Source organism: Lacerta agilis, chromosome 2, assembly GCF_009819535.1.
Source record: "Lacerta agilis isolate rLacAgi1 chromosome 2, rLacAgi1.pri, whole genome shotgun sequence".
NCBI classification, from domain to species: Eukaryota; Metazoa; Chordata; class Lepidosauria; order Squamata; family Lacertidae; genus Lacerta; species Lacerta agilis.
In genome coordinates this window covers 119,193,813-119,264,910 of record NC_046313.1, presented here as the reverse complement: position 1 = coordinate 119,264,910, position 71,098 = coordinate 119,193,813, and the positions used below count along the sequence as shown (strand labels likewise).

General features: G+C 46.6%; 2 protein-coding genes, 1 long non-coding RNA gene and 1 pseudogene across 3 annotated transcripts; all 4 read right to left on the bottom strand.

The window, feature by feature from the left end:
- Positions 1–6,666: 6,666 nt before the first annotated feature.
- LOC117042598 (zinc finger protein 688-like) lies at positions 6,667–8,648 on the bottom strand. The gene is made up of 4 exons (XM_033142134.1): positions 8,601–8,648; positions 8,006–8,087; positions 7,369–7,451; positions 6,667–6,853 (listed from the first exon to the last, which is right to left on the bottom strand). Exons 1-4 carry the CDS (start codon positions 8,646–8,648, stop codon positions 6,713–6,715), a joined length of 354 nt encoding a protein of 117 aa, XP_032998025.1. The 3' UTR covers positions 6,667–6,712.
- An 8,385-nt stretch (positions 8,649–17,033) lies between these two features.
- Positions 17,034–48,423, bottom strand: LOC117042249 (annotated as a pseudogene).
- Positions 48,424–48,509: 86 nt separating this feature from the next.
- Positions 48,510–50,933, bottom strand: LOC117042251. The gene is made up of 3 exons (XR_004426066.1): positions 50,853–50,933; positions 49,142–49,244; positions 48,510–48,768 (listed from the first exon to the last, which is right to left on the bottom strand). It is a non-coding gene; the product is annotated as an uncharacterized LOC117042251 (long non-coding RNA).
- A 9,837-nt stretch (positions 50,934–60,770) lies between these two features.
- LOC117042250 (zinc finger protein 420-like) lies at positions 60,771–65,796 on the bottom strand. Its single transcript, XM_033141774.1, has 4 exons — positions 65,726–65,796; positions 65,072–65,151; positions 64,025–64,151; positions 60,771–63,536 (listed from the first exon to the last, which is right to left on the bottom strand). Exons 1-4 carry the CDS (start codon positions 65,793–65,795, stop codon positions 61,453–61,455), a joined length of 2,361 nt encoding a protein of 786 aa, XP_032997665.1. The 5' UTR covers position 65,796; the 3' UTR covers positions 60,771–61,452.
- Positions 65,797–71,098: the final 5,302 nt, after the last annotated feature.

Below are 71,098 nucleotides of genomic sequence, written 5' to 3'. Positions count from 1 at the left end.
TAAGAGGAAGGCACGCTTGGCAAATCCACACCGGGATCAACTCCCGCCCAGGAACCAATGTCCCCACTGTGGAAAGACGTGTGGGTCCAGAATTGGCCTCCACAGTCATGGACTCATTGTTAAAACCGTGTTTATGGAAGACAATCTTACTTGGCTACGAGTGATTGTCAAAGAAGAAGATAATACATTGGATCAGTCATTTATTCCCAGAAACAACATTGTGTGAACTTTCCAGAAGTTGGGTTATTTATAACGGGTGCAAGGTCACTCCAAAGAATGTTCTACACATGCACTGCTTCTTGGCTGCACCAAAAGATGTTTATTCTGACCTTTGCTATTATAGTGTGAAGGTGTATAGAGAGGGTGTGGCAGCTTTTAGGGCTAGGCCTGCAGCATTATTTTTAAGCTGAACATCTATTGGGGATTTGATAGGTCATAGAATCATAGAGTTGGATTGTGCCCTCCCTGTGGGTCATCTAGTCCAGCTCCCTGCAATGCAGGAATCTCAGCTAAAGTACCCATGAGATGGCCATCCAACCTCTGCTTTGAAAATCTTCAAGGAAGGATAGTCCACAACCTCCAGAGTGAGATAATTCCTCTGTTAAACTGTTATTGCTATCAGAAACTTCTTCCTGATGTTTAGTCCTTTCTTGTCACTTAAAGCCATGGGTTTGAGTCCTGTTCCCTGCCTTGCAGACTTTCCCCATCTGGTCTGGTAGGGTGGAATAACTTCAGTTGCAAAAGCTAAGACAGAAAGTCCCTATTGCAAGTATTCTGAGGGGGAGGGGTTGAAGAGTTTCCAATAAATAAACCACAGAGCCTAGGGCTTGCCGATCAGAAGGTTGGCAGTTGCTCGGTCCCTGCTCCTGCCAACCTAGCAGTTCGAAAGCACGTCAAAGTGCAAGTAGATAAACAGGTACTGCTCCAGTGGGAAGGTAAATGGCATTTCCGTGCACTGCTCTGGTTCGCCAGAAGCGGCTTTGTCATGCTGGCCACATGATGAACCAGAAGCTGTACACCGACTCCCTCGGCCAGTAAAGCGAGATGAGCGCCGCAACCCCAGAGTCGGACACAACTGGACCTAATGGTCGGGGGTCCCTTTACCTGACAATAACAAAACATCTCAGTGATTAGTATAAATGTTAGAATTAGCATTTAAAAACAGTTTAAAACATTTAAATCAAGCGACAACATTATAACAGCAGAACCATGGATGCAATAGTGGAAATCCAGCAGGCACTTAATCAAACAAAACTTGGTAAGGCTCTGGGCCTAGATGGGCTCTGTGTGAGCTATTATAATAAATTTCAGGATGAGTTACAGTACTAATAATATCAACAGAGTGCTGGATTCAGGCCAAATCCCTAAATCATGGAACGGGGCATATATCACTTTAATTCCAAAAGAGGACAAAGATAAACTAAAAGCAGAAAATTATCGACCAATTTCACTTTTGAACTGTGACTATAAACTGTCTACAGCTATATTAGCTAATAGGCTTTGAAAAGTGTTGAATGAGTTGATACATAGAGATCAAGTGGGATTTCTCCCAGATAAACAACTGAAAAATAATGTGAGGAATGTTGTAAGTATCATAGAATATTTAGTTACAGGTAGGTAGCCTTGTTGGTCTGCCATAGTCAAAACAAAACAAAACAAAAAAATTCATTCCAGTAGCACCTTAGAGACCAACTAAGTATGTTTTTCGTATGAGCTTTCGTGTGCATGCACACTTCTTCAGAATATTTGAAGATACATAATGAAAAACAGGCCACCTTGATTTTTCTGGACCCTGTTATAAGAATTTTAAGGTTTTATATATATATATATATATATATATACATATACATATATACATATATATATATACATATATATATATATATATATATATATATATATATATATATATATATATATATATGTCCATAACTGTACCAAGCAAGCACATACATAAATGTATAGACCACATGTCTGAGACCCACAGAAAAAGTCCTGAAACCATTTTGTCCCTTCCAAATTGACCTCAAATATTTATCTGCAAGGTCAAAGGAAATGGGGAGCCTCCCCATTGTCTCTTTGCTCACAAATCCTGTCTCAAGGGCACATTTAAGATAGGAATAGGGTGAACATGTGGCTGGATTCAGGAAGTAAATAGCTATCATAACAAAATAGTGGCCAGGATGCCCAGGCAATCCAATCAGGTAACCTGGCAAACAGGATAACAAAACATTCTGTTGTAGTCCGCCATCTCTCAGCCCCACTCACCTCACAGAGAGTTTGTTACAGGTAGGTAGCCGTGTTGGTCTGCCATAGTCGAAACAAAATACAAAATTCTTTCCAGTAGCACCTTAGAGACCAACTGAGTTTGTTCTTGGTATGAGCTTTCGTGTGCATGCAGGGGATTCGATCCACTGACATTCTGATCGGCAAGCCTGAGGTAGGCATGCCTGATTCTGACTCCTTTCAGCTCCAGGTGAAATCTTTTTTTTTTTTTTAAGAAGGCCATTTACCGGTAGATACTCTTTTTAAATACTTTGTTCTGCTTTTGGTCATACTTTTAGGAGACATCTGAAGGCAGCCCTGTTTAGGGGAGTTTTTAATGTTTAATGCTGGATTTTGTTAGCCTAACAAATGCAGGTAGTGCTGTGGTCTAAACCACTGAGCCTCTTGGGCTTGGTGATCAGAAGGTTCAAATCCCCACGAGGAGGTGAGCTCTCATTGCTCGGTCCCTGCTCCTGCCAACCTAGCAGTTTGAAAGCATGTCAAAGTGCAAGTAGATAAATAGGTACCGCTCCGGCGGGAAGGTAAACGGTGTTTCCATGCGCTGCTCTGGTTCGCCAGAAGTGGCTTAGTCATGCTGGCCACATTACCTGGAAAACTGTCTGTGTACTAACGCCAGCTCCCTTCGCCAGTAAAGTGAGATGAGCGCCGCAACCCCAGAGTCGTCTGCGACTGGACTTAACTGTCAGGGGTCCTTTACCTTTTTTAAATAGTGTGAAAATTGAAATTTTCAAAAATTTATCTCGCACCGAGTTTTGGACCAAAAAATCTTAAAACATTAATTTGAGGTTATCTCATAGGTATCTCATGGTACAAGGTGATTTGGCGTGGAATGACCCCAAACAGACTAGCCAAAAGTGATACCATATTGGCCCAAATATAAACCGCACCTGAATATAAACCACACCTTTAAAATTCAAGGGGGGGAAATAAAAAATGGCAATACCCAAATATAAGTCGCTCCCTTAAAATTCTGCATGCACTCACACCCATAAATGGCAAATATAGAAGAAAAGCCTATGGGTATCATTCCCTGCGCTCCCAGGCTGCTTCGGGAGGGGGGGAGCCACGCCACCTTGCCGGTGGCCTCCCCCCTTTCATTTTGACGGCTCAGGGGAGGCTTGGAAGGAGCAGCCGGGTGCCTGTTGTTGTCTCGTGCTCCCAGGCTGATTTCTGGAGGAGGAGCCATGCCCCTTTGCCAGCAGCCTTCGCCCCTTCCCTTTTCTCCCAGCAGTTCGCAGGAGGTTTGGGAGCCATGGTTAGGACAGGCGCCATTGTCACGTATCCCCAAAGGCTCTCCTAGGCAGCTGTTTCTGTTGGAGATTCATTCCCCGTGTCTGCAGTCATGGGATTGTTGTCTATCACATAACGGTGTACGTTTTCATTCCACAGTGTGGCACGTGACAGAGACAGGATGTTTGTGTTACTGTGTTTCCTGAAGTGGGACTATTGTCCTTTGTTATTTCTCTTTGCTGTCTGATACTAGAGAGGGAGGGAGCCATGTTGCAGTGCTCCAGGTGTGTTTATATGTAAATAAAGTAGATTAGCCACAATGCTGAGTTGCTGAGGTCTGTTTACGCATGCTGCGAAGACTCTGCGGATCCCTAAGTGTGCTGATGCTTCTTGGTATCAGTCACTGTGATGTTCGGGCAGAATAAAGCTTTTGAAGCTCCCGAACGACTGACAAGGAGGGAGAGAACATGCCAGAGTAGGACGCTCCTGGTAACAATTTCAACAGCGATATCTTAAGGTCACAAATTTAAGCCACTCTTTAACTTTTCTGGATCAGAATTTGGAATAAAAGTGCAGCCTATATTCAAGCCAATGTGGTAAATATTGGAAATGTAAGGAAACAGTTGATACATTTGATCACTAATGGTGTACATTAACAAAATAATTCTGAAAGATGGTGTAAAATGAACTTAAGAAAATATTTTTTAAAACATTTCTCAGTAAGATTTTATTCTGGGAATAACGACAGAAATAAAAACAAAAAACCCACCAAATTAACCTCTGGGTGTACGTGAAAAAAACTGTTCAAATCCTAAAAATGGAGAACAGATAAAGTTCCATCAAAGGAAGAATTGCATCTCAAAATACTAGAATAAATCGAACTAGCCAATATGATAAACACATTAAAAATAAAGATGATAAAAGACTAAAAGAAGTCCTTGCAGATCTGGATACGTAGTATAAATAATACTGGGCACAATGTTTGCACTCAATGGCTTGACCTCTCTGCAAAGTTGACCTCTCTGCTAGGTTGAAGAAGCACAAATTAAACTCTCCTAAAAGAAAATAACAACACAGGAATTGCTATGGTTCCTCCCCTGTATGAATTCTTTGATGGGAAATGAGATGTGCACTTTGACTGAAGCTCTTCCCACATTCCAACACTGATAGGCTTCTCCCCTGTATGAATTCTTTGATGGGTAATGAGTATGGGCCTTCTGACTGAAGCTCTTTCCACATTCGGAAGCACTGATAGGGTTTCTCCCCAGTATGAATTCTTTGATGGGTTGTGAGATTTCTCTTCTTACTGAAGCTCTTTCCACATTCCAAGCACTGATAGGGTTTCTCCCCCGTATGAATTATTTGATGGGAAGTGAGACTATCCTTCTTACTGAGCTCTTTCCACATTCCAAGCACTGATAGGGTTTCTCCCCTGTATGAATATTTGATGGGAATTGAGACTATCCTTCCGACGAAGCTCTTTTCACATTCCAGGCACTGATAGGGTTTCTCCCCTGTATGAATTCTTTGGTGGGAAGTGAGATGTACACTTTGACGGAAGCTCTTTCCACATTCAAAGCACTGATGTGTTTCTCCCCTGTATGAATTCTTGATGGAAAGTGAGAATTGTGGCTCTGACTGAAGCTCTTTTCCACATTCCAAGCACTGATAGGGTTTCTCCCCTATGAATTAGTGATGGGAAGTGAGACTATCCTTCCGACTGAAGTTCTTTCCACATTCCAAGCACTGATAGGGTTTCTCCCCCATATGAATTATTGATGGAAAGTGAGATTGTGGCTCTGACTGAAGCTATTTCCACATTCCAGCTCTGATAGGGTTTATTTGTAATGGGGATTTCTTTGATGAAGTGGACTGGGAGCTCTGACTAAAGTTATCTTCACAATCTGAGTATTTATATGGCTTCTCTAATGTGTTGATTCTTTCTTGGTCCCCTTGTTATTAATTTCCATTCACCATCCCCTGCAATGAAAAAAAATTATTTTTAAAATATATAATTTTATTGAAGATTTAATTCATAAAGAAATTATATGATAAGAGAAAGGAATAAAAAGAGAAAATAATTTTTAAAGAGGGGGAAATTGTGGGAAAATGCAGTGTAATAAACTAAGTAGGTTACTATATTCTATAGGCTATACTGTAATAGGTTATTATATAGGTATTACCAGTAAGTGGTATTGTTACACTAATACAGTATATATAGACTAATAAGAGCCTCAGGAAGAACAACCATTCACAACTGTTCATTATTCAACATTGCTAATGAACAATTTAAATTATGGTGCTGGAGGAGACTCTTGAGAGTCCCATGGACTGCAAAAAGATCAAACTTATCCATCCTTAAAGAAATCAGCCCTGAGTCCTCACTGGAAGGACAGACCCTGAAGTTGAGGCTCCAGTACTTTGGCCACCTCATGAGAAGAGAAGACTCCCCGGAAAAGACCCTGATGTTGGGAAAGATGGAGGGCACAAGGAGAAGGGGACGACAGAGGATGAGATGGCTGGACAGTGTTCTCAAGGCGACTAGCATGAGTTTGGCCAAACTGCGGGAGGCAGTGAAGGATAGGCGTGCCTGGCGTGCTCTGGTCCATGGGGTCACGAAGAGTCGGACACGACTGAACGACAACAATGAACCATTATGAAAGAGGAAGAACTGAAGGTAATTAGCTGAAGGTAAAGAGGTAAAGGTAGCTGAAGGTAAAGAGGAAGAACTGAAGGTAACGATAGCTCATACCAGGAACAAACTCAGTTGGTCTCTAAGGTGCTACTAGAAAGAATTTTCGATTTTGTTTTGAAGGTAATTAGATGAGAGTTCTTACTATGGAGTTCACTGCCTTTGTTGGCTTGTATTAGCTGAAATATTTATGGGAACCTGAGATGCAGTTAATTTTGTTTGGCCCAGTCACAGAATCTGCTCTGTATCTATTGTCAGTTATCTCTTTAGTCAACAAAAACCAACATAAGCAAAAACACAAATCTGACAGAAGCTACTTCAACCTCCCTACCCACTCTGACGGATATTCACAGACAACACCGCCAATCGCCCTCCATTCCAAGTGATTTCGGGGGGGGCCTTAGATTTCCAGGTTGGGTAGGTAGCGCTACTGAGTTCCATCCAAACCTTGGAGATTCATCACAAGGAGAGATATATGGAATTTCAAAACAGAAAGGATTATCCTCAGAGAGCCTTACCCAGAGAATCCAGGAGTCCACGATTCTCCTCCATGACCTCCTTATGCAGAGCTCTCTGGTCAGGATCCAGCAATGCCCACTCCTCGTCCGTGAAATGAACAGTGACATCCTCAAAGCACACCAGATCCTAAACGAATAAGGGAAATGTCCTCCTCTTAGACAGCATAAAGGTGATCTACCACACATTGCTCTGTTATTTTCTGTCTGTTAATTGTGTTGTTTAAATGGGATTGTTTTGCTCCACGTCATATAAATGCTTATTTTAACATCTCGCTGGAATTACTTTATTTTAATGATGGGTCCTAATCTTTGTGTAAATGGGTGGAACTCCACATTTTGTTCTTCCAAGAATTCTGGCTCCCTCACCCCTCAACCTCTCTCCCAATGTTGTGTAGTGGTTAAGAGCAGTGGACTCGTAATCTGGTGAACCGGGTTCGCGTCTCCGCTCCTCCACATGCAGCTGCTTGGTGACCTTGGGCTAGTCACACTTCTTTGAAGTCTCTCAGCCCCACTCACCTCACAGAGGGGGAAGGGAAAGGAGAATGTTAGCCTCTTTGAGACTCCTTTGGGTAGTGATAAAGCGGGATATCAAATCCAAACTCCTCTTCTTCTTCTCCTCCCTACAGGTTTCCTGCCCCCTACCTGATCTGCTTCCATAGCCGCTGCTTCCCCTTCGCCACCATGAAAAGACGGATGAGGAGGTCTTGCTGGCATCAACCTTTCACCTGCCAGAGACAAATGGAAGTGGGAAGCTATGAATACCTGCTTCTCTCCAGGGTTCAGGAGTGCATCTCTAACTACAGATGGACCTTTGAAGAAGTCTATCCTATTGAGTGCCTTTTGACATTTCTATATTTTTCATATTTTAGTTGTGTAAAAATACATTTCTCCTCCTTTGGGCTCTAGGCCCCAACAGCTTCCACTAGTGGAGGAAAGGAGGGGCAAGGGGAGTGTACCGCCGCTGGCACCATCATCCCAGTGGGCTGCCATTGCGGCCGCTTCCGGACTTGTGCTGTGCACTCCCCCGCCCGCCAGGGGCCATGCCCCCAGAATGCGCACCATACCCCCGGGAAGCACCCCACACCCCTGCGGGTGGCATTCAGCGCCCTACGGGCAGTGTGCCATGCCCCCAGGATGTGCACCAGCCACGTCCCCACTTGCTCTCCACTCCCCTGCCTGTGCATGCAGCTCCGCCCGCCACTGACAGCGGAAAAGAACTAACAGATTAGTTTATAAATCCCCACAATGTGACCAAGGAGAGAAATAACACCCTCCTTACCTAGTGGTCTCTCCCTGGTGTCCATCGGAGTCCTCTCTGCCTCAGAGGAATCAGGACCCATTTCTGTCATCATATCCTTTCCCTGAAAGAGCAACAAAGATTCATAAGAGAGAATGGAGAGAAGGATTAGAAAAGGATTTTGCAGAGGCAAACACTTTAGGGGTATCAGATCTCATTCCTTGGATGCTATCTATAAAGGGATGGGGCATGAGTACCGCATTTTGGGATACTCTTCCTCTGGTTTGGAGCCCCTTGGGAGTTTCCAGAGGAAAGTCTCTCTCACCTGCTGGTCTGCCTGCTTTCTCTCCTCTGCCTGACTCAGGAGGAAACCTTCTGCCAGGGCCACTGCCTGGGAACTGGTCTCTGCTCTGCATTCCCTCACCCAACTCTCCATCTCTGGTGGAAGGACAGCCAGGAACTGCTCCAAGATCACCAGGTCCAGCATCTCAGCTTTCGTGTGCCTTTCTGGCTTCAGCCACTGGCAGACCAGGCGGTAGAGTTGGCTGCAAACCTCTCGGGGTCCTTCGGCCTCCTGGCAGCAGAACTGCCTGAGCTGCTGGCTGTTGCACATCTGAGCGGAGGGTATCCTTCTCACCCAGGATCTTCCACACAGAGTTTTCCCATAATCCCCCGCTGCTCCCATCTTCAATGGCTGGCCTCTTCCTGCTTAGGGCCAGCCAAGTCTTGCTCATCCATCTCTGCTTTCAGGAAGCTCCCAAGAGATCAGAAAGAGTCCCTTTTTTCTTCTGCAAAGTTCTTCCTGTCCGAATTAGAGGTGCTGGCAAACCCTACAAAGCAAAGGCATTGTTCTGTTATAAAATGGCACTCTGTCAGGATCAGAAAAATACCCCCAGACAAACGTGGGTGACTTTTGCTAGCCATCAAGACTCTGAACTTATTGTGATTGTAAGTGTTTTAAGCTGTTTTTAAACTTGATTTGTGGGTTGCCAAACTGCGGGAGGCAGTGGAGGATAGGGGTGTCTGGCGTGCTCTGGTCCATGGGGTCACGAAGAGACTGAACAACAACAACAAACTTGATTACAGCACCATGAGAGAAAAATAAAGACTCGGGGGGACGGGAAACACCATTTTTCTCAATCTGGCTGATCTAAATTGAAATATAAGTATAGCAATAGTAATATACTACTACTACTACTACTACTACTACTACTACTACAATTATGCTGCCCAGCTGACTAGGTTGCCTCAGCGGCTTCCAATAAGATGAACATCAAACACAGTAAGGCAACAAAGATTTAAAACTTTTCTTCATCAATAGAGCAATTGTTCTCCTCGCTTTGAATCCCATCCCCCGAATTCATCATAGACCAACACTTTATACTGTTTCATTGTAGCACCAGTGGAAAAATGACTTACTCACACTTAATGTAAGCACAACCGCAAGGGATCCTGACCAGGCGTTTGACTATGGGGATGTGGATTGCTAATCTGTTAATTATTCTCTATGCTGTTTCGCCTTTTTCTGTTCCAGCCAATTCACCAACCCAGAACTCAATACAGTGGACACTAATAATGAAACATATGTCACAGACACATTTATTATGCTATTTTGTGACATACAAATGATGGGAGAGGATTTACAATCAGAGAACCACTGAATGGGAAGGGACCCTGAGGCCATCTAGTCCAGCCCCTTGTGATGCAGGAATCTTCACCCAAATTTAGGCACAAACCAAGTAACACCCTCCCTAGGGGGAAAGGCTGTGCCAGAAGCAAGGGCGGCCTGGTGGGGGCTCCTCCCTCGGAGGGGGGGTTTCAATGGCATGCCCCCTTTCCCCCCCCCAAAGGGGCAAAGGAAGAACAGAGAGGAAGGGGGAGGATGCTCCTTGACTTGGGGGTCTCCCCCCCTTGCAGAAGCTGACCCCTTGGGCATCCTCCCCCTGTAGCCCTGGGACCCCCCCCCCCTTCTCCCCCAGGCGCCCAAGGGGAAAGAGAGAGAGACTCACTGGATCCCAGGAGGGGCCACCGAGGCAGCCTTGGCAGAGGACAAAGGAGGAGGGGCTTCCACTCTGGAGGACCTGGCACGCCCCTCCGCACTTCCTGGCCTCTCTAGGATTCCAGCTCGGCTCCTGTTAACCCTTGGCGTGCCGAGCGCACAGAGGCCGTGGAGGTTCTGAGGAGCTGCGCATGCTCCATGCGGGCGATCCAGGGCCTTCTCTCGAGGACGCCTCAGCGGGGAAATGGGGAGGCGGAGGGAGGGCGGGGCAAGGACCAGTGACGAAACAGCCCTGGCCCCGCCCCTCCGCCGGGAAGGCGGCGGCGGCTGCTCTGAGGGAAACGGCTTTTCCCGCCTTTTCCCAACTTCCCGCCTTTCGAAACCTGAGCCTCGCCTCAGTTTTAGGCGCCAAGGAGGCCCATTCCTGGCAGACGAGGCTGCAGTATCCCTGGGCTCCCTCGCTTATCGGGGTTTTTTTTTCATTCGCCCTCATTTCTGTTCACATATCTTGCTTTTGGAGCCTCTCTCTGCCTCTTTACAAAGGCATTCTGCCATATAAACAATCCTCTTCCCACTGCCAGCCTCCCATACAGCACTTAAATTAATCCATTTATTCAAATTCGAAATAGTCCTCTTCCCTCTCTCTCCTCCTCTGCTGCCACTGAGGAGAATGGAAGAGGCTTATCCACCTTAGGCGCTGCATGTGTGTGTGTCTGTCTGTGTGTGAGAGAGAAAAGGGGTGGAATAAGGGCCCAAGGATCCTGTAGTGGTGCCAGCAGAAGCCATCCACTGTGGATTTGAAGCCCTGCAGATAGTCCTTGTCCCACTTTTGGGCTCCTCCACTGGTGACATGGCCACAAACTTCCCTCGGTCAATGGCGAAATGGAAGAGCTCCTGCCAGTAAAATAAGTACCGGTACAGGTAGTGAACCCGCTGCATGCTGTTGAGAGAAGTGGCACTCCTGCTTCATCTTGTACAGGCTGTATGCTTGTGAAACATGGGCCACTTGCAAACGCCATCTCCCAACTCCTCAAAAGATTCCATCAATGGTCTCTCAGAGAAATCTTGCACATCACTTGGGAAGACAGGCGAACTAATATCAGTGTACCGGATGCAGTAAAGATCACCAGTGTTGAAGCAATGATTTTTCAACATCAACTTCGTTGGACTGGTCATGTTGTGCGGATGCCTGATGATCATCTTCCAAAGCAACTGTTGTTGTTGTTCAGTTGTTCAGTTGTGTCCGACTCTTCGTGACCCCATGGACCAGAGCACGCCAGGCACGCCTCTCCTTCACTGCCTCCCGCAGTTTGGCCAAACTCATGTTAGTAGCTTCGAGAAAACTGTCCAACCATCTCATCCTCTGTCGTCCCCTTCTCCTTGTGCCCTCCATCTTCCCCAACATCAGGGTCTTTTCCAGGGAGTCTTCTCTTCTCATGAGGTGGCCAAAGTACCGGAGCCTCAACTTCAGGATCTGTCCTTCTAGTGAGCACTCAGGGCCGATTTCCTTGAGAATGGATAGGTTTGATCTTCTTGCAGTCCATGGGACTCTCAAGAGTCTCCTCCAGCACCATAATTCAAAAGCATCAAAGCAACTACTCTATTCCGAACTTAGAAATGGAAAGCATAATGCTGGTGGTCAACAAAATTGGTTTAAACACTGTCTCAAGGCAAATCTAACAAAATGTAGTATAAACATCGACAACTGGAAAACACTGGCCTGCCAGCACTCCAGTTGGAGAACAGCCTTTACCAAAGGTGTCATGGGCCCTGAAGACACTTGAACTCAGGACGCAAGGGAGAAACGTGCTAAGAGGAAGGCACGCTTGGCAAATCCACACCGGGATCAACTCCCGTCGGGGAACCAATGTCCCCACTGTGGAAAGACGTGTGGGTCCAGAATTGGCCTCCACAGTCATGGACTCATTGTTAAAACCGTGTTTATGGAAGACAATCTTACTTGGTTACAGGTGTTGGTCTGCCATAGTCAAAACAAAATCAAAAATTCTTTCCAGTAGCACCTTAGAGACCAACTAAGTTTGTTCTTGGTATGAGCTTTCGTGTGCATGCACACATCTTCAGATACACTGAAACAGAAGTCACCAGATCCTTAAATATAGTGAGGGAGTGGGGAGGGGTATTACTCAGAAGGGTGGTGGGAATGGGTGATCAGCTGATAGGTGTGGAAGGGAAAGGCAAGGGGTGAGATGGCTAAAGATAGCTTTGTCATGTATAATGAGATAAGAATCCAATGTCTTTGTTCAGACCAGGTTTCTCCATGGTTTAAAGTTTGGTGATTAGTTGCAATTCAGCCACTTCTCTTTCCAGTCTATTTCTGAAATTTCTTTGTATTAAGACAGCTACTTTGAGATCTTTTATAGAATGTCCTGGGAGATTGTAGTGTTCTCCTACTGGTTTCTCTGTCTTGTGATTCCTGATGTCAGATTTATGTCCATTATCCTTTGGCGTAGGGTTTGGTCTGTTTGTCCAATATAGAGAGCTGAAGGGCACTGTTAGCATTTGATTGCATACACAATGTTGGAAGATGAGCAAATAAATAGTCCTGAGATGGTATGTTTGATGTTGTTGGGGCCAGTAATGGTGTTGTCCAGGTTTATGTGGCCTCAAAGTTGGCATCTGGTTTATTGCAGGCTCTGGTACCAGTGTCCATGTTGAGTCCTGTTGTTGTATGATAGTGGGTGAGGAGCTGTTTGAGATTGGGTGGCTGTCTGTAGGCAATGACTTGGCTACGAGTGATTGTCAAAGAAGAAGAAGATACCGTATATACGCGAGTATAAGCCGACGCAAATATAAGCCGAGGCACCTAATTTGACCACAAAAAACTGGGAAAACTTATTGACTTGAGCATAAGCCGAGGGTTGGAAATGCAGCAACTACTGGTAAATTTCAAAAATAAAAATAAATAAAATTACATTAATTGAGACATCAGTAGATTAAATGTTTTTGAATATTTATTCAAAGAAAAACAGGGGCAAGGAGTTCCATAGGCTTGACTCTGCACCACAGGAATAAGCGCTTTCTTTTATTTGCCCCCTCCCCTCTTCCAACAGTTAGGCTTTCCTTTTTATTTCTTTGGTGTATTTTATGTCCAATATTTCCATCCCCCTACAACCTCTATCAATAAATGGGACTGATTCCTGTGTCTGGGGGGGTTTATTTTCAGGCCCTTTTCTTCCCTCCCCAAAGACCCCCTCCCTTCCCAAACAGCCAAGCTGTGAATGGATCCAAAGGAAGATAAGAGTTGCAGAGCTCCTGTGACCTTGCCTCCTCCTGGGCTTTGCAGAGAGGAGGGGGGCAAGAGGCTCTGTTCCTTGACTTGGGGGTCCTCCCTGCACCCTCCCCTTCATCCCAGGGACCCCCTCTTCTCCCCAATGGCCCCTTTGCAAGATGAGCAGAGACTCACTGGATTCAGGAGGCGCCAGGGATGCAGCACATGCAGAAGAGAGAGACAAAGGCCCCCTCCTCCTTTTGTAGGTGGGCTTGGTATTTCCTGACCTCTCTAGGAATCCCACTCAATCCTTTTTAACCCTTGGCAAGCCAGTGCCCCCAGCTTCTCTGATCCTGTCCTGTGCCTTTTGCAGGAAAGAGCTTCTCTCCACTTCTCTCCCCCCCCCCCAACTGACAGAGGGGGAAGCATTGTGCAGTGCTTCTCCGATCCTCCATTCTGTGCCTTTCTGCTGGTGAATGGAGGCAGAGGCGTCTTTACCCTTCCAGCTTGTGTCTGGAGGCGCTAGGACCTCGCAGACAGCTGCAAACGCACGGGATGGGATCGAGCAGGGATCGGAGAAGACGGAGAAGAGCGTCTCAGATCTCCATCCTGCGCATTTCCTGGTGGGGTGGGGGGGGAGGGAAGCGGAGAGAAACTCTTTCTCTCCGCTTTTCCTACCCAACCACCTCGCAGACACGTCTCAGATCTCCATCCTGCGCATTTCCTGGTGGGTGGGGTGGGGAAGCGGAGAGAAACTCTTTCCTCTCCGCTTTTCCTTCCCAACCACCTCGCAGACAGCTGCAAACGCACAGGACGGGATCGGAGAAGATGCCCCCGTCCTGCACATTTCCCGGTGGGGTGGGGGGAGGGATAGGAAAGCGGAGAGAAGCTCTTTCTCTCTGCTTTTCCTTCCCCACCGCCCGCCTCACTTGCGCATAAGCCGAGGGCGACTTTTTCAGCCCAAAAAATGGGCTGAAAAAGTCGGCTTATGCGCAAGTATATACGGTAATACATTGGATCAGTCATTTATTCCCAGAAACAACATTGTGTGAAGTTTCCAGAAGTTGGGTTATTTACAACAGAAGAAGAAGAAGAAGAAGAAGAAGAAGAAGAAGAAGAAGAAGAAGAAGAAGAAGACGAGTTTGGATTTGATATCCCGCTTTTCACTACCCGAAGGAGTCTCAAAGCGGCTAACATTCTCCTTGCCCATCCTCCCCCACAACAAACACTCTGTGAGGTGAGTGGGGCTGAGAGACCTTCAAAGAAGTGTGACTAGCCCAAGGTAACCCAGCAGCTGCATGTGGAAGGAGCGGAGACGCGAACCCGGTTCCCCAGATTACGAGTCTGCCGCTCTTAACCACTACACCACACTGGCTCAAGGTCACTCCAAAGATGTTCATAACTGTACCAAGCAAGCACATACATAAATGTATAGACCACATGTCTGAGACCCACAGAAAAAGTCCTGAAAACCATTTTGTCCCTTCCAAATTGACCTCAATATTTATCCTGCAAGGTTCAAAGGAAATGGGGAGCCTCCCCATTGTTCTTTGCTCACAAATCCTGTCTCAAGGGCACATTTAAGATAGGAATAGGGTGAACTGTGGCTGGATTCAGGAAGTAAATAGTTATCATAACAAAATAGTGGCCAGGATGCCAGGCAATTCCAATCAGGTAACCTGGCAACAGGATAACAAATCATTCTGTTGTCGTCCGCCATCTCTCAGCCCCACTCACCTCACAGAGAGTTTGTTACAGTTGGGTAGCCGTGTTGGTCTGCCATAGTCGAAACAAAATAGAAAATTATTTCCAGTAGCACCTTAGAGACCAACTGAGTTTGTTCTTTGGTATGAGCTTTCGTGTGCATGCAGGGGGATTTCCGATCCACTGACATTCTGATCGGCAAGCCTGAGGTAGCATGCCTGATTCTGACTCCTTTCAGCTCCAGGTGAAATCTTTTTTTTTTTTTTAAGAAGGCAATTTAGATACGGTTTTAAATACTTTGTTCTGCTTTTGGTCATACTTTTAGGAAACATCTGAAGGCAGCCCTGTTTAGGGGAGTTTTTAATGTTCAATGCTGGATTTGTTAGCCTAAATAGCATGAGGGGATGCAGGTAGTGCTGTGGTCTAAACCACTGAGCCTCTTGGGCTTGGTGATCAGAAGGTTCAAATCCCCACGAGGGGTTGACGCTCTCATTGCTCGGTCCCTGCTCCTGCACACCTAGCAGTTTGAAAGCATGTCAAAGTGCAAGTATATAAATAGGTACCGCCTCCGGCGGGAAGGTAAACAGCGTTTCCATGCGCTGCTCTGGTTCGCCAGAAGTGGCTTAGTCATGCTGGCCACATTACCTGGAAAACTGTCTGGTGTACTAACGCCAGCTCCCTTCGCCAGTAAAGTGAGATGAGCGCCGCAACCCCAGAGTCGTCTGCGACTGGACTAAACTGTCAGGGGTCCTTTACCTTTTTTAAATAGTGTGAAAATTGAAAATTTCAAAAATTTATCTGGCACCGAGTTTTGGACCAAAAATCTTAAAACATTAATTTGAGGTTATCTCATAGGTATCTAATGGTACAAGGTGATTTGGCCTGGAATGACCCCAAACAGACTAGCCAAAGTGATACCATATTGGCCCAAATATAAACCGCACCTGAATATAAACCACACCTTTAAAATTCAAGGGGGGGAAAATAAAAAATGGCAATACCCAAATATAAGTCGCTCCCTTAAATTCTGCATGCACTCACACCCATAAATGGCAAATATAGAAGAAAAGCCTATGGGTATCATTCCCTGCGCTCCCAGGCTGCTTCGGGGGGGGAGCCACGCCACCTTGCCGGTGGCCTACCCCCCTTTCATTTTGACGGCTCAGGGGAGGCTTGGAAGGAGCAGGCGGGTGCCTGCCGTTGTCTTGTGCTCCCAGGCTGATTTCTGGAGGGGGAGCCATGCCCCTTTGCCTGCAGCCTTCGCCCCTTCCCTTTTCCCCCAGCAGTTCGCAGGAGGTTTGGGAGCCACGGTTAGGACAGGCGCCATTGTCACGTATCCCCAAAGGCTCTCCTAGGCAGCTGTTTCTGTTGGAGATTCATTCCCGTGTCTGCAGTCATGGGATTGATGTCTATCACATAACGGTGTACGTTTTCATTCCACAGTGTGGGGTGTGACGGAGACAGGATGTTTGTGTTACTGTGTTTCCTGAAGTGGGACTATTGTTCTTTGTTATTTCTCTTTGCTGTCTGATACTAGAGAGGGAGGGAGCCATGTTGCAGTGCTCCAGGTGTGTTATATGTAAATAAAGTAGATTAGCCACAATGCTGAGTTGCTGAGGTCTGTTTACGCATGCTGCGAAGACTCTGCGGATCCCTAAGTGTGCTGATGCTTCTTGGTATCAGTCACTGTGATGTTCGGGCAGAATAAAGCTTTTGAAGCTCCCGAACGACAGACCAGGAGGGAGAGAACATGCCAGCTGGGCATGTGTCTCCCCCAGGGTCCTACACGAGAGTAGGATGCTCCTGGTAACAATTTCAACAGCGATATCTTAAGGTCACAAATTTAAGCCACTCTTTAACTTTTCTAGATCAGAATTTGGAATAAAAGTGCAGCCTATATTCAAGCCAATGTGGTAAATATTGGAAATGTAAGGAAACAGTTGATACATTTGATCATTAATGGTGTACATTAACAAAATAATTCTGAAAGATGGTGTAAAATGAACTTAAGAAAATATTTTTTAAACATTTCTCAGTAAGATTTTATTCTGGGAATAACGACAGAAATAAAAACAAAAAACCCACCAAATTAACCTCTGGGTGTACGTGAAAAAAACTGTTCAAATCCTAAAAATGGGAGAACAGATAAAGTTCCATCGAAAGAAGAATTGCATCTGAAAATACTAGAATAAATCAAACTAGCCAGTATGATAAACAGATTAAAAAATAAAGATGATAAAAGACTGAAAGAAGTCCTTGCAGATCTGGATACGTAGTATAAATAATACTGGGCACAATGTTTGCACTCAATGGCTTGACCTCTCTGCAAAGTTGACCTCTCTGCTAGGTTGAAGAAGCACAAATTAAACTCTCCTAAAAGAAAATTACAACACAGGAATTGCTATGGTTCCTCCCTGTATGAATTCTTTGATGGGAAATGAGATGTGCACTTTGACTGAAGCTCTTCCCACATTCCAAGCACTGATGTGGTTTCTCCCCTGTATGAGTTCTTTGATGGGAAGTGAGTCTGTGGCTCTGACTGAAGCTCTTTCCACATTCGAAGCATTGATAGGGTTTCTCCCCAGTATGAATTCTTTGATGGGTTGTGAGATTACTCTTCACACTGAAGCTCTTTCCACATTCCAAGCACGGATAGGGTTTCTCCCCAGTATGAATTATTTGATGGGAAGTGAGGACTGTTTTTGTGACGGAATCTCTTTCCACATTCTAAACACTGATAGGGTTTCTCCCCTGTATGAATTCTTTGATGGGAAGTGAGTCTGTGGCTCTGACTGAAGCTCTTTCCACATTCCAAGCACTGATAGGGCTTCTCACCTGTGTGAATTCTTTGATGGGAAGTGAGACTTTTCTTCCAGGTGAAGCTCCTTCCACATTCTAAGCATTGATGAGGTTTCTCGCCGCTGTGAGTTTTTTGATGGGCTGTTAGATTGACTCTCTTACTGAAGCTCTTTCCACATTCCATGCACTGATAGGGGTTCTCCCCTGTATGAATTCTTTGATGGGAAGTGAGTCTGTGGCGCTGACTGAAGCTCTTTCCACATTCCAAGCACTGATATGGTTTCTCCCAGTATGAATTCTTTGATGGGTTGTGAGATATGAGCTTTCTCTGAAAGTCTTTCCACATTCCAAGCATTGATGTGGTTTCTCCCCTGTGTGAGTTCTTTGATGGGAAGTGAGTCTGTGGCTCTGACTGAAGCTCTTTCCACATTCGAAGCACTGATAGGGTTTCTCCCCAGTATGAATTCTTTGATGGGTTGTGAGATTACTCTTCACACTGAAGCTCTTTCCACATTCCAAGCACGGATAGGGTTTCTCCCCAGTATGAATTATTTGATGGGAAATGAGACTGTTTTGTGACGGAATCTCTTTCCACATTCTAAACCACTGATAGGGTTTCTCCCCCTGTATGAATTCTTTGATGGGAAGTGAGTCTGTGCTCTGACTGAAGCTCTTTCCACATTCCAAACACTGATAGGGCTTCTCACCTGTGTGAATTCTTTGATGGGCAGTGAGATTACTCTTCACACTGAAGCTCTTTCCACATTCCAAGCATTGATAGGGTTTTTTCACCTGTATGAATTCTTTGATGGGAAATGAGAGTATCCTCCCGACTCGAGCTTTTTTCCACATTCCAAGCATTGATAGGGTTTACTCCCAATGGGATTTCTTTGATTAGAAGTAGACTGGGAGCTCTGACTAAAGTTCTCTTCACACTCCGAGTATTTATATGGTTTCTCCACTGTGTGGATTCCGTTTTGGTCCCCCTTGTTACTAATTTCTGATTCATCACCACCTACAATGGGAAAAACAATTATTTTTAAATATTGATATTTTATTGAAAGATTTTTCATTCATAAATAAATAATATGATAAGAGAAGGAATAGAAACCAAAAAAATTTAGAATTACTTTTAAAATGGGAAATGTGGAAAAAATACATTTAATAGATTAAATAAAATCTATCTCATTCTATATACACTAACACAACCACACACACACACATATAGAGAGAGAAACTAATTAGAGCCTCAGGAAGAAACAACCCTTCACAACTGTTCATTTTTCAACATTGCTAACAAACGGTTGTGAAAGAGTAAGACTGAAGGGAATTAGATGGGAGTTCTTACTATGGAGTTCACTGCCTTTGTTGGCTGGTATTAGCTGACATATTTACGGGAACCTGAGATTCAATTACTTTAGTTTGGCCCAATCACAAATCCGCTCTGTCTTCATTGCCCTACCCACTCTGATGGATATTCACAGACAACACAGCCAATCACCCTCCATTCCAAGTGATTTCTGGGGGTGTTAATTTCCAGGTGGTATGGTGGCACAACTGAGTTCCATCCAAACCTTGGAGAATCATCACAAGGAGAGATGTATGGAATTTTAAAACAGGAATTACGACCCGACAGATAACCTTACCCAGAGAATCCAGGAGTCCATGATTCTCCTCTATGACCTCCTTATGCAGAGCTCTCTGGTCAGGATCCAGCAACTCCCACTCCTTGTCCGTGAAATGAACAGTGACATCCTCAAAGCATACCAGATCCTAAACAAATAAGGGAAATATCCTGTTAGAGAGCATAAAGATCAGGCATTGGCAAACTCAGCCCTCAGATGTTTTTGGCCTACGACTCCCATGATCCCTAGCTAACAGGAGCAGTGGTCAGGGATGATAGGAATGTAGTCCCAACACATCTGGAGAGCCAAGATGCCTATGCCCGATAAAGATGATCCACCACACGTTCCTCTGTGGTTTTCTGCCTGTTAATTGTTGAGTTGATTTCATGGAATTGTTTTTCTGAACATATAATATTTTTAAAAGACACCTGAAGGCAGCCCTGTTTAGAGAGTTTTAAATATTTAATGCTGTATTGTTTTAACACTTGATTGGGAGCAGCCCATAGTGGCTGGGGAAACTCAGCCAGATGGGCAGGGTATGTATGAACAAACAAACAAACAAACAAACAAACAACAGAATGCTTATTTAATATTCCCTGGAATTACTTTATTATTTTAATGTTGGGTCTTAATCTTTGCATAAATGGGTGGAACTCCACATGGTGTTATTCAAGCATTCTGCCTGCACAAACATTCCCACCTTGCTAAACGGAAGATTCCCCTCGCATCTTCTCTGGGTGCGGAGACCCGCCTGATGCCCTAAAGCTGGCATGTCCAAAGTCCATTTTTGGGGGCTGTGGCAGTTAATTTCCTGGGGTCGGCCCTTCACTTGATCAAATTTGGCCCTCTTTCAAAAAAGTTTGGACACCCCAAAGATAACTTCAAGGGGCACAAGGGGGGGGGGGCAAGGAGAGATGGCATGACTGTTGTCCAACTGACAGGGTTGGTTAGATAAACCCTGTCCCTTTTTTATGGTTTGTCAACTGCTTAGAAACCTATTTTAGCCTTCAATTGTAAATATAGAAACAAACTGCAACAGCTGATAAATAATACTAGCGACACTGAGAAGGCGATAAGGATGAGGTGGGTGTTCCATATTCTAAGCACATAAACCATTTCCTCCCATAATTCAAGGCACCTTAGACAGGAACCAGGAGGTGGAGGAGCCAGCCCCACCCCTCAGCCTCTCTCCCTACAAGTCTCCTGCCCGCTACCTGATCTGCTACCATAGCTGCTGCTTCCCCTTTGCCACCATGAAAAGACGGATGAGGAGGTCTTGTGGGCATCATCCTGTCACCTGCCAGAGACAAAGGGAAGTGGGAAGCCATGAATGCCTGCTTCTCTCCGAGGTTCAGGAATGCATCTCTAATTACAGGTGGATGTTGAAGAAGTCTACTTGGCCCCAACTGCCTCCCGACAAAAGAGGAAAGAACCAACAGATTACCAGTAGTTTCAGAATCCCCCCCGATGTGACCATGGAGATAAATAACACCCTCCTTACCTAGTGGTCTCTCCCTAGTGTCCATCGGAGTCCGCTCTGCCTCAGAGGAATCAGGACCCATTTCTGTCAACAGATCCCTTCCCTGAAAGAGCAACAAAGATTCAAAAGAGAGAATGGAGAGAAGCATTAGGAAAGGCAGAGGCAAACATTTCAGGGGTATAAGATCTCATTCCTTAGATCCTATTCATAAAGAGATGGGACATTACTACCACAATTTGGGATATTCTCTCTCTGGTTTGGAAGCCCCTTTGGAGTATCCAGAGGAAAGTCTCTCTCACCTGCTTCCTCTCCTCTGTCTGACTCAGGAGGAATCCTTCAGCCCGGGCCACTGCCTGGGAACTGGTCTCCGCTCCACATTCCCTCACCCAGCTCTCTATCTCCGGTGGAAGGAAAGCCAGGAACTGCTCCAAGATCACCAGGTCCAGCATTTGAGCTTTCGTTTTCCTTTCTGGCTTCAGCCACTGACAGACAAGGCGGTAGAGTTGGCTGCAAACCTCTCGGGGTCCTTCGGCCTCCTGGCAGCAGAACTGCCTGAGCTGCTGGCTGTGCACATCTGAGCAGAGGGTATCCTTCTCACCCAGGATCTTCCACACAGAGTTTTCCCATAATCCCCCACTGCTCCCATCTTCAATGGCCTGGCCTCTTCCTGCTTTAGGGCCAGCCAAGTCTTGCTCATCCATCTTTGCTCTCAGGAAGCTCCCAAGAGATCAGAAGGAGTCCCTTTTTTCTTCTGCAAAGTTCTTGCTGACTGAATTAGAGGTGCTGGCAAACCCTACAAAGGAAATGCATTGTTCTCTCCCCCCTCATCGCCCCCTCCCACCCCCTGCAGCTCTACCTCTTTGTATTCTATTCTGATTTCCTTTCCCTGATATAAAGGGCTGGGGGCTTCTCCAAGGACGCGCCCCCTCTGTGGGAGGGGCTCCTTTATCCAGCAGCGCCTGAATCAGCCCCTCCCCCTCGACTGATCCACCGAAAGAAGGGGGAGGGGGGAGCACTCCCCTGCATTCCTTTGTAACGGAAAATCCCAGCTGTGGAACTGCCCAGCCACCTGGCCCTTAGGGATAAGCCACTGGTTTTCTGCGGAGTTAAATAAAAGAAGTCCAGCCAACTGGGGCAAGGACAAGACAGGGTTTATGCGCAATAGGTTACAGTTGTTACGGAAATTACCGGGTCGAGAAGGCTCAGCTCCCGGTCCTACGGAGGAAGCCCGTGGTTCGCTGCGGAGGCAATGGAGACCAGCCGGAGATTGGAGCAAAAGCAAAGGAGTTTATTGCGCAACAAGGTTCAGGAGGATCCGAACCCCGAACAAAGGGGTGTCACGGACTTTTAAAACTTCCCGCCATTGCCCAGAATACATAGCGAAATACATCACAAACACGTCAGAAATGGGAGGAGGGAGAGGAGGTTCTAGTGGAATTTACATATAGGAAAAACAAGTTTTGCATAACAGGAAGGATGGCAGGAACCGGTGAATGGATCTAGGTGGGGTGTAATACACATTGAAGGTTTCCTCTGCGTCGGGACAATAGAACGCTCCTAGGAGGATGTCTGCTGCTATGGTAACTGATGGATGGGTGCTTGAATGGATTACCGGGAGGGGTGTATCTCCTCCTGCGGACGTGACTCGCTGCTTAGGGGATTATGAAAGCACTGAGTGGAGAGTCCAAAAATTATGCAGTATCGAAATAATATACTTTCTGATGATTGGAGGATGGCGGGGACCGAGGGGTCAGAAAGGTTATTTTATAAGGAGCAGATAGACACTCGAATCAGCAGATCGGACTTTGCGTTGCTGAGATATTGAATTTTATGCTTTTTTACTGTCTGAGCTGTCAGACAGGCCACCCACAGTCTAAATAAGTCCACTTGCAACATTGTTGCACTTCATAATTAATAGTTTCCCAAACTAGATACATTTTGGTTTCGGTTCCATTGTTCTCGCAGCAGGGAGCCTGTCAATACCCACTTAGCGTTCAGTCAAGCGTGAAGGTGATGATTGAATCATAGTAGCTGAGCTGACGTTCCATTTTGCAGGCTGAGCTGAATGCATGCTCCTGATTGGTGGGTTTTCCCGTTCATTGAGAAAATGGAGCGTGTACGGAGCGCTGTTTGACAGGAGCGCCTTTCCGGAGGCTTTTCGGGGCGCAGATCGGGACATTTAGGGGAACCCTTTATCGCGAGGGTTTTATGTGGTGCTTGTGCGACTTGTGTGGTGAAGGGGTACCCGCTCATCGTCGGGGGGGGGCAAAGAGAAGAGAGGAGGCTTCCAAGTCCCGCACTTGGCAGCGCGGGGGTCCCGCGAGGAGGCTGCGCGGTGGGGGAAGGTGGTGGCTGGAATTTTCCCTAACAGTCCCGCACTTGGAGATAAGATTTGTATTCTGGTTCGCAGAACCACAAATCCTTTTCTCCACACCTACACCTCCGTAACTTGGTACTCACCTTCCCCACGCGCCTCGGCTGGTCGTATTCAGGGAGAGCGGGGCCGGTCATGGTTGGATGCCAACATCGGGGCAGGCACGGTGGGCTGTCAAAAGCCAGCTGATCGGAGAGTATGATGAGCTGTCACACGGCTGTCAAAGTGGCAGGTAGTCACACCGGCAAGCTGTCAAAGGCGGCAAACGGGGGGGGGACAGGGTGCGCTGTCAAATAGCTGTCAAACAGCTGTCAAAGTGGTGAGTCCGAAATGCGGAGAACTGTCAAACAAATGTCAAACGGCAAGCAGTCAGAATAAGGCGAGCTGTCAAGGCGGTAAGTCCGAAAGTGTGGGGAACTGTCAAACAGCTGTCAAACGGCAAGCAGTCAGAATAAGGCAAGCTGTCAAAAGCGGTGAGTCCGAAAATGTGGAGAACTGTCAAACAGCTGTCAAACGGCAAGCAGTCAGAATAAGGCAAACTGTCAAAGCGGTGAGTCCGAAAATGTGGAGAACTGTCAAAAGCTGTCAAACGGCAAGCAGTCAGAATAGGGCAAGCTGTCAAAGCGGTAAGTCCGAAAATGTGGAGAACTGTCAAAAGCTGTCAAAAGCTGTCAATAGCGGCAAGTCCGAAAATGGTCGGTGGGAGCGATGTACGGGGACTCGGGAATGGTGAAGCAGGAACTGGGGTGCGATGGACAGGAACTGGGGTGCGATGCTGGGGTGCGATGCTGGGGTGCGACGAACAGGAACTGGGGTGCGATGCTGGGGTGCGGTGATCAGGAACTGGGGTACGATGCTGGGGTGCGATGCTGGGGTACGAGGAACAGGAACTGGGGTGCGATGCTGGGGTGCGGTGCTGGGGTACGAGGAACAGGAACTGGGGTGCGATGCTGGGGTGCGGTGCTGGGGTACGAGGAACAGGAACTGGGGTGCGATGCTGGGGTGCGGTGCTGGGGTACGAGGAACAGGAACTGGGGTGCGATGCTGGGGTGCGGTGCTGGGGTACGGTGGGCTGTACCCCGGGTATACGAGGGGTGGGAACTGAGCGCAGTCCAAAGGGGAAGGGCTTCAAGGTCCTGTTGGGGCTCTCCTTATGTTCTCAAGTCGGAAGGAGGGGCTTGAACGAATTGCGGGTCAGTTTGAGCTGGCAGAGGGGCACGGAAAGGATTTGGAGGGTGTGACTCTGCGGTTGGTTGGGCCACCGAGACCTGGGTGCCTTGGGGTGGCCAATTCCCTTGGGGATGAGGTGGCACCATTTGCTGGTTCTCATAACCCTGGGCCCAAGGGGGGTGCGAAGGAAAGGTGGAGTATGGTGAGTTTCCTCCGGGGAATGGGTAGGAGTTGGTTCCAACCCATGGGCTCCCCGGGTATAAATATGGGCAGTTTCGTCTTAGGTGCCCTGGTTGAAAACACAGGTGACAAAGGCCAGTGGATGGGCCCCAGGGTCGTGGCATGGATGGGCTTGCATTCAATCCTTCCCCTCTTCCTCGCCCCCTGCCTCCTCCCCTGGCCGGGAACCCTGGAGCTGGGAAGTAAGGGGTTTCCATACTGAGGGCAAGCACTGCCTCCTCCCCTGCCCTGGTGTCCATCCTTTTCTTTTCGTCCCGGTTGTTAAAGACGGACTTGGCGATGGACAGTATTTCGCTAAAAGTTTTCCCATCGTAGCCAACTAGGAGATTTAAGGCTTTCCTTATATCTGGCGTTGCTTGGTCTTTAAAAAAGCCTTTTACTATTATATCATGGTGCGGATTCTCGGGGTCTATTCCGCCCCAGGTTTTAATAGCCGCCACCAACCTAGAATAATAGTCCGACGGGTGTTCATTGGGACCCTGGATCACAGTCTGAACTTTAGTCCAGTTATGGAGCGCTGCCCTGAAGCTTTAATGCCGTCTAAGATGGCCTTTTTAAACAGGTTCAGACACCAGACGCCATTAGGGGTATTGAAGTCCCAAGCAGGGTTGGGTTCAATACGGAGATCCCTAGGTGTCAGGGCCTCCACCCCTTGAGGTCTTCCTTCTTGGTAGTTTTCCTGGTTTAGGGCTTCTTCAGCCTTACTGAGAATGTCAGCCTTCTCAGCCTCATTGAATAGGGCATTTAAGAGTACGTGGACATCCGTCCAAGAAGGGTGATGGGAAGAGAAGATTGTAGCGATTTGCCGGTGGCACTTGTCAGGGTCATCCCTCAAAGAGGGCATCACGTTTGCCCAGTTTACTAAGTCTGCAGTCCGGAAGGGCTGGTGGGTGTAAATCATCCGTGGGGCCCCATCCGGAGTTGCAGGAGGGATGGGGAAGGCACGTAGGGGCATCTGGTAGGAGGCCGCCTGGTGATTGATTCCCCCACTCCCTTTAGCTTTTCCCTTTACTGGCTGCCGGGAAGCAGATGGCGAGAAAGCACCCTGGATGCGGATGGCAAGGTCCTTAGCAGTCTGCACCATAGAGCGGGTGGTCATGCCCTCCACGTTCTCAAGAAGATTGGAGTGGGGCGACAGAGTATAGGCAGCGTGGTCACTGACTGGCGTTAAGACCGGGTCAGGTTCCATTTGGTCGTTGGATACTGTGGCTATCTCTTCCTGGTCCATGGGTTGAACTATTAGCTGCCCGCCTTGAGCTCCTGCCTGATTGTTCGGGTCTGCATCATTTTCGGGTCCCGGGAGATTATTTTGCCCAGGGACATCATTCTGTGCAGGGGGAGCTGTGGGGGCTTGTCTGGGTCTATTATAGTATAGCGCCATGGCCTGATCCATAGAATCATCGTCTGATGGATCCTCATAAGGGGGTGGTGCAGGACCTCCCTTGGGTTTCCTAGAGGCTTTCTTAGGAGGTTTTATCATAGGCATCTGGAGAGCTGGGGCATCCTTCAGAGTAGTAAGGATTTGATATACGACCTCGAAAGCTTTTAGGTAGTCCAACTGGCGGGGTCTTTCTTCTAGTAGGTGCTTCTTTAGAGCATTCAAACGATCCTGGTTGAAGGATCCCTCCGGTGGCCAGCGGAGTTCAGATGTCAGTTTATCAGTAAAAGATGGCCAGGTGTTTTCGCAGAGTTCTTGCAACTTCTGCCTGGATAATATTTCTGAGCCCGGAATCTCTTTCCAGTGATCTAGTACAAACTCGAGGGGGGAGTCGGGTTCCGGCTGGGTAAAAGAAGGCTTGCGAGAAGCCTTCTTCCCAGCGGAAGTACGACTGGGCTTCGAAGCCTTGGCACCCATTGTTCCTTGGGTTTTAAGAGGAACCTGGGTTTTGGAAAGGAGGAATGGGAAAGGTATCTTAGTAAGTCGGGTTTTCTTGCTAAGGGAGTGGGACAGGGGGGTTTCTTAACATAAGCAAAATACAGTACACGACGTTCCAATAATCTAGCCTGGTCCCTTGCGTTCACTAGTTCGGCTAGCGGGGCGGCTGACCAGGGGGATCTACTCTAAACTACCTCTTCCTTTCCTTTTTCTGGAGCTCCCTTTTCCTCTTCCTTTCTCTTCCGTTTCTTCTCATCTATTCCTATTTCTCAACCCCCATTTTCCACCCATTTCAGGGTACCCCCACCTGGCAACCTCCTGCCTATCGTTAACAGCTAAGGAAGGGAGCCCTACTGGACGCCTGCCACAGCAGTGCCAGATCGGGCAGCCCTTTTGATAGGGTTAAACGGTCCGGAAAAAACCTCCCTTGCGTTCGGAAGCGGGCTCACGCACGACCAGCGTGTTTTACATGGCCCGACCGGGGCGGCTGAGGTTTGGGATAGTGCAGAGAAGTCCTTTGCCCCTTGGCAGCTGGCAAAGTAGAAAAAGAGCCCAGTCCCTTGCGTTCGTTAGGCCAGCTAACGGGGCGGCTGACCAGGTATTGGAGAAAAAGAGATAGAGCTCAGGACTCCCCTTTCGAGTTGAGCAGCAGTCCACGGGACAGACTGAGAGACAGGCAAGAAATGATAGGCAAGAGAGCAGTAGATTGCGGTTGCCAGGCTTACCTCCCCCCTCCCCCCAATCACCAGTGCACTGGATTTATACTTACGCGTCTTCCACCCGCGATCCGCTGGATCGTTGGAGACGAAGCCGGCTGAACTTTGCCTTTGCTCCCCGGTTGGCTCCCCTTGAGACCTGCAATTACCGCCCGGAGGATGGCCAGGGATCCGTCGAGTCTCCACGGGAGAAAAGGGTCCCGTTGCCGGCTGAAGGCTCGGTGGGGGTCCCCAGCCACCACGGGAGAACGCAGGTCCCGGGTTTCGGCACCAAGACTGTTACGGAAATTACCGGGTCGAGAAGGCTCAGCTCCCGGTCCTACGGAGGAAGCCCGTGGTTCGCTGCGGAGGCAATGGAGACCAGCCGGAGATTGGAGCAAAAGCAAAGGAGTTTATTGCGCAACAAGGTTCAGGAGGATCCGAACCCCGAACAAAGGGTGTCACGGACTTTTAAAACTTCCCGCCATTGCCCAGAATACATAGCGAAATACATCACAAACACGTCAGAAATGGGAGGAGGGAGAGGAGGTTCTAGTGGAATTTACATATAGGAAAAACAAGTTTTGCATAACAGGAAGGATGGCAGGAACCGGTGAATGGATCTAGGTGGGGTGTAATACACATTGAAGGTTTCCTCTGCGTCGGGACAATAGAACGCTCCTAGGAGGATGTCTGCTGCTATGGTAACTGATGGATGGGTGCTTGAATGGATTACCGGGAGGGGTGTATCTCCTCCTGCGGACGTGACTCGCTGCTTAGGGGATTATGAAAGCCACTGAGTGGAGAGTCCAAAAATTATGCAGTATCGAAATAATATACTTCTGATGATCGGAGGATGGCGGGGACCGAGGGGTCAGAAAGGTTATTTTATAAGGAGCAGATAGACACTCGAATCAAGCAGATCGGACTTTGCGTTGCTGAGATATTGAATTTTATGCTTTTTTACTGTCTGAGCTGTCAGACAGGCCACCCACAGTCTAAATAAGTCCACTTGCAACATTGTTGCACTTCATAATTAATAGTTTCCCAAACTAGATACATTTTGGTTTCGGTTCCATTGTTCTCGCAGCAGGGAGCCTGTCAATACCCACTTAGCGTTCAGTCAAGCGTGAAGGTGATGATTGAATCATAGTAGCTGAGCTGAACGTTCCATTTTGCAGGCTGAGCTGAATGCATGCTCCTGATTGGTGGGTTTCCCGTTCATTGAGAAAATGGAGCGTGTACGGAGCGCTGTTTGACAGGAGCGCCTTTCCGGAGGCTTTTCGGGGCGCAGATCGGGACATTTAGGGGGAACCCTTTATCGCGAGGGTTTTATGTGGTGCTTGTGCGACTTGTGTGGTGAAGGGGTACCCGCTCATCGTCGGGGGGGGGGGGCAAAGAGAAGAGAGGAGGCTTCCAAGTCCCGCACTTGGCAGCGCGGGGGTCCCGCGAGGAGGCTGCGCGGTGGGGGAAGGTGGTGGCTGGAATTTTCCCTAACACAGTCAAAACTGCACACCCAGAATAGTGTTACAAGAACTTTTAAAAACTCCTATCATATCCCAGAATACAGTTTGGAAACATCATCACTACATCACGAAAGGGAAGGGTTATACATGATTAACATATAGGAAAAACAAGATTAGCATATGGGGAAACAGAGCAGTATCAGGGAGATAGCCCTGGGCCAGTGTGAATTGGTGTTAAGTATTGACAAGGATACCTTGAGCACTTATCTGGGAGAGAACAATGGGATTCCAGCTGAGGGATATTAGCCCAGTGGCTTCCGGAAGCACCCAGAGATTACCTGCTGAGTGGTTTCTCGCCTACTGGATCATGGCAGAGAGATGGGTTCCCTTAAGGGCATCACTCCATACCCCAATGAGTTTGCTCGGGAGGAGACTTTGCTTGGGTGACCCCCCCATAATTTCCGTAACACCTTTCATCCCCCCACCTCGCCCCAAAGCCTGCCCTACCTTCCCAGCTGCCCTGTTTGCAGATTCAGAGGGAGGAAAAGCGCATCCTTCTCCCCCTCCTCACAACCCCAAATCTCCCCCCCTTTTTGCACCTTTTTGCATCCTCCTCTGCAGACCTGCTCCTTTTCTGGGAATGTGGATGGAGGCCCCTCCCCCTCCAACCTTGGCTCCCTCCCCCCCTCCCCCCTCCAAACCTCCCTGCCTCTCTTGGAAGCGGAGCCTCCCCCCCCCCAGAACACACAAATTCTCCTCCTTCTTGAGAAGGTCCCAGGTTCCATCTCCAGAGACATCAGGGAACGAGACGCCCCCAAATTCCAAAAATGTCTTCCGGGACACGAAGGTGGCACAGGTTACCCCCCTTTATCTCTTTTAATATACCCTTGCCGGGGAAGGGGGGGAATCTGGTCCTTTTTACACCCATCTCCCAACGTGGGGGAGGCAGGGCCGTGGCGTAGGGGTGTCCCCGTTACAACAGCCCTGCAAAGTAGACCGGAGTTGTTACACAGAACCATAGCATCACAGGATCTTAGAAATGGAAGGGCCTGACGAGTCATCTAGACCAGGCATAGGCAACCTTCGGCTCTCCAGATGTTTTGGCCTACAACTCCCATGATCCCTAGCTAACAAGACCAGTGGTCAGGGATGGTGGGAATTGTAGTCCAAAACATCTGGAGAGCCGAAGGTTGCCTATGCCTGATCTAGACCAACCCCCTGCAGTGCAGGAATCTCAGCTGAAGCTTCCAGGACAGATGGCCACCCAACCTCTGCTGGAAACCTCTAAGGAAGTGTCGTCATTACGGGTGCCTTTTAAAAATAGGAGCTGGTGTTTGAACTTGGGCTTTGCTAATGTTAGATCCTGAAGTTGAGGCTCCAGTACTTTGGCCACCTCATGAGAAGAGAAGACTCCCTAGAAAAGACCCTGATGTTGGGAAAGATGGAGGGCACAAGGAGAAGGGGACGACAGAGGACGAGATGGTGGGGCAGCGTTCTCGAAGCTACTAACATGAGTTTGACCAAACTGTGGCTGGCAGTGGAAGACAGTAGTGCCTGGCGCGCTCTGGTCCATGGGGTCATGAAGAATCGGACACATCTAAACGATTAAACAACAACAGTTTATGAACAACTTAAAAACAGAACGCTCCAACCTTGGAAGTAGGCATTCCAGTTTGTGAACTTTGTCTTAGAAGTTGAACATGTTCCGCTTCCTGTTGCGTGTTCCGTTTGTAAATTGACCCCCTGCTGCTAATCAGAGGCTTCCTGTTGAGTTTGTCGGCTTTTGAGTCCCAAGCACCCACACAACACAGAGGTGGTATTTGGAGCATTTGTTTTTGCAATTTGTTTTTGCATTTTTGTTTGTGTGGCTTTTTTGTTGTTGTTTTTTTGTCTGTGACATGTTCTTCGTGTTATGGGCCTGTCTTGTGACTGTGGCTTGTGATTGTTAGGAACCCAGTTCAGCTACTGATTGATTATGTGACTGCAGAAATGGATAATAGCCCCACATCCAAACAATAAGTATCATCAGGGTAAGTAAGATTTTTTTTTTTTAATTTTTATCATCTACAATACTGTCTTATTTATTTTGTAGTATAGTACATTGTACTGTAGTACAGTAGGGATGTGGGTGGCGCTGTGGGTTAAACCACAGAGCCTTGGGCTTTCTGATCAGAAGGTTGGTGGTTCGAATCCCTACGACAGTGAGCTCCCATTGCTCAGTCCCTGCTCCTGCCCACTTAGCAGTTCGAAAGCACATCAAAATGCAAGTAGATAAATAGGTACCTCTCCGGCGAGAAGGTAAACAGTGTTTCCATGCGCTGCTCTGGTTTGCCAGAAGCAGCTTTGTCATGCTGGCCACATGACCCAGAAGCTGTACGCCGGCTCCCTCAGCCAGTAACTTGAGATGAGCGCCGCAACCCCAGAGTCGGATACGACTGGACCTAATGGTCAGGGGTCCCTTTACCTTTACTTTACATTGATTATCGCTTTCATTTTATGGGTTAGTAAAATTCATGTTAAATTGCTGCTTTAGGGGTTGTTTTTAAAAGTCTGGAATGCATTCCAGGGGTCGGCAAGGTTTACCAGGCATGGACCGGTCACTCCTGCGGAGATCGCTCCGTGGGCCGGGCCAGTGCAGCACGTTGTTGGAAATTGCGTCTGTGAATGTCAACAGTACTGGAAATCGCGTCTGCGCATGACCAGACGCTGAAAATCGCACCTGCACAAAAGAGATTTCCGGCATCTGGGCATGCGCAGAAGCAATTTCTGGAGCGACGGAAGAGAGTCCCCCCGCTGGTTTAGCGCATTACACAAGGACTCGCCAAGCAGTCACCTCGGTTCAGGAGCGGCTCACAGGCCAGTTAAGTAACCCTCATGGGCCGCTTCTGGCCTATGGGCCTTAGGTTGCCAACCTTTGGATTAATCCATTTTGCATTATTTTGTATGGGAAAGCACGCTTTCGTTTTAGAACGCTTTGGTTTTGGAACAGACTTCTGGAACGGATTAAGGTTGGGATCGAAGGTACTAGTCTACAAAGCAATAACAACAACCACAACAATAATAAACAGTTTACATTTATACCCTAATTAAAGTAGCCATCAACACCAACTAAAAATATTTAACCAAATCAAAACAGAGGAACCAAAATTGGAACCATGTAAAACATTTTAGCCAGTTGCCCCAATCAAAGAGCTGTTCCAGCAATGTCCTTCTGGCCTCCCAGGAGCCCTTTAGTTGTTTGGGGTGAGTATGGGCTTTGTCCTCTAGGTCAGGTGGAAATGGGCCTTGCAGCAGGAAGCAGTCTTCCTTCCAGCACTCAGGGCAGCAGCAATGTTCTCCCGGGTCTAGTTTCATACGAAGGGGGAAGAAACGCAGTATAAAATATAAGATTCTTTTAGATACGCATGACAGAAGCACAATAACACTGCTGCAATACAAAGTAAAATCTCCTAAAATAAAATTACTATACAGCAATTGCTATTGTTTGTCTCCACTGTGAGTTCTTTGATGGGAAGTGAGAGATGTGTTGTGACGGAAGCTCTTTCCACATTCCAAGCACTGATAGGGTTTCGACCCTGTATGAATTCTTTGGTGGGATGTGAGAGATGTGTTGTGACTGAAGCTCTTTCCACATTCCAAGCACTGATAGGGTTTTTCACCTGTATGAACTCTTTGATGGGAAGTGAGACTACTCTTCTGCTTGAAGCTCTTTCTGCATTCCAAGCAGTGATAGGGTTTCTCCCCTGTATGGATTCTTTGATGGGATATGAGAGAGGCATTGTGGCTGAAGCTTCTTCCACATTCCAAGCACCGATAGGGTTTCTCCCCTGTATGAATTCTTTGATGGGAAGTGAGAGATACTTTGTGACTAAAGCTCTTTCCGCATTCCAAGCACTGATAGGGTTTCTGACCTTTATGAATTCGTTGATGAGAAGTGAGACTACTCTTCTGACCGAAGCTCCTTCCGCATTCCAAGCACTGATAGGGTTTCTCCCCTGTATGAGTTCGTTGATGGGAAGTGAGATGGCTACTGTGTCTGAAGCTCTTTCCACATTCCAGGCACTGATAGGGTTTCTCCCCTGTATGAATTCTTTGATGGGAAGTGAGATCTGAGCTCTTTCTGAAAGTCTTTCCACATTGCAAGCAGTGAAAAGGTTTCTCCCCTGTATGAATTCTTTGATGGGAAGAAAGACTGGCTTTGTGACTGAAGCTCTTTCCACATTCTAAGCACTGATAGGGCTTATTCCCAATTGGATCTCTTTGATGAGAAGTGGAATTGGGGCTCTCACTAAAGTTGTTTTCACACTCCGAGTATTTATATGGCTTCTCTACTGTGTGGATTCCTTCTTGGTCCCCCTTGTTATTAATTTCCAATTCATCACCACCTGCAATATAAAAAAAACAATTTTTTTAAATCTTAACATTTTGTTGAAATTATTTTTGATTCATAAAGAAATAATATGATAAGAGAAAGGAATAAAAAGAGAAAAGAGTTACACTAATATATATATAGAGAGAAACTAATTAGAGCCTCAGGAATAACAGCCCTTCACAACTGTTCATTATTGAACATGGCTAATGAACGGTTGTGAAAGGAAGAAATGAAGGGAATTAGATGGGAGTTCTTACTACGGAATTAACTGCCTTTGTTGGCTGGTATTAGCTGACGCAGGTGGCGCTGTGGGTTAAACCACAGAACCTAGGGCTTGCCGAACAGAAGGTGAGCTCCCGTTGCTCAGTCCCTGCTCCTGCCAACCTAGCAGTTCGAAAGCATCCACTGCAAGTAGATAAATAGGTACCACTCCGGCGGGAAGGTAAACGGCGTTTCCATGTGCTGCTCTGGTTCGCCAGAAGCAGCTTAGTTATGCTGGCCGCATGACCTGGAAGCTGTACACCGGCTCCCTTGGCCGGTAAAGCGAGATGAGGGCCGCAACCCCATAGTCGTCCACGGCTGGACCTATTGGTCAGGGGTCCCTTTACCTTTACCTTCATTAGCTGACATATTTATGGGAATCTGAGATTCAATTAATTTTGTTTGGCCCAATCACAGAATCTGCTCTGTATCCATTTTCAGTTATCTCTTTAGTCAACCAAAATGAACAGAAGGAGAAACAAAAATCTGGCAGAAGCTACTTCAAATTCCCTACCCACTCTGACGGATAATCACAGACAACACCGCAAATCGCCCTCCATTCCAAGTGATTTCTAGGGGCGTGTAGGTGGTGCTATTGAGTTCCATCCAAACCTTGCAGATTCATCACAAGGAGAGATATATGGAATTTCAAAACAGAAAGGATTATCCTCAGAGAGCCTTACCCATAGAATCCAGGAGTCCACGATTCTCTTCCATGACCTCCTTATGCAGAGCTCTCTGGTCAGGATCCAGCAACGCCCACTCCTTGTCCGTGAAATGAACAGCGATATCCTCAAAGCACACCAGACGCTAAAAGAAAAAGGGAAATGTTCTCCTCTTAGACAGCATAAAGATGATCCACCACACATTGTGTCAGATCCGCGTAGGGGTTGCTCACAAGTAACGACAAAGTCCGTCTTGTCTACAAACTAATTTATTGTGCCAAAGCTATGTACAAGCGGAGCTATCAAAAACATGACTGCCTAGTCACTTGAAGAATCCAGAAGTGCCTTTTTCCAGCTGCGACCCCAACATAGGAATCACAGCATCCTGAGATGCTGCCTTCCCGCTCTTCCCACCCCTCTGCACAGCTCAGGCGACAGAAATGGCATCTCCCCCTCAGATCTGCTTTGCTGGGCGGTGCTGGGTCTTTGAGCTGACTCCTGGAGCCCTCCCTCCACCCGGCTGCCTGAGCGTAACTCCTCCTCCCCCTAGGAGCTGCTGGAAGACTCGCTAGGCGAAGACTCACTGGAGAGAAGGGGCTTGGGCTGCCAGGACCCTGGCCAGCAGGGGAGGGCAGTTCCCTGACACATTGCTCCGTTGTTTTTGCCTGATGTTTTAATGGGATTGTTTTGCTCCACATGGTATGAATGCTTATTTTAACATCTCACTGGAATTACTTCATTATTTTATTGAGGGGACCTAATCTTTGTGTAAATGGGTGGAACTCCACAATTTGTTCTTCCAAGAATTTTGGCTCCCTCACCCCTCAACCTCTCTCCCAGTGTGGTGTAGTGGTTAAGAGCAGTGGACTCGTAATCTGGGGAACTGGGTTCTTGTCTCCTCTCCTCCACATGCAGCTGCTGGGTGACCTTGGGCTAGTCACACTTCTTTGAAGTCTCTCAGCCCTACTCACCTCACAGAGTGTTTGTTGTGGGGGAGGAAGGGAAAGGAGATTGTTAGCCGCTTTGAGACTCCTTCGGGTAGTGATAAAGCGGGATATCAAATCCAAACTCTTCTTCTTCTGCTGCTCCCTACAAGTTTCCTGCCCCCTACCTGATCTGCTTCCATAGCCGCTGCTTCCCCTTCGCCACCATGAAAAGACGGATGAGGAGGTCTTGTGGGCATCATCCTGTCACCTGCCAGAGACAAAGGGAAGTGGAAAGCCATGAATACCTGCTTCTCTCCGAGGTTCAGGAGTGCATCTCTAATTACAGATGGATGTTTGAAGAAGTCTACCCTACTGAGTGCCTTTTCACATTTGTACTCCTTTCATCTTTTAGTTGCATAAAAATACATTTCTCCTCCTCTGGGCCACAACAGCCTCCCCATAAAAGAGGAAAAGAACCCATAGATTAGTTTCTGAATCCGCAGGATGTGACCAAGGAGAGAAATAACTTCCTCCTTACCTAGTGGTCTCTCCCTGGTGTCCATCGGAGTCCTCTCTGCCTCAGAGGAATCAGGACCCATTTCTGTCAACAGATCCCTTCCCTGAAAGAGCAACGAAGATTAAAAACAGAATGGGGAGGGGGATTAGAAAAGGAACAGCAGAGGCAAACACTTTAGGGCAGGCATGGGCAAACTCTGGCCCTCCAGATGTTTGGGGCTGCAATTCCCATCATCCCTAGCTAACAGGACCAGTGATCAGTGATGATGGCAATTGTAGTCCCAAACACCTGGAGGGCCGGAGTTTACCTATGCCTGCTTTAGGGGTACCAGAGCAAATTACTTAGATCCTATCCATAAAGCAATGGGACATTAGTACCACATTTTGGGATACTCTCCCTCTGGTTTGGAGCCCCTTGGGAAAATCCAAATGAAAATCTCTCTCACCTGCTGCTCTGCCTGCTTTCTCATCTCTGCCTGACTCAGGAGGAAACCCTCGGCCAGGGCCACTGCCTGGGAACTGGTCTCTGCTCCACATTCCCTCACCCAGCTTTCTATCTCTGGTGGAAGGACAGCCAGGAACTGCTCCAAGATCACCAGGTCCAGCATTTGAGCTTTCGTTTTCCTTTCTGGTTTCAGCCACTGACAGACAAGGTGGTAGAGTTGGCTGCAAACCTCTCGGGGTCCTTCGGCCTCCTGGCAGCAGAACTGCCTGAGCTGCTGGCTGTGCACATCTGAGCGGAGGGTATCCTTCTCACCCAGGATCTTCCACACAGAGTTTTCCCATAATCCCCCACTGCTCCCATCTTCAATGGCCTGGCCTCTTCCTGCTTTAGGGCCAGCCAAGTCTTGCTCATCCATCTCTGCTTTCAGGAAGCTCCCAAGAGATCAGAAAGAGTCCCTTTTTTCTTCTGCAAAGTTCTTCCAGTCCGAATTAGAGGTGCTGGCAAACCCTAGAAAGCAAACGAATTGTTCTGTTATAAAATTGGTACTCTGTTAGGATCAGAAAAATGTCCCCAGACAAATGTGGGTAAATTTTGGTAGCAATCAAGGCTGGACTCCACTAAAGTTATTAATGTGATTGTAATGAAGTCATAGGAATAAGAGCAACAACAACAACAACAACAACCAGACCAACTATAAAATTAAGCCTCAAGCATGCAAAAAGATAAAACCTTGAGATACACACAGAGCCTTCAGAAAGGGGGTGGGGAAATTTGAAGTCTATCCACTTCTCCCCCATCCTGAAAGTTTGAGATTTTCGTACAACTGAGCACACACACATCGCAGCATAATGAGGAAGAAATAAAGACTTAAGAAAGCACACACACACACACACCATCAGCATTTTTCTCAGTCTGGCTGGTCTAAATTTAAATTTAAGCAGAAGTTATTACCTCTGCTTAAAAACTCACTCACATATAGTAATTGTATTAAATTATTATAATTATTATTATTATTATTACTGTTGACCATTGCAAACTATGGCAAGTTCTTAAAGAATTGGGAGTGCCTGATCACCTCATCTGTCTCCTGAGAAATTTCTATGTGGGACAAGAAGCTACAGTTAGAACTGGATATGGAACAACTGACTGGTTCAAAATTGGGAAATGAGTATGACAAGGCTGTATATTGTCTCCCTGCTTATTTAATTTATATGCAGAATTCATCTTGCGAAAGGCTGGACTATCCTGTTGTAAGAACTATACCCCCCGGAAAAGGGTCAGAGCCTCGTAAGGAGGTCTGAGCCCACTTGGAGGAAACCGCTATTTTCTAGGTTCAACTCCGGTCGGGAAAATGACAGAGACCAACTCAGCGTATTAGAAAAAACAAGTTTGATCCTTTATTATAATAATAATAATAATTAAAAAACTGCAGCTGCAGGATCTCTGCCTCACGAGGATCGATAAGGAGAGACCCCGTACAATAGAAAATCCCCCCTTCTTACACCTTTCCAACCAATACAACTCAATGAAAGCCAAAAGGCGCAAAAGGAAAATTTGCATGGCGCAATAGGGTGCTTGACAAGGTCATGAAAATATTATTGGTGTTATGATAAGTCCCCTTCTTGTGGGGGCTGCTATCTTTGCTTTTCTCTTCTCTGCAGGAACGGATCCTTTTGAAATTGTTGGGCAATCTTTGAAGATCAATGACAATTCTGGGTTCTCAACACCTTTTGGTTCTCAACACCTCTTATGGTGGTGTGATATCCTGTTCTGGACACTATCATGGATGTCAATGTTTTTACATGTTGGTCAAATAAAGGTTATTTTCTGATATACCGGACCATGTGTATTCATGTTATTCTGAATATACTCAATAGGTGTCGCTGTGAGAAAACAGTTGTATGGGGAAAGAGTGCTTACTTTGAAGCATGTTAGTGACACACAGGTTTGTAAGCAATTTTCCTAATACAGAAAATAATTTCTAACGTACAGAGAAATTACACTCTAATATTGGTTAGATACAGGAAACAATTCTAACATAGTAAATATTACATGCTTAACACAGAATGGTTTACAGGGTTTTACATTCGTCAAAAGAGAAGTATCTTTATGGCAGGTTTAACAGTATTGTATTGCACAAGTAGATTCCCTACATCGGGATTTAGATAGAACAGGTGATACACCATTTACTCTAGAAGGGAGGGTCTTTTAAGGAGACTTAAAATTAAAATGATACAATGATATAAACGTTTAATACATCAGAATAAAAATAAAATTGGAGTTCCTCAAATGGTGGTGACCTAAGGGAGTATAATTGTCGTAAACCCCTGTTCTTGGTGGCATATTGTATGGTATTTTTTTTAGGCTTGCTTATTAAAGAAAATATTTCGTTTCAGCCTCGCATAGTCAGTGAACTGTCATTGACCTTTGGTGCTCCCTGTTGGGAAGATGCATAGTCGCAAGTATAGAGTTGAGACACTGTATCCTGGTATGCACGGCTCATTTAGCCTTCAAACTGGAGATTGTATCCGTCAGTTACACTCACTGACAGTTCCTTGCTGATAAGCAATTGTAGTGGTCAGAAGGCAAATGGCTGTAGCTTATTTTCAGTATTCCTTGACAGATGGGTAATATCACAGGACTGGAGGATTCTGGGCAACAGAAAAATGGGGCATTGTTTTCATTCCCCATTTCATTTCAGGCAGCTCTGGAAAGGGGAGAGAGGAAAGCAAACCCTCACCTTTTGGGGGAGGGGCTTTTGCTCTGGGGGGGGTCTCCCCCTCCCCCTCTTTCAGAGTGCACCCAGTTCCTCCTTTTATGGAGAGCAAGAGCCCACAGACAGAGGCTTTCTTCTGGGGAGGGTGGGACCCCCTTGGCAGGGAGAGAGAGGAGCAGCAGCTTTGTAGGGGGAAAGGCTGAGCCAGAAGCAAAGGGCGGCCTGGTGGGGGCTCCTCCCTCGGAGGGGGGGGGTCATTGGCATGCCCCCTTTTCCCTCCCCAAAGGGGCAAAGGAGGAACAGAGAGGAAGGGGGAGGATGCTCCCAGCCTTGGGGGTCTCCCCCCCCCGTGCAGAAGCGGACCCCTTGGGCGTCCTCCCCCTGCAGGCCTGGGACCCCCCCTTCTCCCCCAGGCGCCCCAATAGGTAAGAGAGAGGAGACTCACTGGATCCCAGGAGGGGCCACCGAGGCAGAGGACAAAGGAGGAGGGGCTTCCACTCTGGAGGACCTGGCACGCCCCTCCGCACTTCCTGGCCTCTCTAGGATTCCAGCTCGGCTCCTGTTAACCCTTGGCGAGTCGAGCGCACAGAGGGCAGAGAAGGCTCTGAGGAGCTGCGCATGCTCCCTGCGGGCGACTCAGGCCCTGCTCTCGAGGACGCCTCAGAGCACGAAGCGGGGAAAGAGGGAGGCGGAGGGAGGGCGGGGCAAGGACCAGTGACGAAACAGCCCTGGCCCCGCCCCTCCGCCGGGAAGGCGGCGGCTGCTCTGAGGGAAACGGCTTTTCCCGCCTTTTCCCAACTTCCCGCCTTTCGAAACCTGAGCCTCGCCTCAGTTTTAGGCGCCAAGGAGGCCGATTCCTGGCAGACGAGGCTGCAGTATCCCTGGGCTCCCTCGCTTATCGGGGTTTTTTTCATTCCCCTTCATTTCTGTTCATCTCTCTTGCTTTTGGAGCTTCTCTCTACTTTAGAAAAGCATTTTGCTGTATTAAAAAAGACCCTCTCACTAGGCTTTACCTGCATCCCATCCAGCATATAAATCCATTTATTCAAACTGATTTTGAAATAGTCCTTTATAGTGCCATCCCTTCCCCCTCCCCACTCCTCCGCTGCTACCAGGATAAATGAAGAGGCTCCTGAGGCGATGCATGTGTGTCTGTCAGTGTGTGTGAGAGAGAACAGGAGTGGAAGAAGGGCCCAAGGATCCCGTAGCGGACCCAGCAGAAGCCATCCACCATGGATTTGAAGCCCTGCAGGTAGTCCTTGTCCCACTTTTGGATGTGGGCTCCTCTGGGAACATGGCTACAAACTTCCCTCAGACCACATCGAAATGGAAGAGCTTCTGACAGTCACAATAGCACCTGTACAGGTAGTGAACCTGCTGCATCCCTTTGCAAATAGTGGCACTCCTGCTTCATTTGGTACAGGACATGTTTGGGGGGGGGTGTCATAGAAGTTCAGGCGTGAGAGGAGAGTGGGAACAGGCATACACCCCTCTCCCTCCTGCCAAATGAGCCCCCCACTACCATTGTGGCAGGACCTCATCTTCTCCCCCCCCCCATCCCAGCAAAGCATCAACAGGCACATCATGCAGGGTTGCCACCTGCCCTGTTTAATACGTTAGATCAGTCATTTATTCCTGGAAACAACATTGTGTGAAGTTTCCAGAAGATGGGTTATTTACAACAAGTGCAAGAAAAATAGAGGGAAAAAGTGAAATATTTAGGAGTGTACGGTAAAGGGACCCCTGACCATTAGGTCCAGTCGTGTCCGACTCTGGGGTTGCGGTGCTCATCTCGCGTTGCTTCCGGGTCATGTGGTCAGCATGACTAAGCCGCTTCTGGCGAACCAGAGCAGCGGACAGAAACGCTGTTTACCTTCCCAATAAAATCTGAACAAAATAATTTATTTAGTGTTCATAAAAACACTTGCAGGCATGGGTGAGCAAAAATTCAGGCTCACCCAGATTCAATAAAACATGGGCATATAACCTTTCAATGACCGCAAAATTCCCTCCCTTGCTTCCCCATTGTTTGGGGGTTTGCAAGATTTACAGCCAGCCAGATGGGCGGGGTACAACTAATAAATTATTATTATTATTATTATTATTATTATTACAGCCTATCATGACTGCCTAATTAAAATACTGTAGTAAATTCTCCGCCACTATTGACATTTCCCATTCCCCTCAATTCATCGACCTTCTCTCATACAGTGTAACCTTAGTTTCCAAACTTATTCTGTTCTGTGAGTCTGTTAGATTCCTGAAACAGTTCGAGAACCAAGGCGCGGCTTCTGATTGGCTTCAGAAGCTTCCTGCAGCCAATCACAAGAGGCAGAAGCCATGCCGCACATTCACGGCTTCTGATTGGAAGCTCCTGCAGCCAAGCGGAAGCCGCACCAGGCATTTGGCTTCCAAAAAACGTTAAAAAACCGGAACAATCGTTTGGCTCCCAAGGCATACGGGAGCTGAGGTTCCACTGTATTTGTGAATTCCCTTTTTTGGTCTTAAGTCTTCAACCCTTGACATACTAGTTTTAGCAATAAAGCCACATCCTGGCCACTTTCAAGATGTTAGCTCCCTTGTTCTGTTCTTCTTGCTAACAACTTAACCACAATTTGTTCTAAAGATACAACTTCCCTGTAGGTAGCCTAACCACAAGCTATATTAAAAATATGCTAACTGTTGCAACCTACGCCCTAGCTGTTGCAACCTTATGACTTTTATGAAAAAGCAATAAAAGCATCATTTATTCTGGAAAAGCAATTTGAAAAGCAACAATTATCATTCCTTACATGGGGTACCTACAATGATCTGTTAAGGCATTTGAAGGAGAAACAAAAATGTAAAAATTAGGAAATTTTCATATTGCACTGGCTAAGCTATCATCAAATTTGTTTAATAATAATTTTTATTTCAATTACATTCCAATAATAGCCTAATTTATAACAATAGGGCCATTCCATGAAAAATTAGCCTGATAAGAATACTCGATGAGCGCTGGACTTTGGTGAGGAAGATTCCAAACGTGCAGTCTAACCATTTTTTTAGAAGCTAAAGACAAAAGAAGTTTATTTTATGGACCTTCTTTTCAAAAGTCCACCCACGTAGTCTTCACAGAAGTGTTCAAGTTAAAAGTTTTCTGATGATTGTCCCACCCGTGACAGCATTTTTTCCTTAATTTTGTATCGTTAAATTTCTTAAACTTAATTCCTGATTGCATAGTTGTAACCAATAAACATTGATTTAAATAGATGTGCTGAGTTTATCATTGATTCACCTCCCAACTCACATTTTTCCATAAATCAAACTTATCTCAAGCTCCATGTCCTTTTTTTGTCCCACCCGTGACAATCCTTTTAACATTTAATAAAATTGTCAAAAATATCCATAAAAATAATAAAAAATAGTAAAATGTTCAGCATCTTATTAAGAACATAGTTTAAATTTTGGGTGTTAATTTTTATGTATATTTACATTGTTACACATGTGTGAATAGAATACCAAAAAACATGGTCAAAGTGTGTCACCCGTGACAATGGAATGGCCCAATACCAATTTATAATGCAATTACTAATACCAATTGTATCATTTAGATGCCCCCCACATGCTAGGATTAATGGTTTGATGATTTTATTTACTTTGGCATTCCAAAATCTTATTAATTTCAATTACATTAGTCATAATAATAATCCCTTATACAACAACAGCAATATTAATAACATCTGTTCGTGTTCACACATTAAATGATTTATAAGACTACAAACGAAGGATTCAAACTATCTCCTTGTTCTTCCAGGGTGTATCAATTATCCTGTCCATAGTGTTCTTTCCTGTCCTTGTAAAATGTTAAGTCTATCTTTTCCCAGTTGTTGCCGTTGGCAGGGCATAAATAAAATCATCATCTTCAAAAATACCTCATCCGTTGTGATGGACTGACAATCCATTAACACTGAGGAGGAAGGGGAACAGAGTCACCTGCTCAATGAATATATGCCAGACACTAACAAAAATGTCCCCGGTCAAGATCTGGTCTCACTCCACAAGCTTACTGCTGATTCTAACAGCCTTTGATGTATAATACACAGATAATTCTACCTCACTCATGTCATGCACTCAGTAAATGCGTTGAAGGATTGAAGGAGAAGAGTAGCAAGAGATTTCTAGACATAACCTTCCCACAAAGAAAAGCCTGAATTCAACACCGTTGACCAATGACTTCCACCTTGCAGATGTGGATACATATTTGAAGAATATTGGGCACCGGGTTTGCACTCGATGTCATTGAGGGGCAAGGCTGACTTCTCAGCTGAGTTGAAGAAGCACAAGAACACTGTTGGCATAAAAATTAAAGTCTCTTAAAATAAAATGCTGGAGGAGACTCTTGAGAGTCCCATGGACTGCAAGAAGATCAAACCTATCCATTCTCAAGGAAATCGGCCCTGAGTGCTCACTAGAAGGACAGATCCTGAAGTTGAGGCTCCAGTACTTTGGCCACCTCATGAGAAGAGAAGACTCCCTGGAAAAGACCCTGATGTTGGGAAAGAAGGAGGGCACAAGGAGGAGGGGACGACAGAGGATGAGATGGTTGGACAGTGTTCTCGAAGCAACTGGCATGAGTTTGGCCAAACTGCAGGAGGCAGTGAAGGATAGGCGTGCCTGGCGTGCTCTGGTCCATGGGGTCACGAAGAGTCGGACACGACTGAATGACTGAACAAACAAAAACAAAAATAAAATTACTACACAGCAATTGCTATGGTTTCTCCCCACCATGAGTTCTTTGATGGGAAGTGAATTTGTAGCTGTGACTGAAGCTCTTTCCACATTCCAAGCACTGAAAGGGTTTCTTTCCACTATGAATTCTTTGATGGGAAGTGAGATTATTCTTCTGAATGAAGCTCTTTCCACATTCCAAGCACTGATAGGGTTTCTCCCCTGTATGAATTCTTTGATGGGATGTGAGAGAGGCATTGTGACTGAAGCTTCTTCCACATTCCAAGCACTGATAGGGTTTCTCCCCTGTATGACTTCTTTGATGGGAAGTGAGAGAGTCGCTCCGACTGAAGCTCTTTCCACATTCCAAGCACTGATAGGGTGTCTCCCCTGTATGACTTCTTTGATGGGAAGTGAGATGGTCATTCTTATTGAAGCTTTTTCCACATTCCAAGCACTGATAGGGTTTCTCCCCTGTATGAATTATTTGATGGGAAGTGAGATTGCTGCTCTGACTGAAGCACTTTCCACATTCCAAGCACTTATAGGGTTTCTCCCCTGTATGACTTCTTTGATGGGAAGTGAGATGGGCATTCTTATTGAAGCTTTTTCCGCATTCCAAGCACTGATAGGGTTTCTCCCCTCTATGAATTATTTGATGGGAAGTGAGATTGCTGCTCTGACTGAAGCACTTTCCACATTCCAAGCACTGATAGGGTTTCTCACCACTATGAACTCTTTGATGGGAAGCAAGATTGCTACTCTGACTGAAGATCTTTCCACATTCCAAGCACTGATAGGGTTTCTCCCCACTATGAACTCTTTGATGGGAAGTGAGAGAATCGCTCCAACTGAAGGTCTTTCCACATTCCAAGCACTGGTAGCGTTTCTCCCCTGTGTGAATTCTTTGATGGGAAGTGAGAGAAGCGTTCTGACTGAAGCTCTTTCCACATTCCAAGCACTGATAGGGTTTCTCCCCTGTATGAATTCTTTGATGGGAAGTGAGAGAGGCGTTCTGACTGAAGCTCTTTCCACATTCCAAGCACTTATAGGGTTTCTGCCCTGTATGAATCCTTTGATGCGAAGTGAGAGAGTCGCTCCGACTGAAGGTCTTTTCACATTCCAAGCACTGATAGCGTTTCTCCCCAGTATGAATTCTTTGATGGGAAGTGAGTGAGGCGTTCTTACTGAAGCTCTTTCCACATTCCAAGCACTGATAGGGTTTCTCCCCACTATGAACTCTTTGATGGGAAGTGAGAGAATCGCTCCGACTAAAGGTATTTCCACATTCCAAGCACTGATAGCCTTTTTCTCCTGTATGAATTCTTTGATGGGTAGTGAGATTGCTGCTCTGACTGAAGCTCTTTCCACATTCCAGGCACTGATAGGGTTTCTCCCCTGTATGACTTCTTTGATGGGAAGTGAGAGAATCGCTCGACTGAAGGTCTTTCCACATTTCAAGCACTGATAGTGTTTCTCCCCATTATGATTTTTTTGATGGGAAGTAATATTGCTACTATGACTGAAGCTCTTTCCGCATTCAAAGCACTCATAGTGTTTATTCCCAATGGGATTTCTTTGATGAGAAGTGGACTGGGACCTGTGACTAAAGTTATGTTGCTTCTCCACTGTGTGGATTCTGTCTTGCTCCCACTTGTTATTCATTTCCATTTCATCACCACCTGCAATGATAAAACTAATTACAGTGGTACCTTGGTTCTCAAACTTAAACTGTTCCAGAATTGTATCCCAAAACCAAGGTGTGCTTTCCCATAGAAAGTACAGTGTTACCTCAAGTTATAAACACGTTAGGTTACAAATGCTTCAGGTTACAAACTCTGCTAACCTGGAAGTAGCTACCTCAACTTGAGAACTTCGCCCCAGGATGAAAATGGAAATTGTGTGCTGGCGGCATGGCAGCAGCAGGAGGCCCCATTAGCAAAATCACGCCTCAGGTTAAGAAAAGTTTCAGATTAAGAACGGACCTCCAGAACAAATTAAGTTTGTAACTAGGGGTACCACTATAATGTGAAATGGATTAATCCATTCCAGACAATTAAAAACAACCCGTAAAACAGCAATTTAACATGAGACCATTGGTCCATAGAATTAAGGCACTAAACCAGGGTGCAATCTACTACCCAGTATCAAAAACTAGCCGTGATCTACCCATTGCCATTGGAGGGACGGGGTGGAAGGGAGGAGTTTAAGGGGGGGAACTCAAACCGGAGGCACAAGGAGTGCACGGCGGGTGCATGTGGGGAAAGAGGTGGCCAACTGGTTGCGGGAAGGGAGTTTAAGTGGGGGAAGGAAAGGGAGGCAAAAGTTACCCCCCCCCAAGCTAGCCTTTTCTCTCTCCCCCCCCCAAAGCAGCTCTCTCACTTACTTGCTCACTCTCCCCTCTGCATGTTTTCCAGCATCTGCCCATGCTCCCCATTCACCTGGGTGAGTACCAGGGCTTCTATCTCCACTTTGGACAGCATGTCAAAGCGGCAGCCTTTGGCTGGCCAGGGCGATACTGCCTCCCTGTACTGCCAGCACCAGAGCACGGAGAGGAGGAGGCGGCGGCTGCTCTTGGCTGCTCTCCTAGCTGCCCAATGCTGAGCCGGGTGGGCTGGAGCACAGTTCAAGCGCCCCAATCCCCCGCTCAGGAATGTGGCACCCACAATGCTTTGCCTGGATATCGCTTGGGGTCAGGCTTGGGACGAGGGGAGGGAGGGGAGGCGAAGGGATGGGAAGGTCAACCTGCCCAGCATAGTTCCCCCACCACTGGGGGAGAGTCGCCAACTTCCAAGTCTCGCTATTCCGGAGTCACTTACATTATGAGGAGCCGCCCAACTCCACCTTCTAGCAATTAAAGAGGTGCTTCCCAACAGAGGGAAGGGAAGGTAGCAGTGGCAATCACTGCTGGACAAGCTGCTAGCTCAAAACCGAAGTGTTCACTCAAATTGGAGCACGTTTGGCTTCCGAAAAAAACGTTTGAAAACTAAGCTGTTTGAAAACCGAGGTACCACTGCATTTTAAAATAATATCTTACTGAAATATATTTCATTCATAAAGATATGATACGAGAGAAAGGAATAAAAAATGAAAAGAGCGTGGAAGAACAATTTTTAAAAGAGGAAAAAAATTGTGGAACAAATGCAGTGTAATAAAAATAAATTTTACTTTTATGATATTGTATAGATGTTATGTGGTATTGTTACACTAATACACAGTTGTATCTTGGTTCTTCGAACGGTTCTGTTCAACTCCCAGAACCGTTTGAAAACCAAGGCGCTGCTTCCAATTGACTTAGCTTCCTGTACTCAATCGGAAGCCACGCCGACCGTTCAACTTCCGAAAATCGTTCGAAAACCAGGACACTCATTTCCAATTTTTGGGAGCCAAAACATACACGTACTAAGGTGTTTGAGTTCTGAGGTATGACTATATATATAGAGAGAAACTAATTAGAGCCTCAGGAAGAACCACCGTTGACAATTGTTGATTACTGAACATCGCTAATGAATGGTTGTGAAATAGGAAGGAATGAAGGGAATCAGATGGGAGTTCTTAATACAGAGTTAAATGTCTTTGTTGGCTGATATTAAATGACATATTTATGGGAACCTGAGATTCATTTAATTTTGTTTGGCCCAATCACGGAATATGCTCTGTCTGCATTGTCTGACGGATATTCGCAGACAACACCGCCAATTTAAAGTGATTTCTGGGGGGGGGGGGTTAGATTTCCAGGTGGTGTAGGTGGCGCTATTGAGTTTCCACACAAATATTATGATCCAAAAGAAAGCCTTACCCAGAGAATCCAGGAGTCCACGATTCTCCTCCATGACCTCCTTATGCAGAGCAATCTGGTCAGGATCCAGCAACGCCCACTCCTTGTCCATGAAATGAACAGCGACGTCCTCAAAGCACACCAGACCCTAAAAGAAAAAGGGAAATCTCTTAAAGATGATCTACAACACTGCTCTGTTTTCCCCCCTGCCAGTTAATTGTTGCGTTGATTTAATGGGATTGTTTTGCTCCACGTGGTATGAATGCTTACTTTAACATCCTCCTGGAATTACATTATTATTTTAATGATTGGTCCTAATCTTCTCGAAGCTACCAACACGAGTGTGACCAAACTGCGGGAGACAGTGGAAGACAGGAGTGCCTGGCATGCTGTGGTCCATGGGTCACGAAGAGTCAGACACGACTGAACAACAAATCTTTGTGTAAATGGGTGGAACTCCACATTGTGTGCTGCCCCACCCCTCGGTCTCTCTCCCTACAAGTCTCATGGCCCCTACCTGAACTTCTTCTATAGCTGCTGCTTCCCCTTCTCCACCATGAAAAGACGCTTGAGCTCTTGCTGGCAGCATCCAGTCACCTGCCAGAAACAAATGGAAGTGGGAAGCCATGAATGCCAGCTTCTCTCCAAGGTTCAGGAGTCCATCTCTAATTATAGACTTTTGAAGAAGTCTACCCTACTGAGTGCCTTTTGACATATGTACACCTTTCAAGTTTTAGTTGTGTAAAAATACATCTCCCCTCCTGTGGGCTCTGGGGCCCAACTACATCCCCATAAATGAGGAAAAGAACCCACAGATTAGTTTCCGAATCCCCAGGATGTGACCAAGGAGAAAAATAACTCCCTCCTTACCCAGGGGTCTCTCTCTGGTGTCCAACAGAGTCCTCTTTGCCTCTGAGAAATTGGGACCCATTTCTGCCATCAGATCCTTTCCCTGAAAGAGCAACAAAGATTCAAGAGATAAATGGAGGATTAGAAAAGGAATGGCAGAGGCAAACACTCTAGGGTAGGGATGTCCAACAGGTCAACCTCTGGAAGAGTAGACGGAGCTTTCTCAGGTCTTTCCTCCTCCCTAAAAAAATGTCCCCAAAATGGGGAAACACCACTGCCAGTTTTAATTCTTAAAGTAGATCGCAGTCACACACACGCCCTCTAGGGCTATCAGATCTACTTCCTTGGATCCTATCCATAAAGGGATGGGACATTAGTACCGCATTTTGAAATACTCTCCCTCTGGTTTGGAGCCCCTTGGGTGTTTCCAGAAGAAAGTCTCTCTCACCTGCTGCTCTGCCTGTTTCCTCTCCTCTGCTTGACTCAGGATGAAACCCTCGGCAAGGGCCACTGCCTGGGAACTGGTCTCCGCTCCACATTCCCTCACCCAGCTCTCTATCTCTGGTGGAAGGACAGCCAGGAACTGCTCCAAGATCACCAGGTCCAGCATCTCAGCTTTTATGTTCTTTTCTGGCTTCAGCCACTGACAGACAAGGTGGTAAAATCGGCTGCAAACCTCTCGGGGTCCTTCGTCCTCTTGGCAGCAGAACTGCCTGAGCTGCTGGCTCTGCACATCTGAGCAGAGGGTATCCTTCCCACCCAGGATCTTCCGCACAGAGTTTTCCCAGATTTCCCCACTGTTCCCATCTTCAGTGGCATGGCCTCTTCCTGCTTTAGGTCCAGCCAAGTCTTGCTCATCCATCTTTGCCTGCAAAGTTCTCCGTGTCTGAATTAGAGATGCTTGCAAACCCTACAAAGCAAATGCATTGTTCAGTTATAAAATTGGCACTCTGTCAGGATCAGAAAAATGTCCCCAGGCAAACGCCCAGACTCTGAACATATTGTGGTTGTAAATTGTTTTAAGCTGTTTTTAAACTCCACGAGAGAAAAATAAAGATTACAGGGGTGTGTGTGTGGGGAAACACCATCAGAATTTGTTTCAATCTGGCTGGTCTAAATTTAAATATAAGCAGAAGTTATTATCTCCAGTGAAAAAAACACACAAACCATCAGAATTAGGCTCAGTCTGGCTGGTCTAAATTTGAATTTATGTGTAGTACAGTGGAACCTTGACTTACAAACACCTCAGTTTACAAACGCTTCAGGTTACAAACTCTACTAACCTGGAAGAATTACCTTGAGTTGAGAAGTTTGCCCCAGGATGAGAATGGAAATTGTGTGCCGGCGGAGCAGTGGCAGCAAGTGGCCACATTAGCGAAAGGACACCTTTAGTTAAGAAACGTTTCAGGTTAAGAACGGACTTCCGGAACGAATTAAGTTCATAACTAGAGGTACCACTGTAATGGTAACATAATTATTACCAAAACAAAATAACAAAATAAAAAAATTCCTTCCAGTAGCACCTTAGAGACCAACTAAGTTTGTTCTGGGTATGAGCTTTTGTGTGCATGCACACTTCTTCAGATACACTGTGTTTGACTATGGCAGACCAACACGGCTACCTACCTGTAACTATAATTATTACCATTATTATTATTATTATTATTGCTATTATTACTACTACTACTTCTATTATGTCACCCGTCTGACTGGGTTGCCCCAGCTACTCTGAGCGGCTTCCAATAAGATGAACATCAAACACAGTAAGGCATCAAAGATTAAAAACTTTTCTTCATCAATAGAGCAATTTTTCTCCTCGCTTTGAATCTGTCTCCCCCCGCCCCCATTCATCAATAGACCAACACTTTATGCTGTTTCATTGGTAGCAGAAGAGGAAAAATTACTCTTACTTACACATAATCTAAGCACAACAACAGGCCTCTTGACTAGGCGTTTGGCTATACAATGTGAACTACTAACCTGTTAATTGTTGTCTATCCCGTTTCCCCTTATTCTGCTTAAGCCAATTCACGAACCCAGAACTCAACACAGTGACCACTAATAATGAAACATATGTCACAGATATCCCTGTACATTTACAGTGGACCCTCTGGATACAAATGTAGTTCCGGGGGTCCGTACGTACCCCAAAAAATCCGCAAGTAGAGGTACCGCTTCTGCACATGGCACAATAAAGTGCTTCTGCGCATGCCTGAGGGTCCACTGTTTTACGATATTTTGTGATATACAAATGATGGGAGAGGATTTGCAATTGAAGAACCGTCAAATGGGAAGGGACCCCGAGGACCATCTAGTCCAGCCACGTGCGATGCAGGAATGTTCACCCGACATGGGCACAAACCAGTGACCAAGGAAACCACCCCATTTTCATGCAGGGAAAGCTTCCTGATTTGGGGGTCTCTGCCCCCCTTATGCACCTTCATTCTACAGCCCTGGGACCTTCCTTCTATTCAAGGCACCCCAAGGGAGAAGAGAGAGGAGACTGCAGACCCCAGAAGGGGCACATAGGTAGCTATGGAAAGGAGAGAGGAAAGCAAACACTCCCCTTTCAAGGACGGGGGGAGGGGCTTTTGCTCGGGGGGGGGTCTCCCCCTCTTTCAGAGTGCACCCAGTTTCTCCTTTTATGGAGAGCAGGAGCCCACAGACAGAGGCACTCTTCTGGGGAGGGTGGGACCCCCTTGGGAGGGAGAGAGAGGAGCAGCAGCTTGTAGGGGGAAAGGCTGTGCCAGAAGCAAAGGGCGGCCTGGTGGGGGCTCCTCCCTCGGAGGGGGGGGGGGTTTCAATGGCATGCCCCCTTTTCCCTCCCCAAAGGGGCAAAGGAAGAACAGAGAGGAAGGGGGAGGATGCTCCCTGACTTGGGGGTCTCCCCCCCCCCGTGCAGAAGCTGACCCCTTGGGCGTCCTCCCCCTGTAGGGCTAGGACCCCCCCCCTTCTCCCCCAGGCGCCCCAAAGGGAAAGAGAAAGGAGACGCACTGGATCCCAGGAGGGGCCACCGAGGCAGAGGACAAAGGAGGAAGGGATTCCGCTCTGGAGGACCTGGGACTTCCTCCCCACTTCCTGGCCTCTCTAGGATTCCAGCTCGGCTCCTGTTAACCCTTTGGCGAGCCGAGTGCACAGAGGAGGCTCTGAGGAGCTGCGCATGCTCCCTGCGGGCGACCCAGGCCCTGCTCCCGAGGACGCCTCAGAGCACGAAGCGGAGAAAGGGGGAGGCGGAGGGAGGGCGGGGCAACGACCAGTGACGAAACAGCCCTGGCCCCGCCCCTCCGCCGGGAAGGCGGCGGCTGCTCTGAGGGAAACGGCTTTTCCCGCCTTTTCCCAACTTCCCGCCTGAGCCTCGCCTCAGTTTTAGGCGCCAAGGAGGCCGATTCCTGGCAGACGAGGCTGCAGTATCCCTGGGCTCCCTCGTTTATCGGGGGATGTCTTTTCATTCGCCCTCATTTCTGTTCATCTCTCTTGCTTTTGGAGCTTCTCTCTGCTTCTTTAGAAAGGCATTTTGCTGTATTAAAAAGACCCTTTCACCACCCCATTGCCAGCATACCATCCAGCATTTAAATCCATTTAGAAATAGTCCTTTATAGTGCCACCCTTTTCCCTCTCTCTCCTCTTCTGCTGCCACTGAGGAGAATGGAAGAGGAGGCTTATCTTCCTCAGGCGTTGCATGGGTGTCTGTCCCTGTGTGAGAGAGAAAATGGGTGGAAGGGCTCAAGGATCCTGTAGTGGCCCCAGCAGAATAGAAATAGAATAGAAATACTTTATTGTCACTGTATCACATGTTTACAGTGAGGTTAAAAAAGCCCCCCCTCCTCCCCACAATCTCTCAGTCCTTGTCACACTCTGTGTGCTGTCTTACTACCACCAACCCCAAACGTCAGCTGAAATGTTACTATCTTTCATTCAGCACCCTCACAGAAACCATCCACCGTGGATTTGAAGCCCTGAAGGTAGTCCTTTTCCCATTTTTGGATGTGAGGCTCCTCCACTGGGGACATGGCCACAAACTTCCCTCAGTCCACATCGAAATGGAAGAGCTCCTGACAGTCACAGAAGTACCTGTACAGGTAGTGAACCTGCTGCATCCCTTTGTGAGTAGTGGCACTCTTGCTTCATTTGGTACAGGACAGGGGCATAAAGGAAGGTCAGGCGGGGAAGGGGAGTAGGAACTCCAGGGGACGATGACAGGCATCACATCATGCTTAATACATTGGATCAGTCATTTATTCCTGGAAACAACATTGTGTGAATTTTCCAGAAGATGGGTTATTTACAACAGGTGCAAGAAAAATAGAGAAAAAAGTGAAATATTTAGGAGTGTAGTTAATGGCAAATAATGATGTGAAGATTTGGAAAGAAATATAGTAAGAAATAGAAATAGTGATAAGAATGAAACTGTTTTGGATAGTGTTGATATTGGGTCATAAAAACTTTGACCCAAGTAGTGCTGCTGGCCGGCACTGCAATCAATCACCCTTACGATCGTCTCCGACATCAATGGCGCCCAGGCACACTTCTGCTGCGTCCTGAGCGTTCTCCAATTGCAGAGTTAAGCACAGCGTCGCGATGGCTTTTTAGGTCTGCTTCTCCGTGGCGTCGTGAAATAACTTGACAGACGCCAGTGCTACTAAACTAAACTAGGCTTTATTTAGTAGCACACACACAAATCCTACAGACTTGAGCTGCATGCTTGCAGCAAACTAACATTCAGCAGTAACACAAAGCAATAAGGCAGAAGAATGCAGAGAAGGGGAAAGTGAAACCAAACCTCCCCTTTTCTAGACAAAGGAAAAGTGCCCGTATTACAGTGGGCAAGGCTAAACTCCCAGGATCAGAACGCCTCTTGCATTATTAACTCTAAGATGCCCAGAAAACCTGACACCCCCTCTCGTTCGCAATCCTGGGAATATGCATATATACATTTCATCCAACATTTAACCCATCACAGAAAACTTCGTGTTTCTGGAAACTCAAGGGCTTTGTGAATCCATCGGCAAGATTCATTTCGCTAGGACAATATTTCAGCGTGACCACATTTGTCCTAACGCTCTCATGCACATTTTTGAACCGAATATCCACATGTTTGGTTCATGCGTTGAATTGACCGGATTCAGCCAACTTCAGGCATGGCTGGTTATCCTCCCATATGGTGATGGGTAGGTAACACTTCTCACACACTTCCTGCACTAGGCACTTGTAGAATTCAAGCTCTCGACACATTTCTGAAAGAGCACTGAACTCTGCCTCAGTTGATGATAGAGCAATTAAACTCTGCTTTTTTGATCTCCAGCCAATTACAGAACCTCCAAATTTTACCACTATTCCAGAAATTGACTTTCTGTCTGAGCCGCTGGCCCAATCAGCATCCACCCAACATTGAAGCTGTTCATCACCTTGGGCTGTCAGTGTGAGGCTAAACTCTTTGGTCTCTTGCAAATATCTAAGGACTCTTTTGACCCCATTCCATGCCGTCACACTGGGCTTTGCTGCCTCTTGGCTCAGCAGATTAACTGCAAATGCAATATCGGGCCTGCTCCACTGCGAGAGATAGAGCAGGCTTCCAAGAGCAGATTGATATACCTCTTGGTTCTCAAACTCTCTTTTTTCAACAGATTGGTTGTCAGTTACAAAACTCGTTTCCATTGGTGTCCTTGCACCTTTGCAGTCTGCCATATTGAATTTCCTGAGCAACTGATCAATCTTTGCGCTCTGGTTCAGCACAAAACTGCCATCTTGGTCTCTGTGAATCTGAACCCCTAGATACATGTTCACAGGACCCAACTCCTTGAGTTTGAAGTGCTGCCTCAGCTTACTTGCAAACTCCTGCACCTGTTTGTTTGTGTTGGCCACTAGCACAATGTCGTCGACAAAGATCAGGGCCAATTCTTGTTGCTGACCTGTCCCTTTTATGTACAAACAGTTGTCCGCATGGCTTTTCCTAAAACCTAGCTTCTCCAGCGCTTGGTCGAGACACTGATTCCAGTTTCTCGCGGACTGTTTGAGACCATAAATGGAGCGGTGTAGCCTCCATACTAGACCTGGCCTGTCGCCCTCAAAACCCGGAGGAGGTAGCATATAGATTTCCTCCTGCAGCGGTGCGTTTAAGTAGGCGACATCAATATCAAAATGAGCAGCTTCTGCGCCTCTCTGCGCTGCTACAGCAAGAAGCAATCTCATTGTTTCACTACGGGACGTGGGTGCATAGACTTGTGAGTAATGCACTCCTGGCCTCTGACTGAAACCTCTTGCCACCAATCTAGCCTTATATTGTGGCTCTCCACTTGCAGTGGGTTTCAATCTATAGACCCAGCGACAGCTCACAGCTTGCTGTCCAGCTGGCAAAGTGGTCAGCGTGAAAACTCCAAGAGATTTCATGGCACTAAGTTCTTTCTCCATTGCTTGTTGCCACTTGCTGGATTCTGCCTGAGGTAATCTCTGCACCTCAGCGAAACTTTCCGGTTCGCAGTGAGCAAAACCGGCCCAAACATTAGTGGCTTGGAACTTGTCAGGAGGTTTCCCCTTTGTAGTGCGCTTGGAACGCCGTGGCACCACCGGTGACTCGCCCCCTGACCCAGACGTGCTGGACTCAGCCTTAGAGTCCCTGGCGTCTGGTGAACCACCAAGCGACCTACTGCGCTTGCTATGTCCCCCTGGACTGGGCTTCCCAGTTGGGGACCTTGGAGACCTACCTCGCTTGCCTCTCCTAGCTGCTTCTGGAGATGTGGGTGCACTCCTTGGTTCTGTCTTCACCTGTCTCTTTGGGATTGCCCCCTCTGACACTGCACCCTGGTCGTGTTCGGGAATGCGGCCCGAAACACCAGCAGGTTGACCACCTTCTGCACCACTGGCAGGTATAACTGGCTGATCTTCATAATCAAGATCGCTGAACGGATCTGTGAGCACCTCAGGATTTCCATGAATCCTTTTCCAGCCTTGCTGCTCACAAAACTCAGCGCTCCTACTGATTATGACTCGTGAACGATCGCCATCTGGGAAAGCAAATCTCCAGGCTTTCGAACCTGTCTCGTAGCCACAGAAAATCAACTTTTGTGATCTTGGACTGCCCTTTCTACGTAAATGTTTGGGGATAAGAACCCAAGCTTCTGCCCCGAAGGTCCGAAAATAGTGGACCTTGGGCTTCTTTCCATAGAGTAGAAAGTAGGGCGTGGTCCCTATCACGGAACTGTATGTCCTGTTAAGAGTGTGGCAGACAGTTCTCCAGGCTTCAGCCCAATAGCATTTTGGCAAGCCTGAATCAAACAAGAGAGCATCTACTGCCTCCTGCATTGTTCTATTCCTCCTCTCAGAAACACCATTCTCTTGAGGAGAATAAGGAGCAGTTTTTCTATGCTTGATACCTTTGGCACGAAAGAAATCCTGCAGCTTAGATGCAGTAAATTCTGTGCCTCGGTCTGTCTGAAACGCTTTCACGCGGGTTCCAAATTCCACCTCTACTGCTTTCACCCATTCTATAATCTCCTTCGCTGTTTGCCCCTTGTCTTTGAGCGTGAAAATCCATCCTGCTCGACTAAAATCATCAGTGAGACAAAGAACATAACGAGAATTACCCATGCTTGGCACCCCCATCGGACCACAGAGATCCGCATGCACAAGCTCGAAAGCTTGCTTGGTCACCCTATCAGACGATGGGTAGCTGCAAGAATGCACTTTGGCTCTTTTACAAGCTCTACAGTCTAGAAACTTGGAGCACTCCTTCATTTTACAACCATCAGTGCACTCTACCTGCTTGCGCACGTATTTCCAATTCACGTGCGAGAATCTGCGATGCCATAAATGCAAACACTGATCATGCGTGGGTAAGTTGGCATACTGAGCTTGAGTCTCCTCAGAGATGCCATTACTTGTTTCAGCACCCTGCGCCCTCTCTGTGGCGCTGTTGTCAGTTTCCAGCATATACACCCCATCATGGCCTTTCACCTGGACCAATTGTTTCCCATCTTTGGAGATGGTGCATACCTGGTTCCCAAAGCTGACCAGATAACCTGCATTGTCTAAAGCTGAAACAGAAAGTAAACCAAATTTCATACCATCTAAAACATACACATCAATATCATCATTAAGACAAGGCATGAACATAACACCAGTTTTTGTAACAGGTCTTGTGGTTGAATCAGCCAGAGTGACTGCAGTTGCATCTTGGATCGGCCTGCAGTTCCGCAACTGGCTGCTAGGTGGCGCTAGATGTCTCCCCGCACCACTGTCGATAAGCCAACGCAGCTTGGGGGTAGCAACTGTCTTTCCAACCAAAGCATATGCAGCTGCTTTGCAGTGGGCTCCAGCCCCTCCTCTGCTTGCTCTGGAAGGTCCTCTTCTCCCACGACGTGGTCTTCCTTTCATCTCCCGGTTGCCATGGAAACCATCTTTGAAGTCAGCCTGATCGCAGTCTGCCTGAAGATGTTTATCAGAATTGCACAGATAACAACGCTTAGCTGCAAAAGCTTTAACAGAGCTCTCAGCGTTTTCTCCACTCCTGGGCTTAGGCAAAAAGCAACCCCCCTTAACAGCTTTCCCTTTCTCTCTCTGCCTCCGGTCCTGTTCGTCCTGCAGCCTCCCAGTAACATAGTCCAGATTCAACTGGCTTGCAGGCATGGACTCCAGCGTTAGGGAAAGAGTCTCATAACTGGGGTCTAGTGAGCTCAAAAGGATATAGACCTTTTGTTCCTCTGAAAAAGGAACATTCAGCTGTCTCAACTTGTTGAAGAGTGCCAGCATTTTGGCCACATGTTGACGCACACAGCCTCCTTCTTGCAAACGTAACTCAAACAGCTGTCTAGTTGTATGAAGTTTGGCACCAGCTGACGTTCTTTGAAACACACGCTTAAGACACTCCCAAATTTGGTGGGCATTAGTGGCAGCGTCTATGTGCACCATCAGCTCTTCCTCTATGCCCATGACTATGTGAGCAGTAGCCCTCTGGTCTTTCTTAAGTGCTGCAGCAGCTTCAGCAGCAGGGGCTTGAACTGGTGGGCTCTGAGTACAAGTCCAAAGATCTTTAGCAATCAGAAAAATCTCCATTTTCTTGGCCCAATCTTGCCAATTTCTCCCATCCAACCTTGGAAAGGGTGGCACGAAACTCTCATGGGATTGCGCCATCTCCCCCCTGGGGCTTGAGGTAACTCACGTGGCTGCAAACTCAGCACTCGCCTCTCAGCTCCCAGCTCCGGAAAACGGCTTCTCTTCACCAGCGAGGTTTCCCTGCTTTGTGCCTCAAAAGCATGGCACAAAACAGTCCTCCAGCTGGGCTATCGGCTGCCGGCCCCGCAGACATGCAGACCTCCCGTCCTGGCAATCAATCTCCTCAGGACGCCTCGCCATCAAAGCGTAGCTTCTTGGCAATAAAGCAATTAAGCCATTAAGCCATAACCTGTCTTGGATAGTGTTGATATTGGGTCATAAAAACTTTGACCCAAGTAGTGCTGCTGGCCGGCACTGCAATCAATCACCCTTACGATCGTCTCCGACATCAATGGCGCCCAGGCACACTTCTGCTGCGTCCTGAGCGTTCTCCAATTGCAGAGTTAAGCACAGCGTCGCGATGGCTTTTTAGGTCTGCTTCTCCGTGGCGTCGTGAAATAACTTGACAGACGCCAGTGCTACTAAACTAAACTAGGCTTTATTTAGTAGCACACACACAAATCCTACAGACTTGAGCTGCATGCTTGCAGCAAACTAACATTCAGCAGTAACACAAAGCAATAAGGCAGAAGAATGCAGAGAAGGGGAAAGTGAAACCAAACCTCCCCTTTTCTAGACAAAGGAAAAGTGCCCGTATTACAGTGGGCAAGGCTAAACTCCCAGGATCAGAACGCCTCTTGCATTATTAACTCTAAGATGCCCAGAAAACCTGACAGAAACTATCATTGATTATGAGAATCTTGGCGATATATATATATATATATATATATATATATATATATATATATATATATATATATATATATATATATATATATATATATACAGTATATATCCCACCCATCTGGCTGCGTTTCCCCATAAAAACACAGCATATTTAAATTTAAAACCAAAATAATCCTATACACGCAACAAACCAATAAATCAACACTTCTGAGTTGACCAAAGAGATGTTTAAACTGACCTCTCCTATTGATATGTGAAGATGTAAAGAGAGGGTCTGGCAGCTTTTAGGGTTAGCATTATGTGAATATTTGGAAAGAAATTTTAAAAGATTCAGAAATATTGAAAATAAAGAAACTATTATTGATGGTGAGAATCTTGGCCATGAAAATGTATATAATGATGGCTTACAACTGTTTGGCTTACAGCATATATAAAGTTACAGGTAGGTAGCCGTGTTGGTCTGCCATAGTCAAAACACAACCCCCCCCAAAAAAAATCCTCCCAGTAGCACCTTAGAGACCAACTAAGTTTGTTCTTGGTATGAGCTTTCGTGTGCATGGTATCTGAAGAAGTGTGCATGCACACGAAAGCTCATACCAAGAACAAACTTAGTTGGTCTCTAAGGTGCTACTGGAAGGATTTTTTTATTTTTTGTTTTGTTTTTAACATATATAAAAACACAACACAACATCAAACATTAAAAAAAATCCTATACAAGCAAAAAACAGTAACAACAAACACTTTATACCCTAATTAAAGTAACCACCAACCCCAACTAAAAACATTTAACCAACACCAACCCAACAAAATCAAAACAGAGGAACCAAAATCAGAACCATTTAAAACAGGGGTCAGCAACCTTTTTCAGCTGTGGGCCGGTCCACCGTCCCTAAGACTATGTGGTGGGCTGGACTATTTTTTTTTGGGGGGGGGGGGAGAATGAATTCCTATCACCCACAAATAACACAGATGCATTTTAAATAAAAGCACACATTCTACCCATGAAAAAACACGCTGATTCCCACTGTCTGCGGGCCAGGTTGAGAAGGTGATTGGGCCGCATCCGGCCCACAGGTTTAGGTTGCCTACCTCTGGTTTAAAACATTTTAGCAAGTTGCCCCAATAAAATAGTTGTTCCAGCAATGTCCCCTTGGCCTCCTGGGAGCCTTTTAGCTGTTTAGGGTGAGTGTGGGCTGCACTCCCTAGGCCACGTGGAAATTGGCCTTTTAGTAGGGAGCCGTCTTCCTTCCAGCACTCAGGGCAGCAGCAATGCCCCTCCAGCCTACCAGGAGCCTTTTAGTTGTTCAGGGTGAGTGTGGGCTCCGCACTTCCAGATTTAGAATCGTCTTCTGAAGCATCCTATCTGTGTTGGATAAAAGACTAGATACTGCTGGAAAACACATAGTTGTTAGAGCTAGAGGGATCTGGTATGGTAAAGCTGGAATACATAAAAAGATTCTCTAATCAGCCTTGAGTGCTCACTGGAAGGACAGATCCTGAAGCTGAGGCTCCAATACTTTGGCCACCTCATGAGAAGACTCCCTGGAAAAGACCTTGATGTTGGGAAAGTTTGAGGGCACAAGGAGAAGGGGACGACAGAGGACGAGATGGTTGGACAGTGTTCTCGAAGCTACTAACATGAGTTTACCAAATTGCGGGAGGCAGTGGAAGACAGAAGTGCCTGGCATGCTCTGGACCATCGGGTCACAAAGAGTCAGGCACCACTAAACGACTAAACAACAACAAAATCATGTTATCAGGATAAAATAATTAGAGTTTGTGGGAAACAGAAACTTATTGGAAAACAAAACACCAAGGTGGGTATCCTCAATAGAAGCAAAGACAAGGAAAAAAATCAATATGGGTTACAAATGGGGTAGCTACAATTATCTGTTAGGCTTCTGAGGGAGTAACAAAAATGTAAGATTAGGAAAAAATTGTGTCAGACTGGCTAAACTATAATCAAATTAACTCAAAATTTAAGGCAGACAAAAAACAGATTTGCAGAACAATAATCGCAATTTGCAAAAGATATTAAGATGTACAGTTAAAAACCTCTGTAAAATGTATAAAATATTGTTTGAGTGGGAAATGAAAGAAGAGCTAGTGAAATCATCTATGATACGTTGGCCAAGGGATGTGGGTCACAATAGTGATTTAAATTTATGGGTGTAATTGTAGAGAACAAATCAAATTCATTGGCAGCTATGCTCTATAAAAGTATCTAAAAATGATTCACCAGTGGTTTTTGACACCAAACAGACTAGCCAAAATGTTTAGATCTAAAAGTGTAATTGGAAAGGTAATTGGAAATGTAAGGAAACAGTTGGTACATTTGATCACTTATGGTGTTCATGTTGTAGGGTAACAAAAAATTCTGGGAGATGGTGTACAATGAGCTTAAGAAAATTTTTTTAGAAACGTTTCCCAATAATCCAAAAGCTTTTCTTCTGGGAATAATGACAAAAATCTAAAAAGTAAAATAAAAATTAACATATGGATGTACATGACGACATTCACTCAAATTCTAATTACACAAAAATGTCCCATCAAAAGAATGGCATCTCAAAATACTAGATATGACAAACAGGTTACGAAATAAAGATGATAAAAGACTGAAAGATGACTGGATATTATATACAGATTATATAGAAACATATTACACCAATAATCATAACAGATAGTATAGGAAACAATGGAAAGAGTAGAAGGGAAGTAAAAGTAAAGATTATAGGATTTAAATAATTTGGAATAATATAGATATGCCATTATTATTATTATTATTATTATTTATTTTTCTTATGATTTAGTCCATGACAGTAACCTAGTATGTTTTGTTGGTGAGATATTATTATTATTATTATTATTATTATTATTATTATTATTATTATACCCCGCCCATCTGGCTAGGTCCCCCAAGCCTCTCTCTTATAAGAGAAAAGTAAATTAAAAAATGGAAAAAAACAGTAAAAACATTAGTATGGAAAGTATAATATTAAAACAAATCAATATCTCTACTTCTGGAAAGGTTGCCTAAACAACATATTTTAAGCAAGGATAAAAAAGAGTACAGTCAAGGTTGCTGCCTGACCTCAACAGGCAGAGGGGAATTTCAATGAAGAAGTAACCCTAAAAATACCTCATCTGTTGTTACGGACTGATGCTCCATTAACACTAAGGAGGAAGGGAAACAGGGTCACCAGCTCAAGGAATATATGCCACACAATGACAAAAATGTCCCCCGGTCAAGAGCTGGTGCTCACTCAACAGGAATGAAAAAGGTCTCAGACGTTGCCACTGGGGTGAGTCGCACTGCTCTGAATCTGTTCAATCTAAGTCTCCTTTCATGTATCATATGTGTGCAGATGAGACCTGGATTTGGCTGATGCAAACAACTTCTGTTTACAGCTGTTCACAACAGCCTTTGAGGCTATATAATACACAGAGAACACTTTCTCCTCATGGATGCAATTCTTTGCTCCTGGCATGCGCTAAGTACTTTGAAGGATCAAAGGAGAAGAGTAGCAAGAGATTTCTAGACCGAACCTTGCAGATCGGGATACGTATTTGAAGAATATTGGGTTTGCACTTGATGGCATTGAGAGGCAAGGCTGACTTCTCTGCTGGGTTAAAGAAGTAGAAGAACACTGTTGTGGTAGAAATTAAAGGCTCCTAAAATACAATTACAACACAGCAATTGCTATGGTTTCACCCCACTGTGAGTTCTTTGGTGGGAAGAGAGAGTGGAGTTGTGACGGAAGCTCTTTCCACATTCCAAGCACTGATATGGTTTCTCCCCTGTATGAATTCTTTGATGGGAAATGAGACTATCCTTCCGACTGAACCACTTTCCACATTCCAAGCAATGATATTGTTTCTGCACCATATGAATCTTTTGATGGGATGTGAGACCTGTGCTCTGTGTGAATCTCTTTCCGCACTCTTGACATTTAAATGGTTTCTCCCCTGTATGAATTATTTGATGGGAAGTGAGTTTGTAGCTGTGGCTGAAGCACTTTCCACATTCGAAGCACTGAAAGGGTTTCTCTCCAGTATGAATTCTCTGATGGGAAGTGAGAGAAGAATTGTGACTGAAGCTCCTTCCACATTCCTGGCACTGATAGGGTTTCTCCCCTGTATGAATTCTTTGATGAGAAGTAAGATTGCTGCTACTACTGAAGTTATATCCACATTCCAAGCACTGATAGGGTTTCTCACCTTTATGTATTCTTTGATGAGAAGTGAGACTACTCTTCTGAGTGAAGCTCTTTCCACATTCCAAACATTGATATGGTTTCTCCCCTGTGTGAATTCTTTGATGAGAAGTGACATTGTAGCTGTGACGGAAGCTCTTTCCACATTCCAAGCACTGATAGGGTTTCTCCCCTGTATGAAATCTTTGATGGGAAGTCAGATGGCTACTCTGGCTGAAGCTCTTTCCACATTCTAAGCATTGATAAGGCTTCTCCCCTGTATGAATTCTTTGATGGGAAGTGAGAGAGCCATTGTGACTGAAGCTCTTTCCACATTCCAAACACTGATAGCGTGTCTCCCCTGTATGAATTCTTTGATGAAAAATGAGACCACACTTCTGACTGAAGCTCTTTCCACATTCCAAGCACTGATAGGGTTTAACCCCAGTATGAATTATTTGATGGGAAGTGAGATCTGAGCTCTTTCTGAAAGTTTTTCCACATTCAAAGCACTTATAAGGTTTTTCCCCTGTATGACTTCTTCGATGGGATGTCAGACTGTTTTTGTGACTAAAGCTCTTTCCACATTCAAAGCACTGATAAGGTTTCTCCCCTGTATGACTTCTTTGATGGGAAGTGAGATGGGCATTCTTATTGAAGCTCTTTCCACATTCCAAGCACTGATAAGGTTTTTCCCCTGTATGAATTCTTTGATGGGAAGTGAGACTGTGACTGTGACTGAAGCTCTTTCCACATTCCAAGCACTGGAATGGTTTCTCCCCTGTATGAATTCTTTGGTGGGAAGTGAGATTGTTTTTCCAGGTGAAGCTCTTTCCACATTCCAAGCACTGAAAGGGTTTCTCTCCAGTATGAGTTCTCTGATGTGAAGTGAGAGAGGCGCTCTGACTGAAGCTCTTTCCACATTCCTGGCACTGATAGGGTTTCTCCCCTGTATGAATTCTTTGATGGGAAGTGAGATGTGTGCTCTGAATGAAGCTTTTCCCACATTCCAAGCACTGATATGGATTCTCCCCTGTATGAATTCTCTGATGAGAAGTGAAACTGACCTTCCATCTGAAGCTCTTTCCACATTCCTTGCACTGGTAGGGTTTCTCCCCAGTATGAATTCTTTGATGGGAAGTGAGATGTGTGCTCTGACTGAAGCTTTTCCCACATTCAAAGCACTGATATGGATTCTCCCCTGTATGAGTTCTCTGATGAGAAGTGAAACTGACCTTCCATCTGAAGCTCTTTCCACATTCCTTGCACTGGTACGGTTTCTCCCCGGTATGAATTCTTTGATGAGAAGTGAGATGGGTCCTCTGACAGAAGCTCTTTCCACATTCCAAGCACTTATATGGATTCTCCCTTTTATGAATTCTTTGATGGGAAGTGAAGCTCACCTTCCATCTGAAGCTCTTTCCACATTCCAAGCACTGATAGGGTTTATTCCCAATGGGATTTCTTTGATGAGAAGTGGACTGGGAACTCTGGCTAAAGTTTTCTTTACAATCCAAGGATTTATATGACTTCTCCACTGTGTGAATTCTGTCTTGGTCCCCCTTGTTACTAATTTCCAATTCATCACCCCCTGGAATGAAAAATCCAACTAATTAGAGCCTCAGGAAGAACAACTGTTCATAATTTTTCATTATTGAGCATTGCTAATCAACGGTTGTGAAAGAGGAAGAATTGAAGGGAATTAGATGGGAATTCTTACTACGGAGTTTACTGCCTTTGTTTTCTGGTATTAGCTGAAATATTTACGGGAACCTGAGATTCAATTAATTTTGTTTGGCCAAATCACAGAATATGCTCTGTCTCCATTGTCAGTTATCTCTTTAGTCAAAATCAACAGAAGCACAAACAAAAATCTGGCAGAAGCTACCCTACGCACTCTGATGGATATTCACAGACAACACCGCCAATCGCCCTCCATTCTAAATGATTTCTGGGGGCGTTAGATTTCCAGGTGGTGTAGGTAGCGCTATTGAGTTCCATCCAAACCTTGGAGATTCATCACAAGGAGAGATATATGGAATTTCAAAAGAGAAATGATGATCTAAAAGAGAGCCTTACCCAGAAAATCCAGGAGTCCACGATTCTCCTCCATGACCTCCTTATGCAGAGCTCTCTGGTCAGGATCCAGCAATGCCCACTCCTTGTCCGTGAAATGAACAGTGACATCCTCAAAGCACACCAGACCCTAAAAGAAAAAGGGAAATGTCCTCCTCTTAGAAAGCATAAAGATGATCTACCACACATTGCTCTGTTATTTTCTGCCTGTTAATTGTTGTGTTGTTTTAATGGGATTGTTTTGTTCCACATGGTATGAATGCTTATTTTAACATCTCGCTGGAATTACTTTATTACAGTGGTACCTCTGGTTACTAACGGGATCCGTTCTGGAGCCCCGTTTGTATCCTGCAACGTCCATATCATGAAGTGCTGCATCTGTGCATGCGTGTGACACCACCACATGCTTCTGCGCATGACATCATCACACGCTTCTGTGCATGCGCGACGAACCCAGAAATAACCCATTCCGTTATCTCCGGGTCGCCGCAGTGCGGACCCGAATGTACGCATCCCGCAGCATACGTAACATGAGGTGTGACTGTATTTTAATGATGGTCCTAATCTTTGTGTTAGCAAAGGCTAATAGAGTTCTGTCTCTATTAGCAAAGGCTAACAACACAAGAGACGACTCTACACATGGACATCAACAGACGGGCAGCATCAAAATCAGATTGATTACTGGTATATTCTCTGCAGCCAAAGATGGAGAAGCTCTATACAGTCAGCAAAAACAAGACCTGGAGCTGACTGTGGCTCAGACCACAGTTGGGAAAGATGGAGGGCCCAAGGAGAAGGCGCTGACAGAGGATGAGATGGTTGGACAGTGTTCTCGAAGCGACTAGCATGAGTTTGGCCAAACTGTGGGAGGCAGTGAAAGATAGGCGTGTCTGGCGTGCTCTGGTCCATGGGGTCACGGAGGGTCGGACACAATTGAATGACTGAACAACAATCTTTGTGTAAATGGGTGGAACTCCACATTTTGTTCTTTCAAGAATTCTGGCTCCTTCACTCCTCAACCTCTCTCCCTACAAGTTTCCTGCCCCCTACCTGATCTGCTTCCATAGCCGCTGCTTCCCCTTCACCACCATGAAAAGACAGATGAGGTCTTGCCAGCATCATCCTGTCACCTGCCAGAGACAAAGGGAAGTGGGAAGCCATGAATACCTGCTTCTCTTCAGGGTTCAGGAGTGCATCTCTAACTACAGGTGGACCTTTGAAGAAGTCTCCTATTTAGTGCCTCTTGACATTTGTATATTTTTCATATTTTAGTTGTGTAAAAATACATTTCTCCTCCTTTGGGCTCTTGGCCCCAACAGCTTCCACTAGTGGAGGAAGGGAGGGGCAAAGGGAGTGTACCGCCGCTGGCACCATCATCCCAGTGGGCTGCCATTGCGGCTGCTTCCGGACTTGTGCTGTGCACTCCCCTCCTCACCGGGCACCACGCCCCCAGGATGTGCACCACACCCCTGCAGGGAGGCAACATGGCCCCGGAACATGCCCCATGCCCCTGCGGGTGCCATTCAGTGCCAGGTGGGTGGCGTGCCATGCCCCCAGGATGTGCACCAGCCACGTCCCCACTTGTTCTCCACTCCCCCTGCCAGTGCATGCAGCTCTGCCCACCACTGACAGCAGAAAAGAACTAACAGATTAGTTTATAAATCCCCACAATGTGACCAAGGAGAGAAATAACTCCCTCCTTACCTAGTAGTCTCTCCCTGGTGTCCATCGGAATCCTCTCTGCCTCAGAAGAATCAGGACCCATTTCTGGCATCATATCCTTTCCCTGAAAGAGCAACAAAGATTCAAAAGAGAGAATGGAGAGAAGGATTAGAAAAAGATTTTGCAGAGGCAAACACTTTAGGGGTATCAGATCTCATTCCTTGGATGCTATCTATAAAGGGATGGGGCATGAGTACCGCATTTTGGGATACTCTTCCTCTGGTTTGGAGCCCCTTGGGAGTTTCCAGAGGAAAGTCTCTCTCACCTGCTGGTCTGCCTGCTTTCTCCTCTCTGCCTGACTCAGGAGGAAGCCTTCTGCCAGGGCCACTGCCTGGGAACTGGTCTCTGCTCCACATTCCCTCACCCAGCTCTCCACCTCTGCTGGAAGAACAGCCAGGAACTGCTCCAAGATCACCAGGTCCAGCATTTGAGCTTTCTTGTGCCTTTCTGGCTTCAGCCACTGACAGACAAGGTGGTAGAGTTGGCTGCAAACCTCTCGGGGTCCTTCGGCCTCCTGGCAGCAGAACTGCTTGAGCTGCTGGCTCTGCACATCTGAGCAGAGGGTGTCCTTCTCACCCAGGATCCTCCACCCAGAGTTTTCCCAGAATCTCCCACTGTTCTCATCTTCAATGGCTTGGCCTCTTCCTGCTTTAGGGCCAGCCAACTCTTGCTCATTCATCTCTGCTTTCAGGAAGCTTCCAAGAGATCAGAAAGAGTCCCTTTTTTCTTCTGCAAAGTTCTTGCTGACTGAATTAGAGGTGCTGGCAAACCCTACAAAGCAAATGCATTGTTCTTTTATTAACTTTTCCACTCTGTCAGGATCAGAAAAATACTCCCATACAAACGTGGGTGACTTTTGCTAGCAATCAAGGCTCCACTGCACTAAAGCCCAGACTCTGAATTTATTGTGCCTGTAAGTTGTTTTAAGCTATTTTTTTTTAAAAAAATGATTACAGCTCCTGAGAGAAAAATAAAGACTCCAGAAAAAAACAACACACCATCAGAATTTGTCATAATCTGCCCGGTCTAAATTTAAATATAAGCAGAGGTTACTATCTCCAGAAAACACACACACAAATAATCAGAATTTGGCTCAGTTTGGCTGGTCTAAATATAAATTTAAGCATAGTAATAGTAATACATTATTATTATTATTATTATTATTATTATTATTATTATTATTATTATTATTATTATTACTACCACCACCACCACCACCACTACTACCGTACTACTATTATGCCGCCTATCTGACTGGGTTGCCTCAACTACTCTGAGTGGCTTCCAATAAGATGAACATCAAAAAGAGAAAGGCACCAAACATTAAAAACGTTCTTGCATCAATATAGCAATTATTCTAGCTGATTCTCTCAGTGGCTTTTGATACCATCAACCATAACATCCTTCTGGACAGTCTTGCGGGGTTGGGAGCTGTGGACACTGTTATTCAGTGGTTCCGCTCCTTTCTCCTGGGCCGTTTCCAGAAAGTGGTGGTGGGGGATGAGTGTTCAGACCCCTGGGCTCTCACTTGTGGGGTGCCTCAGGGTTCCATCCTCTCCCCCATTCTTTTTAACATCTATACGAAGCCGCTGGGTGTTCATCAACATGTGGATGATACCCAGCTCTACCTCCCTTTTAAATCAGAACCAGTGAAGGTGGTGAAAGTCTTGTGTGAGTGCCTGGAGGCAGTTGGAGGATGGATGACGGCTAACGCACTGAAGTTGAATCCTGACAAGACAGAAGTACTGTTTTGGGGGGACGGGGTGAGTGGGTGTGGGGGACTCCCTTGTCCTGAATGGGGTAACTGTGCCCCTGAAGGACCAGGTGTGCAGACTGGGAGTCATTTTGGACTCACAGCTGTCCATGGAGGCGCAGGTTAATTCTCTTTTCAGGGCAGCTGTCTACCAGCTCCATCTCGTACGCAGGCTGAGACCCTACCTGGCCAGAGACTGTCTTGCCAGAGTGGTGCATGCTCTAGTTATCTCCCACTTGAACTACTGCAATGCGCTCTATGTGAGGCTACCTTTGAAGGTGACTCAGAAACTGCAATTAATCCAGAATGCGGCAGTTAGACTGGTGACTGCGAGTGGCCACCGAGACCATATTAACACCGCTCCTGACAGATCTGCATTGGCTCCCAGTATGTTTCTGGGCACAATTCAAAGTGTTGGTGCTGACCTTTAAAGCCCTAAATGGCCTTGGCTTCTCCACCTCCATCATTCTGCCCAGACACTGAGGTCCAGCACTGAGGGCTTTCTAGCGGTTCCCTCACTGCGAGAAGTGAGGTTCCAGGGAACCAGTCAGAGGGCCTTCTTGGTAGTGGTACTTGCCCTGTGGAACACCCTCCCAGCATACAGGTATGTCAAGGCAATAAGCAACTATCTAATGTTTAATGCTGTATTGTGTTTTTAATATTTGGTTGGGAGCTGCTGAGAGTGGCTGGGGAAACCAAGCCAGATGGGAGGGGTATTAATAAATTTATTATTATTATTATTATTATTATTATTATTATTATTATTATTATTATTATTATTATTATAGCTTTGAATCTCATCCCCCAAGTTCATCAATAGACCAACACTATATGTTGTTTCATTGGTAGCAGAAGAGGAAAAATCTAAGCACAACAACAAGGGCTCCAGACTAGGTGTTTGGCTGTCCAATGTGAACTGCTAATCTGTTAATTCTTCTCTATCCTGTTTCCCCTTCTTCTGTTTAATCCAATTCATGAAGCCAGAACTCAATACAGTGACTAATAATAATGAAACATGTCGCAGATATCCCTGCACATGTATTATGATATTTTGTGATATTCAAATGATGGGAGAGTATTTACAATCAAAGAACCGTCGAATGGGAAGGGACCCTGAGGACCATCTAGTCCAGCCCCCTGTGATGCAGGAATCTTCACCCAACTTGGGGCACAAACCCATGACTAGGAGTTTAAGTGTCTCATGCTTTAGTGACTGACTGACGTCTATTCATTTGTATCATTTACTGTTCCCATTATCCTTGTTTACACAACCCCATTAAGAGTTATTCCAAAAGAAAGGAAAAAGACAAACACAGCCCCCCCCCCCTTGCATCTAAAAAGCAGGATTAGGCCACTTTAAAGAGTCCTGGCTTTCTCCAAAGAATCATGGGAACCGTAGTTTGATGAGGGTGCAGGGAAAGCTCACTGGTTTGGGGGTCTCTGCCCCCCTCATGCACCTTCCTCCTACAGCCCGGGGACTCCCCCTTCTATTCAAGGCACCCCAAAGGAGAAGAGAGAGGAGACTGCGGATTCCAGAAGGGACACATAGGCAGCTCTGGCAAAGGAGAGAGACAAAAGCAACCCCTTCCCCTTTCAAGGACGGGGGGGGGGGCTTTTGATCTGGGGGACCCCATCCCACTTCTGTCCTCTAGGAATCCAAATTAGTTCCTTTTAACCCTTTGTGAGCCGAACGCACCCAGTCGTCGTCCCCCCCATGGAGAGCAGGAGCCCACAGACAGAGGCTTTCTTCTGGGGAGGGTGGGACCCCCCTTGGCAGGCAGAGAGAGGAGCAGCAGCTTGTAGGAGGAAAGGCTGTGCGAGAAGCAAAGGACGTCCTGGTGGGGGCTCCTCCCTCGGAGGGGGGGTTTCAATGGCATGCCCCCTTTTCCCTCCCCAAAGGGGCAAAGGAAGAACAGAGAGAAATGGAGAAGATGCTCCCTGCCTTGGGGGTCTCCCCCCCTTGCAGAAGCTGACCCCTTGGGCAACCTCCTCCTGCAGCCCTAGGACCCCCCCCCCCTTCTCCCCCAGGCGTCCCAAGGGGAAAGAGAGAGGAGACTCACTGGATCCCAGGAGGGGCCACCGAGGCAACCTTGGAAGATGACAAAGGAGGGGGGGCCTCCGCTCTGGAGGACCTGGGACCCCCTTCCCCACTTCCTGGCCTCTCTAGGATTCCAGCTCGCCTCCTTTCCCTGCATGTCTCCTGCTTCTGCGCTTGCGCCCTAACCCTATCTGACGCGGGAGGGCGGCAGGAAGCCGCGCCTCTTCCGGTCCCTCAAACTAACGGCTCGTGGGTGACGTCATGCCGGAAGGGGATCTCGAAATTCGCCCCGCCTGTGAGCTGTGGGGAATGGAAAAGGCGGGAAAGGGGAGAGGAGAAGGGAAGAGCGAAGGCCTCTTTCTCCCTCATGGACGCTGCTCTTGGCCTTCGCTCCGCGTGTCTTTTGAATGACTGAAGGAGAGAGGAAAGGCGCTTGGCTCTGAGGGCATGGGAAGAGCAGCCTTGGGCCCTGTCCCCTTCACCTGCCCACCAGCACCTTGAAAGGCCGTAGCGATATTAGGAGGGGACTTGAGGGCTGCGGGTTCGAGCCCCACCTCGGGCAAAAGATGGCAAGGGGTCCGACTCTGCAAAATACAGAAGAATCAATGCATTTCCCAGTTGGGAGTCCTGGAAATTCACAAAAGGAATTTCAACAGGAGCAAATTGTCTAGTTCTGCGCTTGCGCAGGCAGAACCAGATGCACAAATATAGGCTGGGGGACTCCTGTCTTACTAGCAGTACCGTCAAGCGGTGACACCCGTCATCCAGCCGCCGAAAACATGCGCGTAGAGACGGAGATTCGGGCTCCTTGGGCAGATGGGGGAGCCCCTAAGCGCACGCGCAGAAGCAGGAAAATTGCAGGCAGGGAGAGGGTTGCCAAGGGTTAAAAGGAGCAGAGCTGGATTCCTAGAGAGGACAGGAAGTGAAGCGGGGGGTCAAGTTCCTCCCTGCCAAATTCCCTCCCTCCCACATCCCTTCCTGAAAGCAGAGAGGAGGCTGCTTTCTTCTCTTTCCTTTGCAAAAGCTTCCTCGGTGCCCTTTCTGGAACCCGGTGAGTCTCCTCTCTCTTCCCCCTTAGGCTGCAATGGGGAGAAGGGGGTCCCAGGGGTGCAGTGACGCTGCATGGGGGTCCCTGATCAGATCATGCCTGGTAGGGGGAAAGCCCCAACTCAGGAAGCAGAAGGTCCTCACTTGTCCTCTCTGCCTAGGCAGGGAGGGGGCCAGTTCTCAGGAGGCCTGCAGCTCTGTTTTTCCTTTGGATCCAGATGCTGCCTTCCTTTTTGGGGTGAAGGAAAACTGGGCATGCAAATAAATTCAGATGGAGGGGTAAGTCACATTTGTTAACAGAGGCTTTAGCCAGACAGAAACATTTGCACATGGGAGGAGCACAGGGAGAAGAAAAGCCCTTCAGCATCTGTAGCAGCAAGACCCAACCACTTACTCTGTCCCAGATGCAACAAAACATAGAATCATAGAGTTGGAAGAGACCACAAGGGCCATCCACTCCAACCCCCTGCCAAGCACGAAACACCATCAAAGCATTCCTGACACATCTCTCTCCCCT

Excerpts from the sequence above, each read along its gene's own strand:
- LOC117042250 (XM_033141774.1), bottom strand. The coding sequence starts at position 65,795 with ATGCCAGAAATGGGTCCTGATTCTTCTGAGGCAGAGAGGATTCCGATG. Across the intron at positions 65,152-65,725 it reads CACCAGGGAGAGACTACTAG|GTGACAGGATGATGCTGGCA; the intron begins GTAAGGAGGGAG and ends TGTCTCTGGCAG. Across the intron at positions 63,537-64,024 it reads TGGACTCCTGGATTTTCTGG|GGGGTGATGAATTGGAAATT; the intron begins GTAAGGCTCTCT and ends TTTTCATTCCAG.
- LOC117042598 (XM_033142134.1), bottom strand. The coding sequence starts at position 8,648 with ATGGGAGCAGCGGGGGATTATGGGAAAACTCTGTGTGGAAGATCCTGG. Across the intron at positions 7,452-8,005 it reads CACCAGGGAGAGACCACTAG|GTGAAAGGTTGATGCCAGCA; the intron begins GTAAGGAGGGTG and ends TGTCTCTGGCAG. Across the intron at positions 6,854-7,368 it reads CGGCTATGGAAGCAGATCAG|GATCTGGTGTGCTTTGAGGA; the intron begins GTAGGGGGCAGG and ends TTATTCGTTTAG.